Here is a 72,089-nt window from a genome sequence, read left to right on the forward strand (position 1 = left end):
TGTCTCTAACATGCATTAACACCAAAATTCTATTGCCCGACCTCGAATAGTTGTGACTTCTACATAAGTCCAATTACGATTGCTTAACATAGCGCTAAATTTGTGACACAAAAGGCATAGCGTTCTAGTTAGTGAGATTGTAAGTCTCCCCTCTTTCATGGTATTGTGTGGAAACTTGACCTTTTTTCCTTCCTTTGGAAGATGTCTTGGTTCAAGGATCCATGCTTGTGATAAGTGGGTTGAGTGTTCTCCAAAGAATGTCTTAAAAAGCAAAAGCAAACAATACTAACTTCTAACCCATTAACAACTAACTTTTAATTTCAAGCCATTTACTTTAATGTCATTTAATTCTTGCCTTTATTCATTTGCCATTGTTCATATCATTCTAATTGTTTATGTTAATGCAATTTTTACTTTGTCCACTTGGACCATATTGTGTGGCATTTCTTGTTTGTATATATTTTGCTTGTTTGTGTGGTCTTTGACCATGAATGTACATAATAACAACAAAAACCCTAAAAAACTTTTGTGTGGACTGTTGGCTTGATCTTGGACAAATGGCCTTAGAACTTATGCAACATTCCTATGCTAAAGGACTTGGCCAATGCCAACTTATTGAGAAACCAAGTGCTTGCAATTTGAGACTTCATCTGATACATCATTCAAGATCCCTCTGAATTCATCTGCAACATGATCCTTGTGTAACTGTTATTTTGAACCTGTGACTTGTGGAATTCATCTGCTACATGGGCCAATTTGAAGAAGATCATGGAATGGCTGAAGCTTGGATGTGGCTATATTTATTTGATATCTTTGCTCTTCAAGATAATATAATTGTGCATTTGTGTGTTGCTTGATTCTAAAAAGTCCAAGGGAATTCTGGGTTTTCTATTGACACTATTGTCTATTGGATTGCTACCCATTTGGTCAGATCTTTTCAACTCTTAACTTTTAAATTTTGTACATAAGATTAGTCTCTTCATCTTCTCCCCATTTCTTTAATTTCAAAATCTCTCCCTCCCTTTCCAAAATCTTCTTTGATTGAACTTATTTTATTCTAAACTTTGACCACTTTGCAAAAAGATAGAAACTTTGGCCTTATGCCATTGTATTTTCAAACTTCTTTTTTTAAAACAAACTTGTAAATAAAGTTAACTATACTTGACTTAAACTTTCAAAAAACCAAAAAGAACTAACTCATTCAAACCATTTTTAGGCCTTTGTGCCTTTCAAACTTAATTTTTGTTAAAAGCATTTTGAAATTTATATCACGAACTACGGGGTTTTGATTCCTCATTTTTATGTTGGTACGTAGGCACAAGACCGAAGGTCTTGCCAAACACAAAAATATAATTAATGAATTCTTTTATCATCCCCCCATTCTATTTGTTTATAAACATCATTTTGTACCAAATATATATGCACACAAAAAGGGCTCCCTAGGAGTACCTAGGATACTTTGGGTGCTAACACCTTCCCTCTGTGTAACCAACCCCCTTACCTGTAATCTCTGACATTTTATTAGTTTTGATTTGAAAACTTCTTACTTTTTGGGTTTTGTTCGTATTTTTTCCCTTTTCCCTTGGAAACAATAAGAGTGCGGTGGCGACTCTTGTTATTTGATCTCTAGCTTATGCATAGCTTGATGATCATGAATTTACCGCTACACTTCCCACTTGAGCGCTATTATTTTATTATTTAAATCATATTGCGACGTGATAAACACGTTGAATACCCATGTTTTGCCACATGTTTATCACGCCACAAATCATGTCCCTGGTGCATGTCTTCTTGTAGTGAATTTACACTTGAAGAAAAGTAGTTGGATCAAAAGAAAAGTAGTTGGATCAAACGTGAGTGGTTAGTTCCGCATCACTTATAAATAGATAAAATATTTAATAAAAAAAAATGAATTAAATATCTAATATGTTTTAAGGCTCTGTTTGGTAAGCCACATCTTCGAACTTATAGCTTATAGTTTATAAGCTCATATAATAATTTAGACCTTTTTGATAACAGTCTTTTCATTACGAGCTTATAGTTTATTTTACTAGCTTATAATTTATTTTTCAGACGCTATTTTGAATAGCGTTTTAGCTAATAGCTTATAGGTTATCGTCTTTTCTTCCATTTTTATCCGTATTATTTTAACAAAAGCCCTATTTTATCCTTTATATTTATTTTAATTTTAAATAAATTAAATATATATTAAATATCTTTTATGTCATTTTACATTTATAAGTTAATGAAACTGTTAATTTTACCAAACAATTTAATTAACTTATCAGCTACAATCAACAATCATTAGCTATAAACTATCTGTTATCAACCATTAGCCATCAATTATAAACTATAACCTAACTTATCAGTCAATCGTTATTTTAGAGGTGAGATAATATATGTAAATGTGATTTTGGAACATTCACCTATTCACCTATTATTGTTCTTATGAATTCTCCAACGAGTATTATATTAGTAACACAAGTTTCAAAAGTTTAATATTAACATGTATATTACAAACTTTATTAATGAATCAAATGTAAACATATATATTATAATATATTAAATATGAATAGTAAATAATTTTGTTGGTAATGTATTATCTTACTTGACACATTAATTTTTTCATGATGTTGAATTTCTATTTTACTTATAATATTTTATATGTTAATGTGATACTTTGTTTGATCACTTACTTAAAGGGTAAGGTATACTTGAGGGTGAAGTCCTAAAATTTAGTTTTTCTTCACAAAAAAGTGAAGGTAGAGCATTGCCACGTTTTAAGTTTACATATGAAAAAAAAAATATAAATATTCGTGTTCGTGTTCGTAAGTAAAAGAAATTGGATGAAACAAACACACTAGAAAATACAAACGAGTATAAATTTTTAACATATTCCATATTAAAATACAAACAAAGCTAATATGTTTAATGGACGGATCCACTTTGTCACTCCTACCAACTTAATCATTTTAATAATGTTCACACCGGTATTTATCAGTTTCAAATAAATGATTAAAGCCTAGGTTGGTACAACCACAAAGTATTCTCAAAATCCATAATTTTATTTTTCGCATACTAATAAGATAGTTATCATTATCCTAAAGATCAACTTCAAGTCTCTTCAAGTTCACACTTACACAACATATGTTACCTATAGTTTCATTTCATATCAACATCCTTACTCACTATCTCCTAAAACCACAAGGAGACTTCATCTATCAATGTTCTTACCCATTATCTCCCAAACAACAATGAGACTTCATTTATCTTCACTCACTCTTATATTCATCTTGAGATCTCCTTTAAAGGTCTACTAAGCTCTAAATCTAATATCTACAACAAAAGATATTGTTTGCGATAGTTAAACTGTCAATTTGCTTGGTTCACAAAATTAGCGGTAACTCTACTGTTTTAAATCACCCTTAATTTTTTAAAACGTTTTGTAACCGTAGTTAATATTACATTTTTTTTTAGGTTTTAAGGGGTTAATTTTGTGATGGTTCTTAACCGCTCCTATACGAGGACGGTTAAGACCGTTGTAAAAATACTTTTTTTTTTGTTTTAGTTTTAAGGGGTATAGGTATTATAACAAATTCACAACTGTAATATTTCAATATTTTTATATATAATATATTTATTCTTTTAATAAAATTTATTATTTATTCAATAATTTATCTTATGTATAAATAATATTTTAATTATTTATATATTATTTTATATTAACTATGTATTGTATAATTTTTTTTATAAATTAGTAATGTTGCAATTAATTTTGATTATTTATTTGTCATTACAAGAAAATGCTTGTTTAGTTAGAGGTTTTTGACGAATGAAAATTCTCTCACGAAATAAATATCTTACTTAGAATTTATTTTCTCCCAAAGCATAAGATAAAAACATAATTAATAAACACAATTATGTGGGGCAACCTCTTGCAATTGTTAACGAGGAAGTTTTTAAATTTTTAAATTGAGCATTTACGAGGGAATATCCATAATCAATATTTTCAATAGCTTTTGCACGAGACATCTCATGCACGTTTTGAGATTAGTGTGCCCCATGTCCCATCACCGCTAGCCATTGACGGAACTACTCACACTTTACTCACACTTAAGTGCGGGTTTATGCCCCACTTACTTTAAAATTATCTACCCATATATCATACTTCTTTTTACAAACATGTCAATTTTTTTAATAATGAAAATCTGTGCATAAATTGCTTCATTTATTACAAGTAAACACACATTAAATAAAAATATTTTGTAAGTTTCACTATAATCAAATAGCCTTCATTAATGTTGGAATATATGAATACATTGGCATATGAAAATAATGAAATTAGGATTGCAATAATGGATTTGGTTTCTATACAGTCTTAAAGAAATGGTAATTGGGTTAAAGATATACAATTATAATACTACTATTTGAAATAATTTTTATACAATCTATTTGATATGAAATTAGAATACTATTACTTCAAATAAATTTTATACAATACAGTCTATTTCAAACTATTTAAGTATATGAAATTTTTTATACAACAAATATATTTATATGTTCGCCCCCACTAATTAAAAGTTCTGACTCCAGTGATAGTAGTTTTAACAAAGACATTGATATTTGTGATAGACACCCCTAACCATTTATTAGCATTGTATTTAATAGGGATAACCTCTTAAAACTTTTGTGATTCTTTTGCACGTTATTCCATAAGGTGATTTTAAAAATATTTCATTTGTTTTCTTTTTGTTTTCTATTTCTCAATTAAAATGATATCTCTAATCTTAATTTGTTTTTGTTCATTTTCTATTTATTTTTATAAAAAATTAAAATTTTGCAAGGAGATTAAAATTAAAGATTTGTAATTATTTGATTTGTTCATTCAAGATACACTTTTCTTTTCAATTTTTTTATTTAAAATTGAATGTATTGAACTAATTGTTGATGTTGATGTGTTTTTGAGGAATTTTTTTTTCAAAATAACCAAAATTTTCAATTTTTTTTCTAAAATAACCAATTTTTCAAAAAATTAACCAAAATAAGCAAGTTTGGTAGAGGACGCGCCAGATGAATTGGTGCACCCCCATACCAATAAGAGGAGGTGCCAGTAGCATTGACGCACATGCATTGGGCCTCATGAGGAGACGCCAATGCTTGTGGCGCCTGCATTAACCCTCATGAGGAGACGCCAATGCCTCTGGCGCTTGAGTGAATTTTGCATGGTGGGTGTATGCGCCAATTCATCTGGCGCATACACCCCCTCATATTTTTTTTTATTTTATTTTTTTTAGTTATTTAATTTTTTTTATTTTTTTATTTTTAATATTTAATATTTATTATAAGAAATAATAATGAAAAAAAAAATTCATTAAATATGTAATAATTGGTTACATTGGACAGACAAAAAACTAATGACCCACCCGATTATAACGTCCCCCGGTTCCACATCACGGTGCGTTAAGTTGTCTCCGAGATCTCCCACGATTCTCTTGAGGTGTTTGTGATCTTTGGGTGCTGACCTGATCGAGCGATGGCTGGTTGGAAGGTCGGGTGGAAGTCCCGGCGGTATTTGACAGATGTATCATCATTTGCTCCCAATGTCCGGAGGGGCTATGACCAACGACGCTTCCATAATGGAGTTCGTTGTCCATGTCATCGTAGTTAGGGCATTGGGGTTGGGTGAATTGGGGACGGTATAGTTGCCCAAATTGGGACATTTAGTCGTTTTGAAAACGAAGCAATGGTTCCTGGGGCGTACTATAGTTAAACAGTGGTTGGGTATTCATTGGTGGGGGGCTACGATGAAGTGACTCATATGAATTATCTGGGCTGTAGACGATTGTGGATGCGGGGTTTGATTCTTGGTTTTGTGTTTGGGTGGGTGGTATGAACAGGGTACGACGTTGGATGGTTGGTTGTTGGGTGGTTGGCATGAACGGGTTGCGATGTTAGGTGTTTGGCTGTTGTGTGTATGTGGTCGGTTGATGTTGTGTGGTGGGTTGTTTGGTATGGGTGGGTTCACATTGGTGTTGGATGGTGAGTTGATGTGGGGCATACGATGACGAAGCAAGTTGGCGCGGATCCATCAAATACCGCGGCTCAGATACAAATTATTGAGTTGTTACAGACCTAAACCATCTCATATATTGTTGAGGGGGTCTTGCACCTTGGATGACCGGTTCGTTCAAGATGTGTTGTCGTTGATTCCTCCATTGACGACACATGTCTTTTGCAAAGTCTCTCCAGTCATAATAATCCCACTGTGCATCGGCCCTTTTTTGATGCCAATTCCCCAAACACGTGGGAGATTCTGGAATCTGTTGTAGCATTCCGAACTGCAGTTTGACCCGGTCACTTTGGTGCATTTCCACTGTAGTGAATCGGATAATCGGTGTCTTCGCTGTCCAAACTGCATCATCGTCATGGTTCACATCATGATTCAGACCCAGATATGGCCTCCAAACAAACTGTAAAACAATACCAAATGGCTAGATGGAAAATAATTTGAGAAGTATTTTTAAATTAAAATATAGTTTGGTAGGAGTATTACATCGTCATGTCCAATGTGCTCCAATAGATTTCGATAGACTACAATAGCGTGTTTCGGACACCTATTGTAGTTCATTCCCCTTACTGACCACCTAAGATAATAAAAAGAAGTGAAAAATATTATTTACTTTTAATTATAAGAACAAATATAATTAACTAAATGGTGAATGGTAAAGTGTTAGACTTACTTGGTTGCAAACGGGAACACGAATGAGCGCTCATTTATCGGGGTGAGCGACGACATTCTAGACCACCCCCAAGCTTGAAGCAAATAAGCACATGAAAAAAAAGTACAAGTATTCTTTTTTGCAGTTCTACACATTGCACTATATAGATGGGCCAACACAGCTGAACCCCAACTATAAGTGTTTACCTTATTAGTGTTGCGTAATAAAGGTAAATACATTATATTCACAGGATTACCTGTACTTTATGGAAACAAAAAGTTACCAAATAAAATCATAATGTAACACCGAGCTTTTATTATTTTCTCATACTCGGTTGAATCGTCGGACAATACTTTACTGGCATAATATTGTTTTAGGTATTTTAAATTTATACCTTGTCCCCTTGCTTGACCAGACATGTCTCCCTCAGTTTCGTCGTCTAACAAAGGGGCACCCAATAATTCATTGCATATATTGTTATCTTGGTTAACTCGCCCATTCACTGCCTTTCCGTCTATACGGAGACCCAACAACATGTACACGTCCTCAAGTGTGACGGTACACTCACCAATCGAAAGGTGAAATGTGTGGGTCTCGGGTCTCCACCTCTCCAACAAAGCCAGAATGAACTTGTAGTCCACCGAGTACGAAACAATGTTTAGTAGATTTCCAAATCCACATCCTCTAATATATGGTTCTATTAAAGGATCGTGGGGTACATATTCATGTACACGACATCTAAACCGCTTCGGATCCTAATAACAAAAAAGTAAGAAAATACAATTAGAAGAAGAAATACATACTCAACAAACACACATCTATAAGAAGTAATCCAAAAATAGAAACTAAAAAGAGAGAGATTACAAAGGTATAACACAAAGAAGATATCTCTTAGAAGTAATCCAAAAATAGAAACTAGAAAGAGAGAGATTACAAAGGTCACTATGCCAAACAAGACCTTAGACAACGCTTTTTTTGGCCTTAGACAGCGCTTTAAAGCGCTGTCTAAACCTCCGCTGCTAAAGGTTTAGACAGCGCTTTTTTAAATCTTAAAAGCGCTGTCTAAGCCCCCCCCTTAGACAGCGCTTTGGCCAAAAGCGCTTTCTAAGACCCTCCTATTTTAATTTTTTTAGGTATACTTTAGACAGCGCTTTTGGCCAAAGCGTTGTCTAAGGGGGGGGGGGGGGGGGGGGGGGGGGGGGGGCTTAGACAGCGCTTTTCAAAAAGCGCTGTCTAAGCCCCCCCATTTTAATTTTTTTAGGTATACCTTAGACAGCGCTTAAGGCAAAAGCGCTGTCTAAGGGGGGGGGCTTAGACAGCGCTTTTCAAAAAGCGCTGTCTAAGCCCCCCCCCCCCCCTTAGACAGCGCTTTTGCCTTAAGCGCTTTCTAACCCCCCCTTTAGACAGCGCTTTTTACAGAAGCGATGTCTAATGTATACGAAAATTTTTGTAGCTTTTGTTTTAAATCCCATTTTTTCCAGGTTTATAAACCAGAATTTCTACCTGTTTTCAACCAGATTTTGACAGACAGTTATCACATTTTATACATGCCATTTTGGCCTTTTTTCTACCAATTTTTGGCTAACAAATATATATATATACCAATTCAAACCAATTTTGTACACATTTACAAATATGACAATTAGTATCAAAATATATACAAATTTATGTACACATTTACAAGTCATTACATATACTACAAATGTACACATTAATTACACAAATTTATGAAAAAACTTTGAGCTCTATCATGAATTGACACCACTCCTCTTTGATTTCGTCCACTTGATCCTTTGTATAAAATGCACACTTGAATCCCTCAAAGTACTACATAATAATATAACATATTTTGAATTAATTCCAACTATTTAATTATATGAGATATGTGTAAATATAAAAATAATTCATAGGTTAGAAATACATACATCGGTGGGAATCACTAATCGGCCCAAAGCAAGAGTATCCCGCATAAACCTCAACACGAAATACCCGCAATCTATTTGATTACGTTGTTGAGGACACTACATGAAAAAAAAATATGGATTATAAATCCTAAGTTTTATCAAGTGTCATCACTAATATAATAAAAAATGTGGTAATTAAAAATATACCGCCACTTTAATCCATGTAATGCGGTTGGCGCTCCTCCTTGAGGTTTGGATATCTCGTTGGGCCCGAAAAGCTTGTAGGACGCTAATAAAATAAAAATGAAGCAATTAGAACAATTCACATAAACTAAGAAAAATTTTGAACATTCTCACTTACGTGTCAATTAGGTCCTTCATATCCGGGTATGTTGTCCAATCATTTCCTAACGAGTCAAGATAATACACAATTTCTCGGATAGGATTGATTGCGAGCAACAACCAATGTCCACTGTAATGATTAGGCAAATGTTAGATGGTAACTTGGAAAATAATTATAATAGATGAATTTAGAATGAAATGCTAACCCGGTATTAAACGGTATAAAAAACAACTTCTCCGCATCTTTATTCTCCATGAGGATCCGAAGAACATACTCCGTCACGGTATGCGGTCTACTTAAGATTAAACCTAAGTTGACGCTCGCGGGTGCTAAGAATCCGAATGACTCGTCCAAATCATTGGGGCGCATCAATTTGTCATACAAAAACCTAATATAAAAACATCATTAACACCTCTTTTGAAACATAAAGTAAACCGGATTAACATAAAGTAAACATCATTAACATAAGTTGTTTAATTAATAAAACAAAGTAGACCGGATTTACCTAATATATGTATTGACAATGTTGACGCCGATTTCTTCATGACCAAAAACTTGCATGAAGTCTTCATTACCAATCATTTGGTCGTAATCAAAGCCGAAAATCCCTTCCTCCATATGTATAGTCCGAACACCTCCGGTCGGTATATCGGTCATCTCTAGAAATGTCCTGAGGCACGACCTATACTTGGTGGTAGGTTTTTTCCTAGCTACGGTCTTCTTAGCACCAGAACTTTTTACCCGTGCGGAGGCGTTCCTAACCTCCTTTATTTGTTGTGCGGAGGCATTGCTAACCTCATTTTCTTGAACCTACATGTCATATAAATAGTTAGATCAAATTAAGAATGTAACAACTTCCATGAATATATGTCATATAATTGTATATTACCTCTTTTCTTGATTTGGATTTTGTGGGAGTCTATTTAACATAATCAAGGAAAATATGTAAGTAAAATTTTAAGCATAAATTTTAGACTTTGAATATACACATTAAAGTTAACATAAGTTTTAAGCATACCTCATATCCTACGCATATGAGGTTTGTCGGCCATGCAACAAACGAACCTACTGCTTCGTGCACCGTTGTTGCATCCGAATCATCGCTAGGATATGGTAATAATGCATTCGGGTCAACTGCAATATCAACTGATACCTTCAAACATCCAGCAGGGAGCTCTCTAGTGTGGAGTAATACTCCGCTAACGTTATGCACTTTTCCCTTGCCAACCATCCGATAGTGTGGTGACGACAAATACAGCTGACAATGGGAAATGCCCTAAAACCAATAATAACAAGAAATCGTTAATGTGTATATATGTCAAATACATAATTTAAGCAAATAGTTCAATTTAAGACAATTATATGTAATTACCTCTGGAATGTTCGGCTGAAAGGTACAGTTGATACTGTTTTTGTCCGAAGCATCTCTGTATACCGTTGAGGCGCTAGCCTCTCTTTCTCTCCTCAATGCATCAAGCTCAGCTTGCATGGCTTCCAATCTTGCATGAAGCTCCCGATTACTAGGAGCCTTTCCTTTTCTAACACTGAGGGAGGTCGGAGTGACTCCAAATCCCTTACCCCTCACCCGACCAGAATACTCAGGGACATCTAATGCCCGACTAAGTATGCTCTTAGTATCATCGGGAGATAGAGACTGAGATAGCTCCTCCTGAAAAATCAGATGAATACCGTATACTTGTCAAATATGTGTATAAAAATGTTATTCAATTAATGAAAAAATATTATACTTACACATTTCTGGTATACGTTTAAAACTTCTTCTTGTGGAACTCCAGATTTGCCCACACGGGCTTCCTTCCACAAAACATGTGCAGGAAGAGATGTTTCTGAACTTTCCTCCTTCTGCAGCTACACATTAAGTCATACAATTTGATCAGATAAAACTAATATATGATGAACAAATTTGTTTTCGCAATTTATAAATACTTACCATGGATTGTTCTAAGCGTCCATATCCGACACGTCCTTTTCGGTACGGATATGCGGGACTTGATGCTCTTTCCCGATTCGTAGCACTTATTCTTTGAAAAGTCGGGTCTTGTCTCTTGGATTTGAAAGCTTCCCATTCTTCAGCCGATATCAAACTTTCATATTTTCTAGGAAGCTCCGCATCCACAAGATTACCATCCGCATCCTTAAGGAACTTGGATGATAAAAATGTCCGAAACCCTCTAAGAAGCTTTCCGGCCAATTTCATGCAAAACCCTCTTCTTTCTTCTTCGATGTTAAAACATCGCTAAGAAAAACATACAGATTGATAGTTAGTATCGGTAATTGAAAAAAACATAATTGATACCGTATAATTAAGGGCCAAATGATTGTACCTTTATCTCACTCCAAATTTTTTCTTTGGACTCTTTCAACTCTTTATTTCTCCAATCATCACATGTAATGGGAATTTCATTCCTTACTAGTGCACCGATGAAACTAGTTAAGGTATGCCCATTAGGTTCTATAAGTTGTCCCTGGTTGTTCCAAGAGACATCTAGTATGATGCCTCGAGATCTTCCTTGGACCACCCTTCGCATTACTGTGATGCCTCTTCGGATTTCTTCTTCCGCGGATACTTTACTAACTTCCTCATGTTGGTCATCAGCCATGTCTAACCTGTAATAAACCAAGGAAACCATCAAATATCAAATATAACTTATAATCAAAACAATTGAAAACAAAAAAATAAAGAAATCATGCATTATCAGATATAACTTATAATCAAAGCAATTGAATACAAAAATATAATGAAATCATGCATTACCACATATAACTTATAATCAAAACAAATGAAAAAAAACATAAAGAAACCATGGATAATTTACCTAAGTCACTAACATCTCTTTCTTTTCTTTGTTGGAATATTAATCACTTGTTTCTTAGCAATGCGTACGGATGAATTGATCCAAATTCCCTCATTATGATCGTTTCTTATATATGACTCATCCGGTATAAGATCCTCAACTTCATCATTTCTATTCAACTCATTCCGTCTAATGCATGACTCATTCTCAACATCAATATCACATTGATCGACACCGCTATCATCAGTCACTTTGTTAGAGAAAAGCACTATAGACCATTTTGTACTCTTCGGGTCATTCACATAGAACACTTGTTTAGCTTGAGATGCTAGAATAAAAGGTTCATCTTTGTACCCCACCCTAGTAAAATCAACTTGCAAAAATCCAGACTTATCCATTCGTATGCCACTACTATTCACCCACTTGCAACCAAAGATGGGAATCTGAAACTTCTCGTAATCAAACACCCAAATATGCTCAATAACTCCAAAATATGACAAATTTGCATATTTGGGGTTTAAGTCCTTCATACTTGATATATGCATTGCTTCAGCTAGCACGGTGACACCACTATTTTGCATAGTACTCTTATCATCTTGTTCTTTGGTATAAAATGTGTATCCATTAATTGAATATGCGCTATGAGAAAACACATGCAAACTTGGACCATACGCCAAACATCTCAACCTTTCTGTTACCGAAGAAGGATCTGAAGAGCGCTTCAAATAAATATGATCCTTCAACCATTGTATGAAACTTTGATTGTGCTCTATAACTATCCAATTTTCATTTCTGTTCGGATTTAACCTTCGGAGTACATCCTTGTGCATTTCAACATATGGCTCAACCTCATTATTATTGTGCAGAACATACAAATGAACTTGATCCCGTTCATCCCTTGATATTGTCACAATTTTATTCCCAATTAATTTTTACCTTCCATTTTGTCGAAAATCTGAGCTCTGGGGAGTCCAATCGATTGAACGTTAGACAAATATTCAGTACAAAACTCAACAGCTTCTTCAACAATGTATCGTTCAACAATACAACCCTCTGGTCGACTTCGGGATTTCACGTACCCTTTTAATATTTTCATATACCGTTCAGCAGGGTACATCCATCTCATATAAGCTGGTCCACACAACTGTGTCTCTTTCACAAGATGAACAACTAAATGAACCATTATGTCAAAAAAAGACGGAGGAAAATACATTTCAAGCTCACACAAGGTAATTACAATCTCTTTTTGTAGTGTTGGTAAGATCTCGGGATCGATCACCTTACTACAAATTGACCTAAAGAAAAAACACAATTTAGTTATGGCACTTCTTACTTTTTCAGGCAAAATAGAACGTATACCTATCGGTAGAAAATGTTCCATTATAACATGGCAATCATGTGTCTTCAAATTCTTCAACTTGAGGTCTTTCATAGAAACAAGTCTTCTGATATCAGATGAGTATCCTTCTGGAACCTTAACTTCACTCAGAGACTTACACAAAATTTTTTTCTCCTTTCTAGATAAAGTAAAAGCAGCAGGTGGTAGATATGTTCGTCTTCCTTTCTTCACGGGTGCTAATTCAGTTCTCATTCCCATTTTTAACATGTCCTCCCTTGCTTTAAGGCCATCCTTAGACTTGCCTTTTATATTGAGTAATGTACCGATAACACTTTCAAATACGTTTTTTTCAATATGCATAACATCGAGAAAATGTCTCACGTACAAAGACTTCCAATATGGCAATTCAAAAAATATCGACCTTTTCTTCCACCCACCTTTCACAATCTTATGTGCAAAAGGCTTGCCAAACTCAGTACGCACATCTTTCACCTTTTCAAAAACTTGTTCACCTGACAATGCGGGTGGAGCTCTACGATGTTCGGTGTCTCCATTGAATGCTTTTCTCCACCCACGGTAGTGATGTTTAGAATGTAAGAATCTACGATGACCGAGAAACACATTCTTCTGGCAAAGTTCCAATCGAATCGTATCGGTTCCGTCTTCACAAACAGGACACGCACGTTGACCTTTAATGCTATACCCAGATAGATTCCCGTATGCTGGAAAATCATTAATTGTGCCAAACAACATCGCCCTCAAATTGAAACTTTCTTTCCTATATCCATCATAAACCTCCACACCGTTCTCCCACAAAATCTTTAAATCTTCGATCAGAGGTGTCAAGTATACGTCTATGTCATTCCCTGGTTGTTTAGGCCCAGAGATTAACATAGATAACATCATGTACTTACGCTTCATACATAGCGACGGAGGTAGGTTATAAATCATAAGAATCACAGGCCATGTGGTATGTGAGATACTTTGAAGACCATGTGGGTTCATTCCATCAGTAGATAATGCCAATCGAAGGTTTCTTGCTTCTGATCCAAACTCAGGATAATCATTATCAATCTTCGACCACTGTGGTGAATCAGCCGGATGCCGATACATTCCATCAATAATTCTTTCATCTGCATGCCAAGTAAGATGTCTTGCATCGGTTTCACTACGAAACATGCGCCTAAATCTCGGAATTATCGGAAAATACCATAAGACTTTTGCGGGAGATAATCTTTTCTTATATCGAGACAAACCGCATTTAGGGCACTCAGTTAACATTGCATATTCGTTACGAAACAAAATGCAATCGTTAGGACAAGCATGTATCTTATCATAGCTCATGCCAATAGAGCACAACATTTTTTTTGCCTCATAGGTTCGATTAGGAAGAACATTATCATCCGGTAGCATTTCTCTCATAAGGGCCAACAACTCTGTGAAACTTTTATCCGACCATCCATTACCCGCCTTTAAGTTGTACAACTTTAATACCGCAGAAAGTCTTGAGAATTTAGTGCAACCTTTGTACAACGGTTTCTCAGCATCGCTTACCATCCTCTCAAACATTTCAGGACAATCATGAAGATCTTCTTCTAGTGCTTCTACAATCTCTTCAACTCGATCACAATCGTATGTTTCCGTGTCTTTGTCGTATGAAGCATAGGTCGTACTACTTTTTCCACTCGATTCAACATTCTCGTTAATTTTCTCACCATGAAATATCCAACACTGATAACTTTGATCAATTCCATGCCTCAGCAAATGCGATTTCAATCCATGTGCGTCAACCTTACCAATATAACAACAACGCAAGCAAGGACAATGCATTCGTCTGGGGTTTTCAGCGTGTTGAACAGCATACTTAACGAATTCCAAAACCCCACTCTCGTACTCTTTGGTCATTCGATCGGCACAGATCCATGTTTTATCCATGGTTTTCCTACTTTAGAATGAAAGTGAGATGAACAACACTTTCACAGTTAAAAAAAAAAAAGTACCTATTCAAATGCAAGAAAACATCACCTCTTCAACAAAAAATCAAATTGGACATGGGGTTGCATATTCTTGCTTGGACATTGTTTATCATGGGCCGGTTGGATAGTTTTTCAGGTATAATTATCAATAATCATACACCGGGAAATACCTAAAGTTTAAACCCTAAACATTTTCAATTATCAATTTATAACAAGAATTGTAAATTTTTGTGCAGGATCCTGTTGTGAAAAAGTATCCAGCTAAACTCACAATGACTTCATTCACATGTTTCTTTGGATTGATCCAATTCTTGATCATAGCAGCCTTTACAGAAAATGATTTTGAAAAGTGGAAGATACAATCAATAGAAGAGCTTTCTACCATCCTATATGCTGTAATAATCCTCACTTTAATTCTCAAATATTTGATTTAGACTCTATATCCAATAAATAAGTACTTAAGGCATAAGCACTTATTATACTCTATGCAAATAAATAAGCTGAAAACAACTTATGGACATGTTATAACTTATAAGTTGTTTCCATAAGTTCTTTAAAAAGTCTCACAAGTGCGCATGCAAATAAATAAACTGCCTGCAAAAACTTTAAACCTAAGGAGGCTCCAAACAATTTAGAAATTGAACATGGTACTCATAGAATCACCCTAGCTCAGAAAAAACACACAAACACAAGAAAAACAATAAAAATGAAAAAGAAGTATCTTGAAACAGGGCAGCCATATGCTAACACCAACCCATACACATACGTTCAGCCATGGATCTAATTGCACACATACAAGGCTATAATAAACAACAACGGGTCCATTCAAGCAGAGCAATTAACATAGGCAAAACATACAACTGCAACAAGTATAAAAGAAAGAAACTATTGCAGTAACAAATCCAAGAACACTCCAACATTCTAACTTCATTCTATGACAGAAATCCCACTGAGTTCATTAATTTTTCTTATTGTAATTGACAATGGAAGAAGAGGAAGTGCATTAGAGCAGAACGTACCGTATTCAAGTGTCTCCTTGCGCTGCAACCTTTGATTGTTTGGGTGACGGCGGAGGTTCGGAGGTGAGAGGCGAGTGCGGCGGGTGACGGCGGAGGGACCCTTGAAGGCAGAAACTAGGGTTTTCGGAAGTTGAAGGAAAATAGGGTGATATGCGTGATGTCGTGTTTTGGAGAAGAAGGTTATGGCTGTTGGAGACTGAGGAGAAGAAGGTTACGACTGCGTGAGTGAAGAAGAGGGAAAACAAATGAACAGAAAACGAAAGCGCTAAGGTCTGAAATTTTATTTTTATTAGACCTTAGAAAGCGCTTTTGTGGAAAGCGCTTTCTAAGGTATGCCTTAGACAGCGCTTTCCAAAAGCGCTTTCTAAACCCCACCTTAGACAGCGCTTTTGTTTTTTAATTTTTTTTTAATTTAAAGACTTTAGACAGCGCTTTATCAAAAGCGCTGTCTAAGGTCTATATTAAAAAGCGCTTCCAAAAAGCGCTGTCTAAGGGGGGGTCTTAGACAGCGCTTTTAAAAAGCGCTGTCTAAGACCCCCCCTTAGACAGCGCTTTTAGTATTTTCTTGGAACATTTTCAGCGCTTTATTTTAATTTTAACTTTAGACAGCGCTTTCTGTTAAAAGCGCTGTCTAAGATGCGCTGTTAAAAGCGCTTTTTGGCGTAGTGGGTATAACACAAAGAAGATATGTATTAGAAGTAATCCAAAAATAGAAACTAAAAAGAGAGAGATTACAAAGGTATAACACAAAGAAGATATGTATTAGAATTAATCCAAAAATAGAAACTAAAAAGAGAGAGATTACAAAGGTATAATACAAAGAAGATATGTATTAGAAGTAATCCAAAAATAGAAACTAAAAAGAGAGAGAGATTACAAAGGTATAACACAAAGAAGATATCTATTATAAGTAATCCAAAAATAGAAACTAAAAAGAGAGAGATTACTAAGGTATAACACAAAGAAGATATCTATTATAAGTAATCCAAAAATAGAAACTAAAAGAGAGAAATAACATACAAATGTTGAGATATTCTCGATTGTGCCTCTGTGTTCATCGCCCATAGTCAACAAAGACATGATTTGAATTTGCAAAGCTTGAGTTTGGTAGATGAAAGAAGTGTGGTAGAAGAAAATACTTGAGTATTGATGAAGATGATTTAATATTGTTGATATGAGAGACTATTTATAGATGAATGAGTGAGTAGGTTTGGAACCTAAAAAGAGTGTGATTGGTTGCATGGAAAGGCAAGAGGAGACAAGAGAATGACAAAATTAAGAATGGAAGAGAAAGCTAGCATGTGAGGAATCTTCTTGGCGCATGTCAAGAAAGCACATGCAAGGGAAGATGAGCCCTTCCTCTTGGCGCCTACATATGATTTCTCACATGCAAGGAAGAGACGCCCTTCCTCTTGGCACCTTAGTGTAGGGAAATTAGAAGGGGCGCGCTTCCTAGTGGCGCCTGAGTGAAGAGGCGCCCAACCCTTTGGCGCCTTAGTTACTTTATGGCGCCTAGGGAATGGGTTGGAATCTTAGGGCACAGAGCTCAGAGATTCTTTGATTCCCTGGCGCTTGTGTATTCTTTTCAATCTTTTCTCTGCGTGTTGGATTCCTTCAACTGCATGCATGGTCAAGTCTGTACAGACGATTACCAAGTTATCAATGCAACAACCAACTTACCAATGACCAACCTATTTATGTTGTGCAGTTGAACAACTTAGCAATGCATTCAGTTTCAATTCCATTCAAACTATCTACATATTTAATATTTCAACACAATGTCTTCCACACAACATTACATGATCAGTGCACATGTCGAAGGTGAAATATTTGATCATCATTTGTTCGGGTTTTGTTTTCGAAACACAAAGGTGACTCGGTTTACAATAAATCGACGATCAAAATTTTCACATCTGAAACAAAGAATAGAAAAGAAATTGCAGTGCAATAATGTGGATCAGATCATCTATAAAAATCCGTTTTGGTTTGCAGAAAACCAGGTAAAATTTTATCATAAGAAGATTTGAGATGATGATGATGTTCAACATATGTTTGGCAGTCACGAACAATTCGGTTACAATGATATAGAGTTGTATATATTACCACATCAACAACAAGAGTCTCAATACATTGATCAGTCACAAGTGTTTTGTGAGACTGATGACAAACAAGCTGAGGTGAATGTTCTAGACGATGAAGAAGAGGAACCTGAGATCATGGTTGATTCATGGTGAACGTTGAAGAGGAAGAGGAGCCAATACCAGCAAGTCATGTATATTGCCCACCCCAACACATGACAAGGTTAAATTTGGGTTCAGATGAACCTTCGGCAGATGTATGGTACAATCCTTACGTGCAAATGAAAGGATCTCTGAAACAAGGAGACACATTTCGCACAAAAGAGGAATGTGTAAAAGCCATTAAGAAATTCCACATGCAACTATCAGCAAATTTCAGAGTTGACAGAACTGACGCATCGAGGTATAAAGTTTATTGTCCGAATGAGCACTGCCTTTTTAGGTTGCCAACTTCGTACCGAAAGAGGAGCGAGTCTCGGGAGATTGGATCAATGGGTCCAAATCACACATGCATGCTGATAAACCAAATGCAGGATCATCGTAAATTAAGCTCTCAGCTAATACGCGATGAAATATTGTTTGTCATTGGCGACAATCCGTCGTTAAAGGTGAGTACAATAATCTCGCATATTAGGGCAGAGTACGAGTACACTCCATCATATAGGAAGGCATGGGTAGCTAGAACAAAAGCTGTTGAAAAAGTATTTGGCAATTGGGAGGAGTCTTACAAACAACTTCCAAAATACCTGTTGGCTCTAAAACACTATGCTCCCGGGACAATTGTCAAGATGGAAACATTGCCCGCATATACACCAGATGGTACGTGTGCTGTTGGAAAGAGAATATTTCACTGTCTATTCTGGGCGTATCAACCGTGTATCATAGGTTTTTATTTTTGTAAACCAATTATACAAATTGATGGTACATGGTTGTATGGAAAATACAAAGGAAAGTTACCGATGGCAGTGACACAAGATGGGAACAACAATATTTTTCCAATCTCCTTTGCCCTAGTTGAAGGGGAGACTGCTGAGGGATGGAGTTTTTTCCTAAGAAATCTCCGATTGCACGTTGCACCTCAGCCTAACTTGTGTTTGATCTCTGATAGACACCCCTCAATCATCAGTGCATATAATAACATTGATAATGGCTGGCAAAATCCTCCTTTGACGCATGTGTTTTGTATTAGACATATTGCTCAGAATTTCATGCGAGAAATCAAAGATAAGATGTTGCGTAAGAATGCTATCAATGCAGGTTACGCATTATCAGAACCTTCTTTCAAACACTACCGTGAGGAAATAAGATTATCGAACGAAGATGCGGTTCGGTGGATCGATAGTATTCCGTTGGAGAAGTGGACTAGGGCATACGACAACGGTCAGCATTGGTGCCACATGACAACAAATCTTGTGGAATCAATGAACTCTGTCTTCAAAGGCATCCGTAACCTACCAATAACCGCTTTGGTGCAAGCTACGTATTTCAGGCTAGGGGCGTTGTTTGAAACCAGACGCTCAAAATGGAGTTCAATGTTGCAATTTGGACAGTTGTTCAGTGATGCTTCAATGAAATTCCTCAGACATGAAGTTGCCAAAGCAAACACACACGTGGTTACAGTATTTGGCCGAACTAAAGGTTGGTTTAGTGTTGCTGAGTCCATGGATCACAATGAGGGCATGCCAATGGGACAGTATAGAGTCGAACTAGATAGAGGTTGGTGCAACTGCGGAAGGTTCCAAGCCTTTCGTACCCCCTGCTCCCATGTCAGTGCGGCATGCTCAAAGGTTCGAAGGGATCCATCCTACTTGCTATCTGAAGTTTACAAAGTCATCAGCCTTTCAAATATGTATAAAATTAGTTTTTCGGTAGTGGCAAAAGAGGATTATTAGCCAGAATATCAAGGGGACATCGTTTGGCACAATGAAGTTATGCGAAGGAAGAAAAAGGGTCGCCCTAACAATACCCGGATTCAAATCGAAATGGATACGGCGAACAAAATGGTTAGACTATATAGTTCATACCGTCAACCAGGTCACAATCATAATAACTGTCCTAGTGTTGGAACGAGCACAACCAGATAAATTCAGATGTACCTCTGTTTCTATATATGGAAAACTAAATTTATTTCAAAGTACCTCTGTTGCAATATATGGAAAACTAAATTTACTTCATAGTAGACGTCTGTGACGAAAAGACAGTTGTTCATAAAAAATAACACAAACAATTAAAACAACTAGAATACAAAAACTATACGATTACAACCATCAAAACAATTTTGAACATGTAATGCATCATCCTACGAGCGTCTTGGTCGGTCTTAATATCCACCCATTCACGCACTTCTCCGTGTTGGTTGAACGTGGACACAAGCCATTGTATTCTTCTAATCCGTTCACCCTCTCCAAATTCTCCCTCTAACCAACTGTACAACGTCCGATTAAGACGTTCAAGCATATCTGTGTTCCAAAGTTGAACCTGTATCGGAGCCGCAACGGCAGAAAATATTACACCAGCATTTTGTTTCTGAATGTATGCAGACATTGTTGAAACAAAGAAAATTGAAATTGATGGTTGAACTAGACTAAGAGATGAATTTGAGTGAAAATAATTGTATGTAAGGCGTGGTATTTATAGAGACAGGACATCTATTGGACAAAACACATGGACGCCAGATGAATTGGCGCCCACATGACCATCATAAGCAGGCGCCACATGAATTGGCACCCACCATGCAAAATGCACTCAGGCGCCAGAGGCATTGGCGCCTCCTCATGAGGGCCAATGCAGACGCCACAAGCATTGGCGCCTCCTCATGAGGCCCAATGCATGTGCGTCAATGCTACTGGTGCTTCCTCTTATTGCTATGGGGGTGCGCCAATTCATCTGGTGCATCCTCATGAGGGCCAATGCAGGCGCCACAAGCATTGTTTTTATATTTTAGTAAACACAACACTTAAAAATTATTTTAGAAATATTAGGTATTATGTGATATATAATATTATAAGAAAATACTATTTTTTTAAGTATTATATATTGTTTTTATAAATTATTTTGGAAATATATTACTAAATAATATTTTGAAATAAAAAACAATATAAAAATAGTATACTTTGGTTATTATTTAGGAATATATTTTAGTATTTTTTTAGTAATATATTTCAGTTTAGTAATATATTTTAAGTGTATATTACTTAAAAATATTATTTAAGTGTATAATCAATAAATATTTGTAAGTTTATATTTATTTAAAATAAGTGAATAATATAATATATTTTTTTTTTCAGAAAAAATTACAAGGAGATAGATATAAGTTAGTTATCTTCCTTTAAAAAAATGCTAATTATATGATCTCGATACAAATTTAAGAATTTGTTGATAGATCAATCCTATATTATTTATTAAATTTTAATATGAACAATGTTGTACATGTAGAGTATTAATATTATCAATTCTATCGTACCTAGATGTATGATAAAATATTTACAGGAAGACGTGGGTTTGAACTATATTTTAAGGCGGAAGTTGTCAGATTTCAGACATATGCGTTTGTTCAAAAATGTTGTTGAATCGAAGGAGGGGTAATACGCTTGTGTTTAAAGTGTGGTTGCAGAAATATAACTAGTAACCCAAGCGAAGTGAAACATCAATTGAAAAGAGTGAGTTTTAGCTAAATTATTGAGTTTGGATATCTAATGGAGAAAAATTGCTAGAGATGAATTGAGAGGCTTCTAGTGGTCAAACACATATTGGATAAGAGATAAATAAAGATGCTTCAAGGAGTCAATCAAATATGCAATGCGAGGAATAATTTAATCTAATAGATGATATAGTCGGTGACGTATTTGGGGTGAATGTGGTTTATGATGAACCTCAAGACTTTGATGTAGAAAAGCTCCCGAATGAGAAAGTGCGAAAGTTTTATCAGTTGTTAAAAGAAATAAATATATCATTGTTTGAGGGTCTTCTAACTCTAGGCTATCAATATGCCTGAGGCCCTTGGCTGTGAAGTCAAATTGGAATGTTCCTGATCAATGTTTAGAATTCTTTGTAAAAATGATGTTGGACGTGACTTCTGTGAAAGAAAACATGCCTACAAGTTATTATGATGCAAATAAGATGGTGTCGAAGTTGAGACTAAAAGTAAAAAAGATTGATTGTTTTATCGAAAATTGTATGTTGTTTTATTACAATGAGTTTGGTACAAATGATGGGGCATTGAAGAAATATAAGTTTTGTAAAAGTCAAAGATATCTAGTTCATAGTAAAACCGTTGATCAAAGGCAAAAACAAGTTGCATTGAAGTTTATGTTCTATCGGTCAATAATATCTAAGTTACAAAAAATATTTGCATCAATGTATAATGCAACCCAAATAACATGTCATCGTACAAACACAATTACTTGCGACTTCCATACTAAAATGATTTCAACAATTTCTGTGTAGCACAAACCATCATAAACACCAGACACAATTGCATAAGCTATCTAAGGTATATCAGTCCCTACTATTCATTAGATATAAGGTAATATCAGTCCCTACTATTCATTAGATAGATATCAATTAATTTTCACTATTGAGTCAAATTATAAATAAGTTGTGTGAAATAGCATTATGATGTACTATAGAGTACTAAAGAATTGATGATGTAGCAAATAAAATTTGATAGATATTGTTGTTAAAAAAAACTACATTAAACAAAGTTGTTAATGGTATGCTTGAGAAAATTGAATTCATGTTCATTATTAGCTTCTCCTTCACTATGATGCACATCTTCAACTTCTTGGTCACCATCATGATCAACTTTTAGAATCAAGTTAGTTTCCATATCATGATCAGATAACTCATATTCATCTTGTTCCTCAAAGGTTGAAGATCTTGTTGAGTGACCAGTAGTTTTGAAACGATGAAGTGCTGGACTAGGGGATTGCAACGTTGATCCAATAGTGCTACCGTCCATGGTCACTATTTTAGACTTTCCTAACTTCACTACTCCATGCTTCTTTTTCACAGTCATGTGCCATTTCTTTAACGCTTTCGATGTTTGTTCATCAAATATTGATCTTTTCATCCTTGAACCCATCTACACGTATTTAACACGATTGTTGCGTGTTACACCAATTTCAATAATTAATATATATGATCTATATACTAGTCGGTATAAGTTGCCAGTACAAACATGCACCTACCTGAGTTACGAGAGCGTATAATGGAAGTGTAATGTAGCTGCAGAGGCATAACATCACAATTCCACAAACCACTTTCATAATGGTAAGCTTGTGATCCAAACACAAACAATTTTCCAGCCCAAAAGAATACTACAAATTATAAATAAATAATTATTTTATTAATTGATCAAAAGTATATAAAACAAAAATGAATTTAGTCAATATTTAGAATTAAGGTGTAATGAATTTACCCATGTCCACAAGATATATGTTATTTGAAATGAATTCTGCAAGTACAAGAGAATAAATTATATAAATTTAATAAAAAAAAATTAGATAATTGGCATTTTAAACAATTGAATAATACCTGGAACAAAGCAAAATGGATAAGATGAAGAAGAAACTGAGGTTGATTAAACCAAAAGTATCTGTCTGAACTTTGAACAAGAGGCATTCCTAGTACAACTACATGTCTGTCTGTGATTTCAAGAGCCATTCTTGCTAATATTACTTGAAGTTTTGTTCCAACAGCCAAAATTATCTGCAACAAATTAATTTAAATGTCTTAATATAGAATTGTTGATCTCAATCATGTTGGAAATTTTTATATAGAAAAATAGAATACTTACAATTATTGGAATTAAAAATGCCCATAGTGGAGTACGCCATCCTGAAAATTATATATAATTAATCAGCTATCATTTTTAATTATTTTCTTAAGTATGCTTTTATTAATTTTTATAAAAGAAAAAAGTGCTTTTGGTCCCTAGAACTCAATAGAAAGTATAGTTTCTCACCATCAATGTTTAGGAGCAGGAAAACTACAGCTGATGCCCAGAGGACAGGACTGTTAACAAGAAAAAGGTGGTTTAAAATAAGCACTTTTTTTCAAAGGAAAAACCATACATTATATTAATGATGCTTATTTGTAAATACATTATGACAAAATTTGGTTACCTTACTCCCACAACTACCTTGAAGTCATCTTCTAATGATCTTTTGATATATTTTTGGAAATTAAATTTACTTCCGGGAGCTAAGTGAACCTATACATAATAATATTAAGGATCACAATGGAACTCCGATTGTATATATTTAATTGAGATGTCGTTATTATAATTACTTACGTTAATAAATCCGTTGCGCAAAGTCCGATAATCAACCTTACGAACAGATCTATAAAATTGTCTAAAGAAGCATCCCTGAAATCAAATCTCATCCCTTAAATAAGTAAAAAAAAATTAAAGGAAAGAAAAGCCATTTTAGTATAAGATGAGTCCCACAATATAGAAGGAGATAGAAACCCTAGTCCAAAAGCTTGTATGAGCTCTCACAAATGATGTTTCATGAGTGAGTCTAAATCTTGTAGCATCTACACACATGAATAAATAGTAAATAACCAATATATGAGTTTTCATGCAAATATTTCAATTTAAAAGATAAAATTTATTAGTAAAAAATAGAGATAGTAATTTTTTATAATAGAAAATGATAATTATTCGAACTCATATATACCATTGGCGAACTCATATCCATTACTTGAAATCTCTTCCTCCCATGTCTTCCATCCTCGTATCTGTATAAACAAAAACTTGTAATCTAAATTTTTGTTTAGATTGATTTATTTGAACTTATTTTTGTGAAATCTACCTTTAGTCTTCCAAGAAGCATTGTGACAGCACTGTAAAGCACATGAAAGACTGCTAGGAAGAATATGAGAATGTGTAACTGGTGAAGTCCATTCACAGATAAAAGTGGTTCATGTCCCTATAATCAATGAACCATCAACATTTTGATGAGCAACAACTAGTATATTGATGTCAGATAAAAATGAGAAATTTTGTAAATTATACCTTGGTGCTGCATTTGTAGGAGGTAGTTTCAACAGATAAATATCTGTGTTTTCTGATATGTTTTTCTTTTATACTTGAAACTTTGTTATCACCTATATATTTATGTGGACATGGCAACATTTTGTTTGCAACTTGTTCAGAAATACATATTCTGACTATGTAACTTTGTCCAATTGTCAATAAAAGTGAAATGAATCCTAAAATCATTAACTCTGCAAAATAAATAAAAAAGAGAGAAAAAAAGTAAAGTTGTTTTGTATTTAGAAGTAATAATATTTTTGTAAAATACTTACCAGCCTTGACCTTCTCTAGAGCTTCAAGCAAAGCCTTCTTTTGTCTTTTTCCTAACCACTAATAGCAAATTCAACTTGTCAAGAGTATTTTTTAAGAAGATTTTTTTGAATTAGAAATTAATTAAAAGTTATATTAAAATTTAATAAAATAAATTTACACTTTCATCTAATGAACGACGTGCATTCCACCGCACCGCATGATACTGATGACTTAAAATAATTTGAATGATTTAGGATATTGGTGATTTCATATTATATGTAAAATTTCTTTACAATGATGGTGCATGTTCGTTAAACTCTATTTTTAAACAATTCACAAAAATTAAAAATTTAAATATTATTAAACTTTTTCTTTTAAAAATTATAATTTCTTTATTAAATACACAAATTTTATATACTCTATTTTGAAAGACTAAAATATCTTTATTGAATATCACTATTTTAATCTGTTGACGCTTTAGAAATATTTAAATATGCTTATAAAAAATAATACTTAACCTAACTCATAAAACAGAGCGATCTCAATTTTGTAGTCACAATTTATGCTCACAAATAGTTTTTTTTTAACTTAATATCATAAATATGCATTGAATTTTGAGTTTCAAAGACATCCAACATATATAAACTTTATATTGTTCTCCAATAAAATAAAGATAATTGGTCGTCAATCAATCAAATTATTTAAAAATATCTTTTCAATTTTAATACACTTCTTTTATTTTATTAGTGTAAAACTATTTTATATTAATTTTAAAGCATCTATAGTTTTGAATCAAAACTAAAATATTAAAAGCAACACTTGAGAAAAAAATTAAAAATGTTAATTTTGGATTTGTAAAAAATATTATAGTTTATAGAATTTGATGGTAGTGCAATGTAAAAAATTATTACATATACTTTCAATTAAAATACTTTAAAATATTAAATTATATAAATAATTTAAAATTTATAGACTGACTTTGAATTAAATTAATATATTACGTGATTGTGATTTACATCGTAAATCAATACACCATCATTTTTCCCAGTCCCTTTTCTCTAATTTATAATAAAGAGCCGATCAGTTTATTTTTTCATAATCAACCATATGTAAAAAAAAATTACAAATTGAAATTAAATGCTATGAAGTTAAAACTAACATGGAAGTTACCTTTAAGTTCATTAAGAAACTCATAAACATTGAATTACTAGTAATAAAACAAAATTTAATGTTTTGAAAATTGAAAATTAATTGCATACCGTTCCAAATTTATGAAGACTCTTCTCAAGAGCAATGGATATCAAGATGAAAACAGTGCAAACAGCAGCAACAACCCATGTTGGTGTCTCATCAAGTGTTCTTGAATCGTTGTTACTATCACTTCCACTTGCAGCCATAGAAAAACCTCCGTAGAACATCCACATACACGGAAACACCCTACATGGAATGAAAGAAAATATTTCTGTTTTCATTAATGGAAAAATTGAACCTCTAACTTTGTTTGTGGTCATTGTCATGGAAAAATAAAAGATGAGGTTTAAATAGGAATCATTAAACTAATTAATTTTGTTAACGAAACTTCATTTCACTATATAATAGTAACTGTCACCAATTTTTGCTTGAAGCTATCAGTTGAAAATCTACAACAACAAAAAAAAAAAAAAAAGTAAACTATAATTGATAACAAATAAACTATCAAATTAAATTTAAACAATTTAGTTAATATTTAAATTTATTTAATTACAATATAAACAAGAGAAATTTATGAAAATTTATATTTTACTAATATGTAAAAAACTAAATTTCCGGTACGACTATTTTCATATTTTATGAAAAATAAGTATTTTATTATCGGTTTTTTGGAAATTTTCAATGAAGAAATGTCGGCAATTTTTAAAATTCTGGTATTTATATGAAAAAAAACAAAAAACATACCGGTCATTTTCAAAAAATTTGATTAGCAACTAAACTTCCAAAATTTTCAAATTTCCAGGTATATCGAAAATTTTGCCTTTATTCATTATTTTTGATAATGCAAAATAATATTTTACTTGAGGTCCATAACCGGTAGAGTTTTCTACATATTCTTATACATATTTTACGCAGTTCTTCACCACTGATATTATACATTTTTTATGTAACAAGTTTAATTTAAAGGTTTTTCGTCTATATGATATTGATAGTTTACTCTTTATATGTTGTAAATGACGGATATTTCAGTCCCAATTTGAAGTATTATCGTGGAAATAGTATTGATAAATAACATGATATTATTGTTGTAATTGTTCGTTCTGATACTGCAAATGGGAAGCGAGGGAGGAAAGATAAATTGATTGTGGATTGTGAGATCAGAGGAAACTACAAAAGGAAGAATGCATCTGAAAGCAATAATTCATCATAATACATTTATAGTATGAAAGTTAAATTTCCTTTTAGGCTGAGATCTGTGTCAAGTGGTAGCGGTTGGAAGGTGATGGTTAGGTGTGGGTTACATAATCATAAACTATCTAAGGATTTAGATGACCATGACATATTGGGTAGTCTAAAAGATCATGAAAGCCATTTTATGAATGACATGACAAAGTACAATATGACTTCAAGGTACGTAGTTGCTGCTTTAAAAGACAAAGATCTAGAAAACCTCACCAGTGTTTCCCAGGTGTATAAAGCTAGAGTTACATACAATACGAGCAAGAGAGGTCCGCTGACGAAAATGACAAAATTATTGAGTCTTATTCATAGAGAGAAATACATGTGATGGACTACAAATAAGGACGACTCAAATGTTATTATAGTTGATATCTTTTAGGCACATGTTGATTCAGTGAAGTTGTTGAATATGTTTCATTTAGTGTTGATTTTTTATTTTACATACAAGACAAATAGCTAATGGCGTCTACTCATTAAAAAATCCAGATTTTGATTTAACATATTTTTGATTATGTGCATCGTGATCATACATGTATCGACTACCACTGCTTAAGATTGTTGGTATTACATTAACAAAATTGACGTTTTTGGTTGAATCTACCTATTCGGAACATGAAAGGGAGGAGAACTTCAAATGGGAATTGGAGAAACTCAAATAGTTGTTCTCTTCTAAGAATTTGCTACCGAAGATTGTGGTGACGAACCAGGAACTTGCGTTGATGAATGTCATGGAAGTTGTGTTCCTAAATTCAACTCATTTGTTGTGTTCATTCCATATTTCAAAAAAGCGTTAGTATGAAATGTAAAGAATATGTTAAATCAGAAAGCCAAGAACATGTCATGGATCTTTGAAACAACATCATTTATTCAAATAGAGAATTTGAGCTTGCCGAACACTTGAAGCACTTTGAGACTGTTTGTGCTGATATTTCTTTATTTGTTAAGTATGTGAGTGAAACATGATTGACACCATATAAAAGAAAGGTTTGTTGTTGATTGGACTAACATAGTCACTCATTTATGGAACACAATAACGAACAGGTACATAGACGTCATTTTAAAGTTATTACATTACTAAATATAATTTAACACATATTTCTATTTATGGTTTTTAGGGTGGAGTCTACTCATTGAAGACTAAAAAACATGTTAACTACAAGTCGGGGAGATTTATGCTGAAGTTGGGATACTGTGAACACCATATTGAAGTTGCAGCTAGGTTCAATCAGAGTCTCGTTCCAAAAAAATATTGTCAACATTGAGCATCGGTATAGCATTTCATTTTATGCCAACTTACAGAGTTTTATTTCAAGACAGTGTATACAACATATTAGAAAGGAACTAGAAAGGGTAAAAAAAATTGGTGCAAGCCAAGATGCATGTGGTTGTTTCATTAGAACAAGACAATGGTTATCATGTGCGTGTTAACTTGCTGGTTTCCAAGTACATGGCTATCTTGTTCCCTTAGAATCAATTCATGTATTTTGGCGGAAATTACATATTGAAGAGCATGAGGTCAGTCATGAAGAAACTGATACAAAATTGGATTTAGAAGCAAAGTGTAAAAAGTTGAGTACATATTTCAGTACTTTGGATATTGTAGGCTAGAGGGTGTTGAAGAAAAAGGTTAGGAAATTAACACATTCGTCCACAACTTCTATGTGTCTATCATCGGTGAAGTAAAAGCGAAATAGGAGAGTTAAAAAGAGAATAAAGTGTCAAGAGAGTGTGTTAAGGGCTCACAAGGGAGTCAAACTACAAAGAGATCATGCACAAAAGCAACTGGAAGTCAACCGTCAAGTATGTCGTGTAGAAGTCAACCGTCCACCGCATCTTCGGGAGATGTTTACTTGTCTCAGTTTCTTGATTTCTTACATTCATACATTGATGACATTGTTGATGTGTGTGATGGTGCAATTTTAGTTTTCAGACTATTGCAATTTTACTTGGATGAGGCAAAAAATCATGGTGTTTGATTCAGACGCAATTAGATACTCAAGTTCATCAACACCCTTAATTATTTTCCAATTTATTCTATGACACAATCTCTACAGTTAGAAATGTGTTACGAGTATAATACTTAGGTGTGTAGGATATTGATAAATAGATGACGATTCTTAATATGAGTTACCCCATTGCTTGTAGATACAATGTCTTATTTGTCTCCCTATCCAAGAGACTTAACAACACATTTTCCTTCTTGCTTTAGGTCCACCTATGTATACGAGCAGACATAAAATTATTGTTGTTGGTTTTGTCAACAACAATCATTGAGTTCAGGTAAAGTTGAAACCTGATTGTCCATTGCCTCCCGTCACTGACTTTTGGAGACAGAACTATACCGAAGATGCAAAAGTATGAGAATCAACATATGTTGGACGCATTAGGCACTAGAAAGACGAAGTTAGAAAGTCATCCTAATTTGTTTTGTATTCTTATATGTAACATAGTTTTTATTATATGTATATATTTTATCTGATAGTTTTTTTTATCGAGTTAGTTATTCGAGAAAAGTTAATGTAGGAAAAAAATAAAAAATTTACCTCACTATATATTGAAACTTCATATTTCCGGAATTTTGTGGTAAATACCAGAATTTTCACAATTTCCGGTAAGAGAGCACATGTCTGTATCTGAAATTTCAGAAGTTCCAATATATACATATTGGAAATTTCAAATTGTCAATACTTTTAGGGGTGTACATGAGATGGTTTGGGTTGAGTTTGGCCAAATCCAATATCCAATCCATATAGGACACTCCGGTTTGGATGAGGTAAAATAACCACCCAAAATACCAATGGATCGGTTTGGGCAAACTTATTAATTTTCGGGTTAGGTTGGGTTGGGCGGTGGGTTCCCCAAATAATTTTTTTATTTTATTAATATTAAATAACTAAATGATGAATCATTATATTTTTTCATAAAAATTATTCAATATTTTTTATCTTCCTATTTTTTAGTATCATAAAGTAATAATGATAAAATCAACTAATAAAAATTATCATAAAATACTAGTAAGAAATTAAAATTGCATGACATAAAGTTATATTAGCATCAAGATAATAAGTGAGAAATGTATCAATGATGGTGCATGTTCGTTAAACTCTATTTTTAAATAATTCACAAAAATTAAAAAATTTAAATATCATTAAACTTTTTCTTTTAAAAATTATAATTTCTTTATTAAATACACAAAATTTATATACTCAATTTTGAAAGACTAAAATATCTTTATTGAATATCACTATTTTAAGCGGTTGACGCTTTAGAAATACTTAAATATGCTTATAAAAAATAATACTTAACATAACTCATAAAATAGAGTGGTCTCAATTTTGAAAGTTCCAGATAGATTAGTCACAATTTATGCTCATAAATAGTTTTTTTAAACTTAATCTCATAAATATGCATTGAATTTTGAGTTTAAAAGACATCCAACATAGTATAAACTTTATAATGTAAAACTATTTTATATTAATTTTAAAGCATCTATAGTTTTGAATCAAAACTAAAATATTAAAAGCAACACTTGAAAAAAAATGTTAATTTTGGATTTGTAAAAGATATTATAGTTTATAGAATTTGATGCTAGTGCAATGTAAAAAATTATTATATATACCTTCAATTAAAATACTTTAAAATATTAAATTATATAAATAATTTAAAATTTATAGACCGACTTTGAATTAATATATACCTGATTGTGATTGACATTGTAAATTACAAATTGAAATTAAATGCTATGAAGTTAAAACTAACATGGAAGTTACCTTTAACTTCATTAAGAAACTCATAAACATTGAATTACTAGTAATAAAACAAAGTTTAATGTTTTGAAAATTGAAAATTAATTGCATACCGTTCCAAATTTATGAAGACTCTTCTCAAGAGCAATGGATATCAAGATGAAAACAGTGCAAACAGCAGCAACAACCCATGTTGGTGTCTCATCAAGTGTTCTTGAATCGTTGTTACTATCACTTCCACTTGCAGCCATAGAAAAACCTCCGTAGAACAGCCACATACAAGGAAACACCCTACATGGAATGAAAGAAAATATTACTGTTTTCATTAATGGAAAAATTGAACCTCTAACTTTGTTTGTGGTCATTGTCATGGAAAAATAAAAGATGAGATTTAAATAGGAATCGTTAAAATAATTAATTTTGTTAACAAAACTTCATTTCATTATAGAATAGTAACTGTCACCAATTTTTGCTTGAAGCTATCAGTTGAACTTATACAAGAAAAGAAAAAGTAAACTATAATTGATAACAAATAAACTATCAAATTGAATTTAAACAATATTTTTAATTAATATTTAAATTTATTTAATTAAAATATAAACAAGAGAAAAAAATGATATAGGTTACAAACTAATTGGTACCAAATAATTCAATTAAAGGGATGTATGCTACCCTCTTTTCTATTTAACATCTCCTATATTTTATATCGATGAAAGTGTCTATGCTATTATTTATCAATCAAAATTTATATATTTTTAAGAATTTTAACTTTTACTAATATGTAAAAAGCTAAATTTCCATTACGACTATTTTCGCATTTTATGAAAAACAAACATTTTTATCGGGTTTTTTTTGAAAATTTCCAATGAAGAAATACTGACAATTTTTAAATTTTTGGTATTTATATGAAAAAACTAAAAAACATACCAGCAATTTTCAAAATTTCCGGTTAGCAACTAAACTTCCAAAAAAATTTTTTTTTTCAGGTATATCAATTTTTTTACCTCTATTCATAATTTTTGGTAGTGCAAAATAATATTTTACTTGAGGGTCCAAAACCGACAAGGTCTTCTACAGATTCTTGTGCATATTTTACACAGTTCTTCACCACTGACATTATACGTTTTCTATGTAACAAGTTTAATTTAAAGGTTTTCCTTCTATATGATATTGATAGTTTACTCTTTATATATTGTAAATAACACACTACGCCAAAAACTGGAATAGACAGCGCCCCTTAGAGGGCGCTTTATTACAAAAGCGCACTCTAAAGTGAAGAGAAAAAATAAGGAGCATACTATTGGAATAGACAGCGCACTTTAGAGGGCGCTTTTGTAACAAAGCGCACTCTAAAGTGAAGCGAAAAAATAATGAGGAAATGGAGGGACACCAATAGAGGACACTTTATTGAAAGCGCCCTCTAAGGGTAACCTTAGAGGGCGCTTTTAAAAAAGCGCTCTCTATGTCCATGTACATTTCCAGTTTATAAGGCGCTTTTGGAAAGCCTTAGAGAGCGCTTTTAGAAGCGCCCTCTTAGGCCCCCTTTAGAGGGCGCTTTTGTAACAAAGCGCCCTCTAAAGTGAAGCCAAAAAAAAATAATGAGGAAATGGAGGGACAACAATAGAGGGCGCTTTAGTGAAAGCGCCCTCTAAGGTTACCCTTAGAGGGCGCTTTTAAAAAAGCGCTCTCTAAGTCCATGTACATTTCCAGTTTAGAAGGCGCTTTTGGAAAGCCTTAGAGAGCGCTTTCAGAAGCGCCCTCTTAGGCCCCCTTTAGAGGGCGCTTTTTTTACAAAAGCGCCCTCTAAGGTCCCCTTTAGTAAACATTAAAATTATAACATATACTGCATGTCTCTTTATTTTCCCTCTCTATAAGCTATTTCGTTTACATAACTGGGTTTTCTCTCTAATGCGATTACTCTCTACTGCGATTACTCTCGTCCTCCGTTCGTTCTCCCTCCCTCACCGTCATCGTCGTCGTCGCCTTTTTCTGCTGCTGCGTTCACGTTCACGTCCACCGTCACTGTTCACTTTCTTCTCCATCGTTACCGTCACCTTGAAGGTATTTCTCTTCTCCATCGTTACCGTTCACTTTCTTCATGTGTTTGATTAGGGCATTTTCTAAACTTAATTTTACATTTTGTGCATTATGTTGATTAATGTTGTTTAGGGCAAACTGAGTTTTTTATTTCTGATTGAAAACTGATATCATTTGAAGTGTGTTTGAGCTTGTGCTTGGAAGTTTGATGATTATGGATGCAAGTTTGTTCATGTTCCAAACACCATAAGTTTGCATTGGTCTTTTGCATGCAGTAGGTGTGTGTGAGTTTGTATTCAATAATGATAAAAAAAAAGAGTTTAGATTGTTGTAACATGAGAGAAATGGAAGGTATATGAATGTGTTCACGTATTGAATCATTGTCTTACTTGGGTCTTATTGAATCATTTCTATATTACAGATAAAATGGCTAACCAAGACGATACCCATGACGCGAATGGATCACGTAACAATGTTGAAAAAGAAATCAAACGAGGATTGACTGTTATGAAGTCAATCATTCGTGCAAGAGACAAGGGTGTAAAATTTGAAGTACATTGGAGTGCTGAAGACCAACTAATTGAGCCTAACGGTTCAATGTTGGCAAGTTACATTGGTTTCCTTGTTCGACAACATATTCCGATTACATGTGATAATTGGAGAAGTCCGGACTTGAAGGTTGGCAAAGAAAAAATATGGTCGGAGATACAGGTACTTACCATATATTGTTATATGTTTTTTTTGTTGACTATTTGTTGACCATATATTGTTATAATATTACTTTATAATAACACACTCCATGTGTATGTTTTTTAGAGATCCTTTCACATCGATGAAAGCCGGCAAAAATATTGTATTCAATTGGCCGGAAAAAGACTCCGAGGATTTCGATCCTTTTTGTCCAACAAATTTCTCAAGGATGAGGAAGGAAAATTTGTTGAAGCAGAACGGCCAATGAAGTATGCCGAGATTATTTCAGCCGATGAATGGAATAACTTTGTCGCCAAACGAAGAAACGAAAAATTCCATGTAATGTCTATTAATTATGGTATTATACAATTGTTAAGTTACTTGGTTCTAATATGCCTTAAACTTTTTTATCCAGGAAGTAAGCGACATAAATCGGAAAAGGGCATCAAAACCCGCGTATCCGTACAAAAAAGGGCGTACGGGATATGCACGGTTACAACAAAGAATTGTGAGTATATTCAAATGCTATGAGCTTATACATTGTCACAATATGTTATAATTGATGATCTTATAATCTAATTCAATGTGTAGCTAGCCGAGGAGAAAAGTGACGCAACATCTCTTCCGGAGCACGTATTATGGAAGGCTGCTCGGGTTGGGAAGGATGGGGCTGTCGTTGAAGCGGTCCAAACTGTTTATGACGAATGTGTAAGTATATGTAACATTATTTCTTTAATTATATCGAAAATTTTGTTAGACATATAATTCATTTTTAATCTCCTCTAATAATATTTCAGGAGACTTTATCCCAAACCTTACCTTCAACCGAGGTCCGGGATTGCAGGAGCGTACTTAGTCGAGTACTAAATGTTCCTGAGTATTCCGGTCGTGTGAGGGGTAAGGGTTTTGGTGTGACTCCGTCGTCATTTTATAAAAAACCAAAAACAAAAAATCCTACCAACAAAGAGGTGATGGAGACCTTGGCGGAGTTAAGGGCACAAGTACTCCAACTGCAAAACGAGAATGCAAGGTATAGAGAGGAAAGGTGCGCCTCCGAGGCAAAAGATACTAGTGACCGAGCTAGTATCAATTGTCAACCGAAATTTCCCGAGGTAATTATATATGTTATTATGAAATTAAAATAGCACTTTTTTACTTGACACATATACACGTTAACAATAACATTTATTATTGGTTTAGGGCATTTCACCTTGTCAGCTGTATCTATCGTCACCAACTTATCGCATGGTTGGCAAGGGAAAAGTGCACAACACTTCGGGTGAATTACTTCACCATAATCCCCTCCTGGGATATATGAAAGTTTCGGTTGACCTTGTATTAGATACCGACGCGCTTCTACCATTACCTGACGTTGTTTCAGAGACAACGTTGATGCGAGAAGCAGTCGGATCCTTTGTTGGATGGCCGTCAGATCTAATTTTCCCAGATGCCGAGGTATATATGTTCTAAATGATTATGAATCTTTAGTATTCACATTTCAATTCAGCTACAATTATGATATTTAATCAATCCTTATTACATGGTAATGTTAGACTCGTACAAGACCCACGCATAAAGCTGGTAAAGGGATTTCAAGACGCATCGAGTCGGTTGCATCTCTAAAAGAGGTACAAATATATATACCTATTGAATTATATACGCAACGATTCTGTTTCATCACAAAAAGTCATGATTTAATTTATATGAATTTTTAGGTTCCCGGTCGAAAGTTGAAAAAAGCTGGTAACGATATTCCTCCAACGACGTCCGGGACAAAATCTCAAATTATGATGCGTCTTGAGAAAATGGTGAATGAGTCCGATATTATGCACGGGGCCATTCGTAGTATAGATTTTGATGAAGGTGTTTTCGGAGCTGCTCATTTCGAAATAATTGCAAAAGAGGACATGCAACAACTTTTTGAACACGACGAATTGGGCATCGCTGTCATTCATACATACATATGGTACTCCGATCAATCTATAATTTACTTAGTTGAACAATTTATTTACACATTTCAATGAGTAGTCTAATGTTTATTATGTTTCTATTTAAGGTATATGTATGTAACATTGCTGCGGGGAACTGAATTGTGTAACCGTTTCAATTTTATTGCTGCTTCCCGTATCAACGCAACGTTAATAACGAAAAATCCAACATCCGTAAAGAATGATCTAGTCGATAGATTCATGGCGGTCGGCGATAATACTACACCCAGTTTGTATTTTTTACCGTTTAATTCTGGCAACGGGTTAGATTTTCTTTCTAATAATTTCATTCTAATCTATGTATATCTTTTACGTAGAAAATTTTCATTCATCTAAATTTTGTTTTATTTTACAGTGGTCACTGGGTGTTGGTTGCTATGGATCTTTCGAGACTAATAGTGTATTATCTCGATTCGTTATCGGGTGATTGGAGTAAATATCCGAGTATGAAGAAGACGGTTGACGCGTAAGTGAAATTCCCCTAAATATTCGTGTGTATTTGTATATTTAATTATGTCTGTCAGATTGATCTCAATATACGTTTTTATTTTGTTAGGGCAATAATAAAATTTAGATCGAAAAAGAATTATCGCAATAGGAAGGACATTACCTAGATCAGAGTTCAGGTATATATTAAGTATCTTATTTTTGCTTATAATAGTGTTTGTTTTTTTGCTTATAATAGTGTTTGTAAGAAATTAACTATATATATATTGTTTGTTTTTCTGTGTAGTGTCCTCAGCAAAATAATTCGGTCGATTGCGGATTTTTTGTATTGAAATTTATGAGAGATATCATTGCGTTGAATCGTATAGACATCCCAAAAATGGTATGGAATAATAACTTAGGATTTATTTTAATATTATCGGATATTTCATCCAATTTGTTACTAAATCATGAATATGTTTTATTCTCTTAATTGTAGTACTTTGAGGAATACAAATCTTACTCAAGAGCTCATTTGGATGAAATGAAGGATGAATTGTGTCAATTCATTGTTGATCAAAGAATCATATAGCTAGGTTGTATATTGTTGTACATATATGTATGGAATGTTGTTGTTGTATGTTGTTGTTGTATATATGTTGTATATTGTTGTTGTACTTTTACTAAATCATGAATATGTTGTTGTATATTGTTGATCAAAGAATCATATATTATGTTGTATATATGGAGGATTAATGTTGTATATAAATGGATTCATGTTGTATATATCAATGGATTAATGGTGTATAACATTGGATTAAAGGATGAAATCAATATGAATTTTACACTTTTGCAGCATGCGAACAGGTTACCAATTAAATATCCACTGTTTTTCAAACAATTTTTTTAAAATAACTAACACTTTAGAGGGCGCTTTCTGTAGGAAGCGCCCTCTAAACATTTTACATTGACAACTTTAGAGGGCGCTTTGTCCAGAAAGCGCCCTCTAAACACTTTACATTGACAACTTTAGAGGGCGCTTAACACTTTAGAGGGCGCTTTCTGTAGGAAGCGCCCTCTAAACATTTTACATTGACAACTTTAGAGGGCGCTTTGTCCAGAAAGCGCCCTCTAAACACTTTACATTGACAACTTTAGAGGGCGCTTTTTCCAGAAAGCGCCCTCTAAACACTTTACATTGACAACTTTAGAGGGCGCTTTTTCCAGAAAGCGCCCTCTAAGGTGTCCCTTTATGGACCACTCCAGAGGGCGCTTTTTTCTGAAAGCGCACTATAATGTGGCCCTTAAAGGGCCACTTTAGACAACGCTTTCTCCAGGAAAACAAAGCGCTGTCTTTACCTATGCCAGCGCCACTTTAGAGGGCGCTTAAAAGCGCTGTTATAGGCCAAAATAAGCGCCCTCTTTTCCCTTATTTGGCGTAGTGACATATGTTCCAGTCTCGATCTGAAGTATTAGCATGAAAATAGACTATTGGTAAATAACATGGTATTATTGTTGTGTCACTGTTCATTCTGATACTGCAAATGGGAAGCGATGGAGGAAAGATAAATTGATTATGGATTGTGAGATAGGAAGAAACTATAAAAGGAAGAATGCATCTGAAAGCAATAATTCCTCATAAGGCATTTATAGTATGAAAGTTAAATTTCTTTTTAGACTGAGATTTGTGCCAAGTGGTAGCGGTTGGAAGGTGATGGTTAGGTACAGGTTGCACAATCATAAAATATCTAAGGATTTAGATGACCATGATATATTGGATCGTCTAAAAGATCATGAAAGACAATTTGTGAATGACATGACAAAATACAATATGGCTCCAAGGTACATAGTTGTTGCTTTGAAAGACAAAGATCCAGAAAACCTCACAAGTGTTACGTAAGTGTATAAAGCTAGAGCTACGTATAATACGAGTAAGAGAGGTCCATAGGTAGAAATGCAAATATTGTTGAGTCTTATTCATATCAAGAAATACATGCGATGAACTACAAATAAGGACGACTCAAATGTTGTTGTTGATATCTTTTAAATACAAGACAAATAGCTACTGGCCTCCACTCATTAAAAAATGCAGATTTTGATTTAGCAAATTTTTGACTATGTGCATCGTGATCATACAGGTACCAACTACCATTGTTTGAGATTGTTGGTGTTATGTTAACAAAACTGACGTTTTTGGTTGAATTTGCCTATTTGAAACATGAAAGGGAGAAGAAATTTAAATGGGAATTGGAGAAGCTCAAAGAGTTGTTCTCTTCTGAGAATTTGCTACTGAAGGTTGTGGTGACGGACCAGGACCTTGCGTTAATAAATGCCATGGAAGTTGTGTTCCCAAATTCAACTCATTTGTTTTGTTCGTTCCATATTTCAAAAAAGCGTTAGTATGAAATGTAAAGAGTATGTTAAATTAGAAAGACAAGAACATGCCAATGATCTTTGGAACAATATCATGTATTCAAATAGAAAAATTTAGTTTGTAGAATACTTGAAGCACTTTTAGACTGTTTGTGTTGATATTCCTTTATTTGTTAAGTATGCGAGTGAAACATGGTTGACACCTTATAAAGAAAGGTTTCTTGCTGATTGGACTAACATATCCAGTCATTTATGGAACACAACAATGAACAGGTACACATATGTCATTTTGAAGTTATTACATTACTAAATATAATTTAACATATATGTCTATTTATGGTTTACAGGATGGAGTCTGCTCATTGAAGACGAAAAAACATGTTGCCTACAAGTCGAGCAGATTTACGTCGAAGTTGGGATGTTGTGAACACCATGTTGAAGTTACAGCTAGGTTCAATCAGAGTCTCGTTTCAAAAAAATATTGTCAATATTGAGCATCGGTATAACACTTCATTTTATGCAAACTTGCACGATTTTGTTTCAAGATAGTGTATGCATCATATTAGAAAGGAACTAGAAAGGGTAAAAAAAATTGGTGCAAGTCAAGATGCACGTGGTTGCTTCATTAGAACAAGACAATGATTACCGTATGTGTGTCAACTTGTCGGTTTCCAAATACAAGGTAATCATGTTTCCTTAGAATCAATTCATGTATTTTACAGAAATTACATATTAAGGAGCATATGGTCAGTCATGAAGAAACTGGTACACAGTTGGATTTAGAAGCAGAATGTGAAGAGTTGAATACATATTTCATTATTTTAGATATTGTAAGTCAAAGGGTGTTGAAGAAAAAGGTTCAGGAATTAACACATTTATCAACAACTTCTATGTGTCTATCATCGGTGAAGTACAAGCGAAAGAGGACAGTTAAGAAGAGTAGAAAGTGTCAAGAGAGTGTGTTGAGAGCTCGCAAGGGAATCAAATTACAAAGAGATCGTGCACAAAACCAACTAGAAGTCAACCATCAAGTATGTCGGTACTGGGAAGACGAAGTTAGGAAGTCATCATAGTTTTTTTTTTGTATTCTTATATGTAACACATTTTTTATTATATGTATGTGGGTAGTTTTTTATCGAGTTAGTTATTCGAGAATATTTAATATAGGAAAAAATGAAAAATTTACCTCACTGTATACCGAAAATTTTATATTTTCGAAATTTTGTGGTAAATACCGGAAGTTTCACAATTTTTCGGTAAGAGAGCACATGTCTTTATCGAAAATTTCAAAAGTTTCAATATGTATATATTGGAAATTCCAAATTGCCGATACTTTTAGGGGTGTACATGGGCCGATTTGGATTGGGTTTGACCAAATCCAATATTCAATCCATATAGGACACTCCGATTCTGGTGAAGTAAAATAACCACCCGAAATACCAATGAGTCGGTTTGGAAAAACCCATTAATTTTCGAGTTAGGTTAGGTTGGGCGGTTGATTGTCCAAACAATTTTTTTATTTTATTAATATTAAATGACTAAATGATGAATCATCATATTTTTTTATAAAAATTATTCAACATTTTTTATCTTAAAAAAATTAGATAACATATTTTTACTATTTTTTTGAATCATAAAATAATAAATGATAAAATCAACTAATAAAATTTATCATAAAATAGTAATAACAAACTAAAATTACATGACATAGAATTTGTGTTAGTATCAAGATAACCAATGAGAAATGTATCAAAAATTAGTTGAAGTCATACTTCACTAAAATAGTAAATGTTTATTAAAATTGCAACAACTAAATTAATATTCATCAAATTCATTAAAATTGTAATAATAAGGGTCTCTTTGAAACACTTTTCAATTTTAGTTCTTAAAATCTGTTTTTCAAATCTATTTTAAAAAACTAGTTTTAAAAAGAAAATTAATTAAAAAATTGTTTGATAAACTAGTTTTTAGAAACTATTTTTAAAAAATGAAAATAAAAAAACTTGTTTGATAGTCTAGTTTTTTAATAGTATTTTAAGAAGAGAATAAAAATATATATTTTATCATCTACTTTTAAAATCTATTTTTTTAATAAAATATTACAAACTTAAGAAAATTAGTTGATATTTATTCGAATACAAATAATTGGGTAAAAGCAATTTTTTAATTTTACAAATCACATAAACATTTGATGAATATTTTTCTTTATTTTTTATTACTATTTTTAACAACGTTTCTCTTAAACAAAATAGGAATTAATTATTTCCAATAACTTTGATAATTTTTAATAGTTTAAAATTTTTAAAAATATATAAAGTTGTAATGACTATGAAGAATGTGATATAAAGTATGAAGGAGAAACCATTGTGTTAAAAAAATAATAAAACCAAAATAAAATAAAATTAGAAGAACATTAAAAAAAGAAAAAAAATAGTATTAATAAGAAATCGCATTGGACCTGTCGATTAAACCGGTCGAATAAAAAATCAAAGGGGTCATTGGTATGGTTCGATTGGTGGATCAGATAACCTATTAATCAATGAGAATTGGCCAAACCAATCAAATCGGTAAAAGTTGAAGAACCAACGATTTTTATAAATCGATGGATTAACTACTTGCTCTTTTTTCACAAAACACGACGCCGTTTTGATAAAAAAAAAATTAAAATATAAAAAGATTTTGCTTAAAACTTAATTGGAATATCTTTCACCCCTTAAATCTAATTTGTCTAGACAATGCATTATATTGTTATTCGAGTTTATTTTATTTATATTTGTATTATGTACTATTTTGTTGTGTGTGATGATTATGTTTAGAATTTGAGTTTAAAGAATGAATTTGTTAAATTATGATATTTTAAAATCTTGAAAATTTATAGGTGTCATGATTTTTTTAGAGACTGGATCATTTGGTTCGACCAATTTAATAATTATACATTTTCTTCATGGAGACTAGTTTACGAATAAACCTAGATTAATCTGGTTTAATAATTCGGTTCGACCAATGACATAGTGGTTCGACCAATAAATCACTAATTCGGTACTCTTATTGATTTGATGACCAATCTAATTTTCAAAATAGTGAATAAATTTATTTAAAAGTGAATTTTTATTATTTTAAAATTTTAAAATAAAATTAAGAAATATAATAATAATAATAATAATAATAATAATAATAATAATAATAATAATAATAATAATAATAATAAAGTAAAAAATGGGGTTGCACGTTTAATAGAAAAAAATGTTATATAGTGAAAATAATTAAGAAACACAAAAGAAAATTAACTAAAATAAATAAATATATTTGAAAATATTACTTATGCATAAAAAAAACATACTTAAATAAAAAAAATATCATATTCTTTCAAATATGTTTTTCTATCTTATTTTTAAAATACTAAAAACTGAGAAGTAAAAAGCAAAATACAACTAAGGTGTTTTACTTTTTTGCTTTTAAAAACTAAAAAATAGAAAAGAGTTTTTAAAAACACTTTTACAAAATATTATATTCAAACAAGTTTTTAAGTTTTAAATTTTTAAAAACTAAAAAAGAGTTTGATTAGTGGGTCTGTGGGTTTTTTTAGATTGGATCAGGTTTTACTCGAAATCCGATTTTTTCAATGAGTTTTTTAGTTTTTAAACTCATATTCACCCAATTAATCGATCCAACCGACTTTTTTTGGATTTGTTTGAATGAGTTTGATCGGATTTTGTGGGTTGACCCAACCCATGTACACCCCTAGATAGTTTAACCTTTGTTTTTGTGGGTTGACTCAACCCGTGTCCTCCAAATTTCTGATATAAGCATACATATTTTAAAAATATGGATATTTAATGAAGGGTTCCAAGTATTACTGGGGTGGTAGGTTTTAAAAATAGGTGATGTAATCTAAAGCCGAAAAGAAATATACTAGGCCCAAGTAATGAGCCCAAGTTAAACTAGATTCACGTTAACGGTCGTTATCGTTAATAATGAATCAATGGTGAATTTAAAACAGAAAACACCCGTTTTTTGGTCTTGTTCTTCTTCCTTGTTTTCTCCGATGTAACCAAAATCTACGCAGTTTTGGTCTGAAAAAATGGCAGCTTTATCAAGTTCCATTGCCATGCCGATGAATCAACAGACCCATTTTATGTCAGGTGTTGAAAACCTCTTCCTTTCTGTTATTTCTTCTCTCATTGGTACTCCGTTTTGTTGTTTATTTTACTTTGACTTCATTTTTTATCATCAAATTGTGATTTGATTAGTTGTATTTGTTAGAAACTGTGCTTATGTATGTAAGAATTCTTGTGTTGATTTACATGTGATGCCCTCTATTTCTTTGTGTGTCTGTGTGTACGTGGATCTATATTATAGTGTGAGTGACATTTGTGTGGTGAACAATTGTGATATAGAGAAGGTGAAAAACAACTTAGGAATAATTCACTTTTAGAAACAATGATTGTTTTAAAAAATTTGGGTAGTTTAATGGAAATGATACATTTAGATTGATTTTTGTTACTGCAATTAGAGGGGTCAAAAAAGCCCTAAATGATAAAGTCCTAACAATTAGGCCCCTATTTGGTCTCATTTTTGTAGGCCCCCTACTAAATCAATAACTCTTTGGCCCCTTATTTTTAAGCCCCTCATATTTTTGTTTTTTAAAGGGCTGAGGGGCTCAAAATATAATTTATTTGAAACAACATATTTTATTTTTTTAAATAAATATTTTGGAAAACTATTTTTTTTCCGAAAAAAACCTTATTTTAAAAAAAAAAATCATTTTTTTAAATAAAAAAAAATCATTTTTTTTTAAAAATAAACATAATCGATTTTTTTTAAAGTATTAAATTTTTTAGTTTTTTTTTAAAAAAATGATATTTTTGAAAAAAAAATAAATAGATTTTTTTCGTAAAAAAACTGATTAATTTTTTAAAATGAGAAAGGCGGTTTTTCTTTAAAAATAAAAAATCAATTTTTTTCGAAAAAAAGTCAATTCTTTTTTAAAAGAAAAATTATTTTTTTCGAAAAAGAATATCAATTTTATTTTGAAAATAAACAATCGATTTTTTCGAGAAAAAAGTCGATTTTTCTTGAAAATAAAAATTTTGATTTTTTTTGAAAAAAAATTTCAATTTTTTTTGAAAAAAAAATTTAATTTTTTTAATATATAAAAGAAGTCGATTTTTTTTGAAAAAAAAAAGCTGATTTGTTTTTCAAAAAAAACCCGAATTTTTTCGAAAATAAAAAAAAACTGACTTTTTTCGGAAATAGAAAAAAAAGTCAAAGTTTTTTCTAAAATAAAAAAAAGCCGATTTTTTCCAAAAAATTAAATAAAAAAGTTGATATTTTTTGAAAAAAATGATTTTTATGAAAATAAAATAATAAAATAATTTTTTCTTCAAAAAAAATGCAACTTTAAAAAATGATGGGGCTTTAAGACTTTACTTAAATTTTATGGCATTTAGTTTAGGGGGCCCTATATATTTTGGGGCTCATTTATTTTTAGAATTTTGGGTCCCCTATATTTTGGGGCCTTAAAAGTTAGGCCCCGGCCTCCTAAATTGACGGCTCTAACTGCAATGGTGAATGTTAGTTTATTGGAGTTTAACATATTCATTGCCCCGGTTTCTGTTGATTTTCCAGGAAATCTGATATTCAAGTTATTTAATGTCAGGTTCCATGTAGAAGCCAGGTGATACATGCTTCTTGAAAATGACCTCCACTAAACCTTTTCCAGGTTTCTCCATAAGAGCTAAAGCGTCACGTAGGTCGTCGCTAATAGCTCGAGCAAGGTAGAAAATAACACATATCTTTCTGATGTATTTACATTAGAAAGCATAAAAATGGTGAGGTAATAACAGAATAATCCACAAATGTTCTTTTTATTTTTAGTTCCATTATTTTCTTGTTCAGTTATATCTTATGTCTGTGTCATTTGCTTGATTAAAATCTTGGTGCAAAGAAGCATAATATCATGTTAACTTTGTAGTGTTTTTTGAATCTCTATGGCTAGTATAGTGGCGATGATGGAAGACCGAGTAGTGGAAGTATTTTTGTTGGTGGATTTGTATTAGGGAGCCTAATTGTTGGAGCATTGGGTTGTGTTTATGCACCTAAGGCATGTTTGCACAACCAAAATTATGCATTTTTAACCCTTTTCCTTTTTTTCTAGTTAAGGAACCACAAGATTTTGTAGTTGAAGACACTTTTTTATATGTTGCTCTAACTTCATAATATGTTTAACGAGTTCATAGAGTATTAGAAAAGGTATTGTCTTTGACTTTCATGTTATGAACTCTGTAGATAAGCGAGACACTAGCTGGAGCAGACACTAAAAAATTAATGAGGAAACTTCCAAAGTTTATATATGATGAACAAAAAGCTCTCGAGGTCAGAAATTATACATGGCGCGACGTTACCTTTTATTTAAATAAATGCATGCTGGTTGAGTGTGTCTGATTGTGTGTGATGGAGGAACAATTTCAGTCTATATTTAGTACTACAGAAAATTCAATTTAACCTCATCGCCACATAGTTATAGCATGTGTTTGGGATAGCTTTGCGTTGAGCAAAATCGCAGCAGAAAACTATGTCACAGTGGAAGCTTAGCTTATACGCTATAGTATTTTCATGTAAACTGCACTTATATCTCTCATTTGTATATTATACCAACCTGAAACCTCTTGATGCAACCTTCTCTCCCTCAAGGTTTCAAGTTTTGGTTTGTCTTCCCTGATTCCTAACACTGAGGACAATACTTCCACCTCTGTAATCAATAGTGTTATAGCAACCCCTAGGTGCTAAGTGAAACCCTGCTGCTAAAATGAAGCTCATGAGAAAACCCGAATATACCTTGATCTTGTAGCCTTTTCCTTTGGTTTATTAACTTGCAGCCTCCTTTGGTTTTTTAACTTGTATGTGTTTCCTTTAATAATAGAAAAGATGGCGAAAAATAAATTTAAGTCTTTATGTTTCTAAAGAGAAGATCTCTGTTGGTAAGGAGTAGTGGCAGAGCTAGAACATTTTACATTTTTATTGAGGGGGCCATAATGTACAATTGAATTAGATTATGAAAATTTCGTAACAAAATAATAATTTGTTTGATAGCATAGTAGAGAGTGCAGGAGTTAATTTGTTTATGGACATAGGTTCAATTTCCTTTAGTGTAATTTTTTGAAATAAAATGATAAAATTACTAATCTTTTAGTGGTAAGGATCAAGCTTGAGACCATTGACTGGAAAAAATTACTCTGTAACTGCTGCACTTTAAACACATAGTTTATTATAACTTGTACATTACCCCCTTATAATGTAAAAAGTTTTGGGGTTAACCATGGCCGCCCCATGTTCTAGCTCTGTCCCTGATAAGAAAAGTAGATCAGATGGAGAGTAGTTAAACAATTAAAAGTAAAGAAAAATTTAGAAATTTATAAGAGAAATCGTTAAAAAAAGATTTTGAGATTGACGAAAAGGATAGAAACATGTTCTTTGTTAGAACATTATGGTGTAATTCGATCCATGTAGTCAACTGCATTTAGTGAGATAAAACTTGATTGTTACATGCAGATCCATCTATCAACTAGCTATCCACATGATAGTTTTAGGAGCTACGTGCCCAACGTGGGTCTGAGTTGTTCCTCATCTGATCAATCATGGCATGCTGAAATAATGACATGGCCAAAGCAGGAAACCACATACCCCACTAGCAATAGCACTTGTGGTAGGATCCTGAATCATGACAAGGTATCGCAATCAGATTAGGGCTATGGGGACAATCAATGCGTCCTCCCACTTATAGGATCGTGAATCTAAAGTGACTTATAATTTGAAACTGAAGTTGCATTTAACAGCAGATAACTATATTTAACATGTAGTTGGGAAAAAGAAAATCTTTATTAATTATCTAATATATTAGGATATAAATTGAACTAATAAATATTTTGATTTTTGTGTTTTGATCATTATTTTTATTTAAGTGTGTTTTTCAGTTTATATAAATCTGTCATGTTATTTTGTCATGTAAACTACTGTAGTGTAATTCATTTGATTTTTCTGCTATGAATAAAACAGAAGACTCGGCAGATGCTAAGTGAGAAAATAGCACAACTGAATTCCACCATAGATGTTGTTTCTGCACAGCTGCGACCAGATCAAGTCCAACATGAATCTGCCAAAGTCTCAGAGGAAATTGGAGTTTTTCCACATAATAAATTTTAACTTTTATTTTCCTTTCTTTCTTGTTGGTCATGAAATGTGATTTAAGTTTTACAAGTGAAATTTTGTGATCACAATTAACTATTTGTTTTTATAATGGTTACAGACGTTAGTCCTAACTTATTATAGAATTATTTGGTTTTGATTTTTAGAAAATGACAGCATCAATAATGCATGGGTTTAGATTGCATTAAAGAAATTAAAAATGTAGTGTTCCAATTTGAGGTTGATGTCTACAAATTGGTTTTTGGAACATTGAATCTATTGTATTCATTCACTATATGTAATTATCACAACTTCAAACTCATTCGGAAGTCAGTTTGGTTGGCTGAGTCCAAGTTGAGAGGGTACTAACTCTGAGGTCTACGGTTTAAATCCTAAAACAGAAAATATTAGAATTGGAATTTTAATTAAAGTATATATATATATATATATATATATATATATATATGTTTTGTTAGTAAGAAAAGAGATGAGAAGATAAGAAAAAGAAAGAAAGGAGGAAAAAGGAAAAGAGGAAAAAGTTTGGAAGTGGAAATCAAGGTTTGGATCATCAAGAGGTGTGTTCTAAGTAGATTTGATTTTGGGGGGAAGATTATCATGAAATGGGATTAGGGTTTTGTGTGGTTTGCTTTGATCATAAAAGTTGGTGTTAATACATGATGTTGTTGTTGCTTTACATACTTGCTTGTGCTAACCCATGATATTTCGTGTTATTTGGGTGTAATTTGATGATATGTGATGATTATGTGGCTAAACTTTCCTTCATGTTCCGTTTTCCTACTATATGGTTTATGTCATTCTCGCTAGGGAGCGTATCAGTTCACAGAACATAACTGTTTTGCTAAGTTCGCTATGCGAGGATAGGTCTCGCTAGGCGAGGAGATGTCTCGCTAAGCAAGTCAGTGGAAATTGAGAAAATGTCATTTTGTTTTCTCTCGCGTGAGCTCGCTAAGCGAGGAAGAGGAAATCTCCAGCTTCGAGCTTTCTGCCTCGTCTCACTTGGAGCCCTTTAAGCGAGGGTTATGATGTTTTGAAAAAAATCATTATTTTCCTTGTTTCTATCCTAAAACGATAATCTTAGTTCTGATTGATATGAGATCGGATACGTTGGAATAACGTTAATTTCATGTTATGAAATGTTTGAATATGTTATAACATGATGGGGTATGGTTGGAAGGGTTAGAAGTTAAAGAAGAGGCTTTTAAAAGTGAGATTTTGGGGATTTTTGTCATGTCATTTTTGCTCAGTGACTGCATTTCTCGCCCAACGAAATCTGCAAATATGAAGAATTCTAATAGCATTGGAAATAGCTGGCGAAAATTACCAACAATTAAATAAAATACTCTAATTATAAGTTTGAGTGTTATAACTCTCCTCCATTTAAAAGGATTTTCGCCCTCGAAAATTATCAAGACAAAGAAGCTCATCATCAATGTTGTCAATCATTTGGCTATTTCTAGCATTCCATTTGTATTTTCTTTGCATCCTGAACACTTATTTGTTTTTAAGCATTGTTGTTTTCTTTTAATGGTAATATTAATGAAGTGATCATGCACTTTCTGAATCAATCATGTCATATTCACTCATTTTTCATTTATATCAAAAACAAAAAAATATTTCTCATATTCATTTTCTTTATCATATTTTTGTTTAGCAAAGATTTGAGAGAGGATGATGAAAACAAATTACCCATAATTGTTGTGGTGTGCTTTCAAAGAGAACCTTGACGATAATGTAAGACATTGTTTCAAATCCCCAAAGACCGAAGAGATAAGGAGTTAATCCCCAGTCAACCACTTTGAGTCTAGAAGTTGGTGTTTCTTTCAGATTTAAAAATCCCGAGTCTTAACCAGGGGCATGGTAGTTGTGTTCAGATAGTTTGATTGTGCATTCGATCTTCAAGAGAATCCATCAATCTTTACACATCCTTTAAAGAGGTTCAACCACATGTTACTCTTTGCACACATCTTAAAGTGTCGAAGAAGCTGAGAAAAGCTAAAATTTATAGTGGTTGTTCCTCAATAACCAATAACATGGCAGTCACAATCTTTATAAAAAAAAGAAAGAAAGAAAAAGCTCGCTAAGTCGAATACCACAAAGGAAGACTTAAGCAAAAAAAAAAACCAGGGTATCCCAGGGGACTAAAAGCTTCAAAGAAGGTGGTCTAGGCAAAATTAGGGATAAATTATAGAGAGGTTATCAAACCCTCAACAATGAAAAGAAAATTAAGGTGACTGTCATTTCAAGAAAAACTCATCTTGAATCTTCATCTTCACCCTTATACCTTTGAACCATCTTAGAAGTTGAATACGTGTGTCAATTTATTTGAACGTAGGAGTGGAGATCGTCAAGAAAAAGGGGTGGCTTAAAATTAATTTTTTAGCCTCATATCTGTAACACCTCAAAATTTACCCTCCTTTCTTAGGACTAGCTTAGCATATTGCATTTCATTTTTAGGACATTAGTCATTGCATCTTTGCATATCATGTGAACAATAAGCAAGTCATCCTCCTAAGTCTTGCTCAGAAGATAAAGAGGTTAATAGATTCAAGCTTGAGGGTCTCATGAATTGATCACTAGCCATCTGAAGGTTTGTGCTTCAATTAGGGTTTCTTGGTTCCTCAAGGAGATTGATCTTTATCTTGGTTGAAATGGTACATCACCATCATCATGGTCTTATCATCACCAAGAAGTTCATTGTGCCTGATCATGTGCCTTGGGATTAGGGTTTTGACCTCTAGTCAACCCTAATTAGTTGTATTGTGCCAATCAGGGTTTCTTCAAGGAGATGAGGTTTTTATGAGATGGGGATCATCATATGGTTTTAATGAGCTTGTGAAAGCTAGGGTTTCATTTTGGAGCCATTTCATCAGGAGATTGAGGCTCAAATTCATCTGTGCATGACCAAGTCATCTATCAATTGAAAAAGTCAACTGAAAGTCAACTGTTGGATTTGGAGGTGGGAAGTGATTAGAAATACTTCATTCATGTTGAAACAAGTCTCATTTGACATTTCAAACATCAACATTGAAGAAAATAAAGTCAGGACAAAACTTTCCAAAAATAGAAAGTGACTTATAATTTGAAATTGCCAAAAATGGAAAGGTTTTCTCCTCAAGATTACATCATCTTGAGATTTGGAGGTGGGAAGTGATTAGAAATACTTCATTCATGTTCAAACAAGTCTCATTTGACATTTCAAACATCAACATTGAAGAAAATAAAGTCAGGACAAAACTTTCCAAAAATAGAAAGTGACTTATAATTTGAAATTGCCAAAAATGGAAAGGTTTTCTCCTCAAGATTACATCATCAAAAATGCTTCAAATGAAATTTTGTTGAATATGAAAGTTGTAGATCTTGTTCTCCCATTTCCAAAAAGTCCAAGATCATGAATTTCTCATGTGTGGTTGAAGAGATATGGGTCAATCTTGGTCAAGTGAACATTGAACTTCAAAGGAGCATAACTTTCAAACCATAAGTCCAAATCATGTGGCTCTTTTTGCAACATTCTTGTTTTAACTTCTAGTTTCCAAAATTGGCATTACATGGCATGCATTCCATTCACATAAATATTTGAAAATTCAATGCATTTTTGAAGGGAAAATTAAAATTTAAAAATAAGGCATTGTTTACACATTCTATCAATTCCATTGGCCTTAAAATAATATTTTGAGAGAAAATGAATGCAAATTCGTGCACTATTCACATGCCATGCCATGCATAAGGTGAAAAAATAATTTTTGCAAAACACCTCCAAATTAACCATTTTTCATTAGCATTTGATTAGGACTTAATTAATCATGATTAGTGAAGCATATATAACACAAATCATAACAGAATTTTCACAATTCCCAAGTTTGGATCTAAAATTCTCAAAGTCTCTCAAAATTCTCTCTCATTTTTTCTTCACAATTCTTCAATCCAATTGCATTTTCCTTGCCAAATTCATCATCTAGCATCATCATAGAGCAAGATGCAAGCAAGAATCACATGAATTCGTGGAGTTTAGAAGCATACATGAAGCTTGTGCATCAATGGTGAATTTCAAATTCTGTTGAATCAAGGCTAATTGGACCTCAAGACTTCATCCATACACTTATACAAGCTTGCTAGAACACATTGGAAGCATTGCAAGGCGTTGAAACCACACGAATCGAAAGCTGCTCATCAAGAGGTCAAAAATTCGAGTCTCTCTTTTCTTGAAATTTTTGTGCTAGACTTGTAGATCTTGTTTATGTGAGCATGCTGAGCTTTGAACCACTGAAAACCGTGCATTATTGAGTGAGTTTCGAATGTTTGAAGTTTGAGGCATGAACTTTAATTTACTCGATTTGATCATGTTTTGGTGTTATATGCTTAGTTGTTAGTGGATTTAGAATGTATGTTGAAAGATCTACCAATTCATATGATCAATTTTGGAAACTGGAAAAAATGTTCATCAATGTTGTTAGGGTTTTACTGTTCATCGCGTATGTGTATTCTGGAGAAGATGAAGTTATACTTTAGGCAACGGTTTTTGGTGGTTCTAAAGCGTGGCCTTAGGCACGCGCTGAAGCTGGACTTTTGGCAACGGTTTCGTGTGCTTCTAAAACGTGGCCTTAGGTTGGCGCTAATGCTGCGCTCCTATTGGCTGCATGGAAATCCCATGCAGCGCGCCTAATTCTCCTTTTGAAAAGGGACCGTGTTCGAGTCCTGCCAGGCCATGTGTTCATGTTTCATTTTCATATTTTCTCCATGCTATCTCCACATGCTCTTCATGCTTTTTTTTAATTTTTCTTTAACTTTCAAAAATCACAACAAATGGAAAATTGATCCAAAAAATATGGTTGTTTTTGCATTGTGTCACATTTTTTGTCTAGAATTTTATGAATATTATTTTGCAAATTGTGCATGGCTGTATAATTTTTTGTGCTAGGGAATGTTAACATGTGTGCATTTTGGACATTGCTTTGCTATATCATTTGTGAAATGCTCAATTCTTATCCAATGCTCATGAACTTTTACATGCTTAAACTAGACATCTTGATGGACATTTTGGTGTTGAGTTTGCATTTTTATCAATTGCCATTGATGAGTTATGATTTTTCTAAGTTAGGTGTGACAATTTGTGTCACACCTTGTGATGTTCATCTTGTGCTATGTGTTTACCCTATCAAATGAATTCCAATTGCCATGATTTTTTGTATGATGTTTGATATGAATGTTGTGAATGATCATGAATTTTTCTGAAATTTTTGGATTCATTTCTGATTTGGTTGCGATTTTTCTTGCTGGATTGTCATTGGTGAGCTTTTGAATAGTCATGATTTTCAATGATTTGTGAAATGCTTGTGCTTTATCATATGGATGTGAAATTTTGCACATTGATTCTAGACATATTGAAGCTTATTTTGGCTTTGGTTTGAAGTTTTTGTCATGTTTCATTTCTGTTTTAGGCTTGTGCTAAGTTGATGTACCAAATTGTGCCTATTTGTGCTTGATTTTGCTTACCTTGACTTGATGAATTTGATTACCCTGCTTAATCATGTCCAAATGCTCTAATTTTTTGTGTGATGATCATGTTGTGTGTTCTGTTTACCCATGATTTTTGCCAAAAATAATTGAATCATTTTTTATTTATTGTGCATTTGTTCATTCTGTTGTCTCAATGTGCTTTCAATGTGCTTTCAATGTGCATACCTTGCCATATTTTGTTCATGAAATGAAATTGGTAATTGATATTGATGTGGGATTTTTTGGATGATGTTCTTGATGAATTGAAGTTGATCCATGTCAATTTTCATGTTCTATTTTGAATTTTTTCTCCCTCTTTGACCCTAGGCCTTGACCTAGTGGTTTGTCTCATCTTTGAGCTTTGATTTCAGGTTGAACATCCAGGTTATATGGTTCATGATGCAATCTCACTTGAGCATTTGATGCTTGCTTTTGACTACTAACATTGTGTGTTTTGTAGGGTTGCTAACTCATTTGAGTTTGAGTTGTGGCTTATGCCTTTGCTTATTGGGTTTGACTGTTGATATTCATGTTGTCTGTTTGTCTGTATAGTTGAACTGATTTGTGTGATGTTTCAACAGGTACATAAGTTGCTTAAGTTCAATTTGAACTTGTTTTTGCTTGGTTGCTTAACCAATGAGGTATAATATCTCTGACTTCATGTAGTCTGGAAGACCTGTCCTGTTACTTGGGCATGCACCTGTCTGAAGCCCTCCTTAAGAGGCAATGCTTGTGAATGTTTATCTTTGTGCCAAGCAGGAAAAGTCCTTTGATAAGGCAATTGGCAGATAAAAGAGATGTGTAATCCATCTCCTGCTATTCTATGTGTCATCCACTTTGTTCACACGCCTTGTGTTGATGCATTATGGATATTAACCCAAGATCTTTGTTGAGTCAGTCACATGTGGAGAAGAGTTCCAACTTTCTGAACTCCCACTTTCATTTGTCTGAAGCTCTCCCAGGCCAGGGATAAGAGTTGTGAGGTCTTACCCTCACTTCCCATTTCATCTGCTTCACCCTAACTCTCAATGTTAGGGTTAAGAGCTAACTACACCCGATTCCAGTTGGCTTGTGTTTCACAGCCTAACCTTGTGTGAGCCCACTTTGTTTGTATATAGTGTGTGCTAATTGTGTGTATGTTTGCTTTGCCTGTTTAGGATAGCTTGCTGCCTGTGCAAGTTAGATAGAAACCTCAACCTAGGACCATGATGGATTACATGATAACTATTAGGCTCGAGTCAGTCTCCCTTCTAGTTTGTCATTTCCCAGTCTCTGGTTAGGAGAAAGTTTCTCCCCTGTTAAGGGGAACTACGTTGCCCTGATCCTCATACCAGATGAGGTACGTAGGCAGGAGGTTGTACGAGACCTCTCTGGGCACCCTTTTTCTTTTTGTGTGTGTTTGCTTGACAGTTATTAAGCTCGAGTTCCAGACTCCCTATTAACTTGTTTGTTGGTTTTCCTTCTTGTGTGTTAGGAGATGGATGTAAGACCAGCAATTGGCGGTCCGTATCCTATTGGTGTTTGTTGTGTGGATTCCGATGTAAGTCCAGCAATTGGCAGTTGGTTTCCTGTGTGTGTTTGTTGGTTCGGAGTCTGATGTAAGTCCAGCGATTGGCATTCGGTTTCCATGTTTTCCTGTTTGTGTGTGTTTTGTTTCGGCGTGCGTAAGCCGAACTACGGTAGCTCTGATTCTCATTCCAGATGAGATACGTAGGCATATGATGCGATATCCTAGCGAGCCCTTTCCCCTCTTATCCCACATGTGTTGTTTCCGGTGTGTGTGTGCATTCTTTTAAGCAGTGTTTAGCAACCTTTCTTCTATCCTTTTGAGCGTGGATCCCGTCGAGTACGACGGATGCGTAGGGGTGCTAATACCTTCCCTTCGCATAACCGACTCCCGATCCCATCTCTCTTTGGTCGCGAGACCATGTCTTTTCCAGGTTTACTTCGAGCGTTTCCTTTCCCTCTTTGGGATAAATAACGCACGGTGGCGGCTCTGTTTGTTTTGTTTTAGCCCGCCGGTTGTTTTTCGCGGATGCGACAGTTGGCGACTCTGCTGGGGAAATAGAGAAGTTGACCTCTTGCTGGTCCATCTTCCCTAAGCGAGTCTCTCCTAGCGCTCTCTAGGATAGTTTAGGTTGCTTGTGTTTCTCTATTTATTGCTTTTGTGATTATTATGTTGTGTATATATTTGCATAAATGTTTGCATGCATCATACTATCATTGTGTTGTCTTCTGTACAGGTGGTTTCTCTGATTTGGGGTGGGTGTTCTGAGTGGGGCTAAAACCCAGGCCCGAGTATACACCTAGGATTAGCGTGGTCTCATGTTGCCTCTCATGTTAGGTCAACATGTTTTGGGCGACGTGACATACCACAAGCCGGACGAGGTTCTTTGAGGGAGCTCTTCCTTTGTGGAGTATCCACTTTGGTTGAGTAACTTCATCTGAACTATTGACTTCGGTGACCGATCTTTCCCGGATCTTTGGTTTAGACGATCTTAAGAGAGCTGCAACGGCACACCCGAAAGGGCAAACCCGTTGAGTATCTTTGCCCGATTGTCAAGACCATTATCCGCCTTAGGATGACCTGATTAGAATTTACCTGTGAGGGGAGGGTTGATTCTTACAGATGCATGTTCTGATGGTGACTTTGATGGTGACTATTGGTTCAGCCGTTGATCAGAGTCTTATTTATAAGTCGGATTTATGGATTTATTTCCAAGACGCCGGAGTTCTGTCCACGGTATTTATCAGTGGGGATCCGTTTATTTCAGGATTCCCCGGGCTGGTTCAGAGGGTCTTATGGTTATCTGTTCAGAGAACTTTCTGGTGATGATGGTGATGTATCTTCCGTTCCGTTTATTTCGGAACTCTAAGCCGGATTTGTGGTTACATATTCCCTTAGATGGTCGTGATCAGTTCAGAGGCCGTAACTCAGTGCAGTAAATGTTCAGATGACTTGGAGGATGGCACAGTGCATTGCATTCACGCATCAGCATCATCCAGATTTTGCATTCATCGGCATCTAACTCATGTCTATCCATACTCAGGGTACATTCTCGATTGAGATTCTGGTTGAGAGACATCCTGATGTCAGAATGTTATTGTCGAATTTTTTATCCGTCTCGATGAAGCCAGAATCGAAGGAAAGAGTGATCCTCATATGGATAGACATTGCATTCATGCGTGAGTCATAATAACCTGTCTTCTGTTTTGCAGGTGTCAGTTTCTAACATGTTTGGGTTTACTCAGGAATCATTGCTCGCGCACGCCGACTCATTCCCTTGCACACAACTCGTCCGCACAGATACTTTACCAGACGCAACACACCCAAATTGATGGATACTTCCAACACAGACATTCTCGAGCTGAAAGAAAAGATGGGAGAGCTGATCAATATTATGCAAGGGTTCGCCTTGGGGCAGAAGGCGTTGGTTGAGAAAGTGGAAAAGCTCGAGCGGGCTTCGGCTGCCAACAGTGGTAACAACCTTGAGGGGGTCTCCAACAGTGGCCTTGGTGGTTCTAGGGATGGTGGTGATCCCAGGAGGAAGGCTGCTGATGATGTGGTAATCAATAATGCTGGAGGCTTTGGTTTCGCTGCAGGTGGTGGACCCGGTAATATGGGCAATAATGTGAAGGTTAATCAGTTCCCTCCTGTCATACGGTGAACTGACTTTTTGTGTTTTGCTTTTAATCGCAATGTCGCGGATAGCAAGAGTCGCCATCGACTTTTCTTTTATCCAATAAGGAAAGGTGGAAAAGAACAGGAAAGACCTTAGTTAGATTTTGGGTTCGGGAGGTACATTATACAAAGGGAAGGTGTTAGCACCCTTTGTATCCATGGTTATCCATGGGCTCTTAACTGCTTGATCACTTATGTTTGTCTGGAAAAAGTGGTGGTGAATTGTTTAGAAGATGTTTTGAAAAGAGAATTTAACTTTGTAATGATTCTTGTATGAATGTATACAAAGTGGTTATCTCGTTTAGTTTTGAAAGCTGTTTAGAAAAATATAACTCGGTAATGATTCTAGCATGAATGTATACCAAGTGGTGATTTTCTAAAAGATGTTTTGAAAAGGTGTGAGGTGTGAAAAGTAGTTTTAGTTGTGAGTAAGCAATTAAGAGTTATACCTACCCAAGGTCTTTATGGGCATTTCCTATCCTTATGAGGGTAAAACTGTCTTTACTATTGAGAAGTAAGTAGTTTTATCCTTTGGATGTAAAAGGGTCATCGTAGGGTCATCGTTTGGTCGTTGAAGGCAACATTTGTAAGGATACCTTAGCATTCGAAGGGACGATCATCATTTAACCGTAGGCTACATCGAAGGGTCATCGAGGGACAAAGGCAACATTCGAGGGACTATGATGATTTAACCGAAGGGTCTTTGCTAAGTGCATCCCCATATTCGCGGGACATGACCATAATACCGTAATCGTGGGGTAACAAAGAGAGGTCCAAGATCACTTATTTAAAGGCAAAGTTTTACAAGTAATTATATAGTCGTAATCGATTAGGTAATTAGGTCCACATTAAAATTGATGAAATCAATACATTAAAATCAACTAGAGAATTTAGGATGAATCTCCACATTAAAATTAATTGAGTAATTCAGGGCGAATCTCCATAAGGGTCTCCCACAAATAAAGTGGAATACTTAGCCGGCCGTTTCTTCGGGAATGTGTAAGCCTTTACACATTTCAGCACACGGGTTAGAACATCGAGATAAAGTGCAATTGAAAATTGCACCACAAAATAAACACAACAGTCATAAGGTCAGGCCAAATAATGCAAAATTACAATAGATCTCGATTAGATAAACATAAGGCAGAACAGAAAAGAAACAAAACAGCCACTGTCTCGTTCGCTCCTGCTTCGCCTGGCGAAGGCTTAGCGAGTGCTCTCTACAAGCTCGCTTAGCGATGTGCTAGCGAGCGGCTGCTGGTTTTGAATTTGATAGCAGCATGATCTCCGGAACCCTGAACTTTGTGGCATTGAATTACAGGAATAGCATGGATAAACATTCAGGATGTTCAAGCATATTTAAATTCGCATGTGAAACCAAATTACATATCCGGAAATTTAATCATGATGCCTTATGTATGTAGAGATTATCGATTAAAAAGCATAAAACATTAGAGATACGCAAACCTGTTTGCAACCGAGCTGCGATGTTGAAGGGACTGACCACTCTTGGTATCGGATGGAATTGGGCGGCGGTAGCTTCGGAGCGGATGAGCAGCCTTTAGGGTTTCTTTACTCGGAATTCCTTAAGCTGGTCTCCAGGGTTTCTGTGCCAGGGTTTCCGTCCGTCTTCGTCTGTCGTTCCCCCCTTTTTCTGACTGAAGCTTGGCTATTTATAATGCTCTTGTTGTGACCTAATGGGCTCAGAATGAAGCCCGAAAATTCTGATATATCGCAAGCTTCGCTAGGCGAGCGTTGTAGCGAAGGATTCGCTAGGCGAAGGATTTGCTCGCCTAGCGAGCAGGCCATCTGTGACCTAATGGGCTCAGAATGAAGCCCAAAAATTCTGGTATTCGCAAGCTTCGCTAGGCGAAGGAGTTGCTCGCCTAGCGAGCAAGCTAGTTTGGGCCTTTTTTTGGATTGGGCCTGTCGTGAGCTAGGCTTTTGTTCTTTTAAGGTCAATGCCTTGAAAAATAAGTTGGAGTGCCTCGAGAAATGTTTTGCAAGATTAATGGGCAAATTTTGGGGTATGACAGCTGCCCCTGTTCAATATTCTTGAACCGAGAGAGTTAGGATGGCAAGTATGCCATTCGTGGTCTGGAGGTGGAAGATTATTGAACACTAGAATGCCCCAAAAATTTGCACTTGTCAATTAGTCTTGATGGAGATGGGCTTAAAGATGCCATCCAGGAAGTTTGATGATGAGAGCTTCAGAGTGCGTCGTACATTAGGCGATATCTGAAGGCATGGGTGTCATACTGGGTCATACGCTAGACCGTATAGTGAATCCTCCATTATGCTATCGACTTCGCTGGGGAGTCAGAGTGCGTTATACGCTGCTGGGGATAAAGGATCAGAATGGACCATTGTTGATTCCTTAGGATTGGCAGTAATTTTAGAAAACAAATAATGTAATCATCTCTGTTGTTTTAATATGTTGGGTTGAAGAAAGTCAACATCTGGACCAACATGTCATGTACGATGTCACGACATCAGGTCTGTGACATCGCACATGTGTAGGAAACTGAATTAATTAATTCAGTATATGTCATGGGATCAGCAAGGATATCTGGTGAATATCCTAACTCCCATGTGGAGGTCTTGAAGACTAAATCAGAATATATATAGGCTCTAAACATGGAGATATATATGGAGAGAGTTTAGGAACTTGAAGACCTTGTTTGTAGCAGAATTTTTCTGCTGAAGTTGCAACAGCAAAGAACAAGTCTGCTGCAACTTTCTGAAGGCCCAAATCCAGTTGGGTGATTAGGTTATAAATAGCTGATTGTAATCTAGTTTTTGTAAGCCTCTTAGAATGAATTTTTAGGGGTGTGTGTAAGGTAAACCTCCCAATCTGTGGGAAGGTTACCATGTGTTTCTCAGTGGTAAACCTGAGAGTGTTTGTCACTCAAAGCCTGTAGGCAAGAGTGATTATGTTCTTGAATGAAGCTGTGAAGCAAGTTCAAGGTGTTTGCACATTACATTGTATTTGTAGTGATAGGAATGGAAACTGGAGGTTTCTATCTAGGAGTTCCTAGGTATAGATTGTATTGGGTAGGGATTAAGTGATGAGTTGTAAACGGGGGAGTTTAACTCTGAATTGATACTACTAATAGTGGATCTTCTTCCTGGCTTGGTAGCCCCCAGATGTAGGTCATGTTGGACTGAACTGGGTTAACAATTTCCTGTGTTTGTTTTCCTTCTGTATGATATAATCATGTCTGCCATAACTAAGCATGTATTCCAGTCTGTTCATCAAGATAATAGCAGACCTGATACATAGCCTTCTGTTGGAATGTCAATCAGAATGTTTTGACATTCATCAACAACAGCACATACTGTTTAATAAGCTGATGAATTCAGTTCAGTATGTAGTGAAGTCTGGAGTTCAAGAGCACAACAGACCTGGCCAAAAGATCATTGTGAAACTGTCAAACTGGATGTCTTGACAGTTCTTCCAGTAAGCTGATACTGAAGTAGAGACTGGTTGGTCTTTTACAGTACAGCAAATTTAGCACAGTCTGTTTTCAGGAACCAAACAGACTTAGCATAGGGTTCTGGACTTGGATGTCAAACGGAATGTTGTGACATTCACTCACGACTGCATATGCTAAATTGTTGGATGGTTAGTTTTCTGTTTCAGGATTTTTCTCAGGCTATTCTTCAGGAATCCACCAGTTGATCTAAAATCTAGGAAACTAACAACTAAGCTACAATTAATGAACCTAACAAATAATCTATTTGTTAGCTCCTTAATAAGTGGAGATTAGTTTAACTTGTTACAACCTTTAATCTAGGAAATACAAGTACATGACCAACAAACTGGAACAATGTAACAGATGATGTCCAAAACAGGATTTAGACATCGTGCTGATAACTGTGTAGGAAAACAACAGTAGTGAATGTTATGGTGCACATAACTAAGTGTTCCTCCATTCTAGGATGACATAGAAGGAGAGGATGTGACACTGTGAAAGGGTGCACATTAGTACAGAGTGTAATAACTGTCTTGCTGTATTAGGTACAATGTTAGATCAGATGTCATGACTTGAAGTAGAACATCTGAATACTGACTACACCAGAATTTCAATTGGTATCAGAGCAGGCATCCTGTTCTGTCTCTGGATGAGATCCATGGGTGATACTTTCTGGTATCTTGCAAGGAGTTATGTTAGTACTGATGCTGGAACCTGTGTAAGGTTCTGTAATTCCCTGAATGGTCCCTTGAAGTAGGTGGATGGACTGTTCATGACAGGAATGGTGTGTACCTGTCTCTGGAGGTTGGCAATTGGCCTGTGTGTGGGACAGCTGTGCCAGTACTAAATCACATTCAAACCTGGTATGGTCTTGGAGGCCAATTTGGTGAAGTGTGTGTTCATAGGTTGAGTTGTATTATGATTTCCGCTGCATAATACATGGCAAAACTCAAACTCTGATGTAGTTTCCCCTCATGTGGATGAAAGGCTGCTGTGTTCAAGATCTCATCATAATCTACTGAAGATGTCAAAGATACTTGAGTCTCCTCGAGTCCACTCATCATGACGTTCTCACTTCGGGATGGTAAGAGTCACTTAATCACTGATTCTCTTACTCTCTTGAGTAGTGTATATGAAGACCTTGAAGACCTTCAAGGAAGGTGTGTTCCAAGGAGGTGGAACCAATGTTCTATGTGATGTTAGAACATGTTGTTCAACAAGTATGCAGCTACTGGTTGAAGAGCAGATGTTTTTAGGGTTCAAACAATGGGATAATACTGTTTGGAACCTACTCCTGACCTGGAAGAGGAGACATCTGTGTGTGCTAAGTTGACAACTGGGTCAACTGGGTGTGTGCTCAAGAAGGTCATCCCTAGAAGTTGAGCTGGTTGAGATGTGACTTTGTGCAATCTTCTGCTGTTAGGCATCTTCCTGCAGTTTGATCAGGATTGGATAGTTGTTCCCTGAAGTACTATGGTGTGTTGGAAGACAAGTCTCCTGGATGTTAGCAGTCAATAATGGGGTAACCTGATTGTGATATCATTTAAGGGGGTTGGAACCATGAATCTTGTTATTCAAACACCACGTTCAGAAGTGGCAGTTCTTACTAGGAGTGAGAATATGAAGATTCAAAGGTTGGTTGAGGTAATATGCTCTGGCAATGCATATCTACTATCGACTGGTGTTGTGTGTCTCACTAGTACTTATGGTCAGCTGAAGTCTGATTGGTGTGATTGGAGGAGTTAGTTGCCACTGGTAAGGGATAGTGTATGTCATGTTGAGACATATGTGTACAATGCATGGATATTGGTGTGGAGTATCCATGATTGTTAAGTTGAGGGGGAGTCTTGGTTAACCTCCTCAAGTCTGGTCAGCCTAGGGTCTGGTTGGCTGTTGACCTGTGTCACATGGGTTCTGATTGTTGTGTGACACATTTGCAAGGAAGGATTCATCTCTCTCATTCCTAAGGGTGAATCTAATATGGAAAGAGTCTCAAGACTATTAAGGTGCTTGCAAGCAGAAGATGTTGACACTAGAAGAGTATCCTCAAAGCACTCTTATGGTGGAAGTATCTGAAAGGATAATTGGGAAAGGATTTAAGATCAATGTCTACTTGTGTCAAGTACAAGTATTTAATTGATTATCCTTGGAGCTCAAGATAACTGATGTTCTTAAAGATGTTGGAACATCTCTTCTTCAAGACCCTGTGCAGAATCACAGGAAGGATAGTACATTGGGGTATGATCTATCTCTTTGGTGGCAGCAAAAGCATATGATCTCTGAAAAGGTTTCCTGGCAAGAAACATGTTCAGCCTTGGTATGTACAAGAAGAAGAAGACATCATAGTCTTGATGGTGGTTACTTGGATCAGTTTATTTCTGATCTAGGTTAGGAAGTGCATTAGCTTATGCACACTGTGAAGTCAAGAACAAGTGGCAGCAGTCTTGACATCATGGAAACAGCCTTGCCTTAGGATGTGGAATCCTTGGTAAAGCTGAAGGGTTAGTGTCTAACTGGTCCTTCTGAAGACTCATACATCAGAGTGTCTGATGTCTTTGGAGAAGAAGCAGGAATTCATTAAGGTGTGAGCTTGAATGACTTAACTGCAAACATGCAGGATGGAGGTTGTTTACTCAAACTTGGTTCCACAATCAAGTCTATGGGAACATTGAACTCTAGTTCTGTGAAGGGAGGAAGCTCGTTCAAGTGGCAGAAGAAGGAGCTGAATTCAACAGCTAGATGTCAAAACACAATTTTGTGACATTTGGCTCAACATCAGACTCTTAGTTGGTGAAGTGGCACATCAACTTGAGATAAAAGGGTCTACAGGGTTGTAGATTGGATACTTCAAAAAGGCCGTCCTCGTTGCAGTACTTTGGAGTGGCTGGATGGTACATGTTCATGTCTTAGAAAAACTAAGTTGGTTCAACATGTAGCTTGGAGTTCAAGTCTCACTTGGAAGGTCAAAATATCTTTGGTAGAAGTCTGATAAACTTGGGGAGGTCAAAAAGCAGCATTTGATCTTTTCATATGAGAATTCATGAAGGAGGTAATCAACCAGTGGCAGTTGGTCTATCTCAGAAGTGAGTTCGAAGAATCAAGATAATCAACATAAGACAGCTGGTTATTCTTGAGGAAAGTCTGAGACAAATTACTTTTGAGCAGAAAAGTATTAAGTTGAAGACAAAAGGAGGTGTTCTCTATTCATCTCTTGGAGCTTGTGGTAGAAGTTCTGAGCTATCTATGGAAGAATGTCTCTAGTAGTGGGATGAGAGTGTATATCCCAATGTATGTATGGGTTCCTCTGGCCCAAGCTGGGGACTCAGTAATATCTGAAGTCTATCAGATAGTGCTCCTTGTGATGCTGTGAAGGATGTCCCAGCTGATGTTAAAACATCTGGTGAAGTGATCTTCTGTTCTGGTTAGAAGAGAGAGTGACATAGAGTGTGGATGTGTTCAGCCAAGAGGTTTGACAGAGGGTGCGCTCTTGAAGACATGAAGATGCGTCTTATGTTTTCCTTTCATCAAGTGGTCTGGAATCTCTTTGAATCAGGAAGTATGTGAAGGTCCAACCTTGGGATGTTGGATATGATCATGTGTGACCTCCAAGAGAGTAGGTTGTCCATGACAGGGGGAGTTGTGCCTTTGTGCTGCAAGCAATCACCAAGCTTGTGGTCTATGTGCTCTCAGATGACTAGGTAGTTATCAGGATGCTGTGATGTATGTCAAGGCTGAGTGAGCAGAAGAATGTCTGACCGGATGTCATGACATTGCCCTGGACATTGCTGTTAATTCCTTCTGAAATTTCAAGTCATTAGGAATTATGAGGGTGATGTGGCTAAGACTAATGGCTACAGCTGTGTGGTACAGGGGGAGTAACCATCAACTGAAGTGTGAAAAGTTGGCTGTAGCAGTGCTAGGTGTCAAGCCTCTACTGGAGGAATGACAGAGGTCTTGGAAATGTTGAAGACTGGCTGAATGCAGGAATGTTAAGACATCGAGTGCAACGTGTCTGACTGCATATATGGAATGGTCTCCATGCACTGGAACGGCTGTTTTGAAAAAGAAACAGTCAAGAGCTATAAAAGGCATTCAAAGATAGTCTGAGATTTTGTTGGTGATTCTCTGACTGTTTCTCAGCAAAAATAAATGCATCTTGACCAAGCATTTATTTCCACCGGATATTCCTAAGCACAGGCTGGACTATTTAAAGGATGCAAGAGACCCCCCCCTTCTCCCCACAACAGATACCCTCCAATCCCAGAATCATGGGGTATGTTAAGGTCTGGGCAAGCTGCGCCTGGATCTGGTTTTGTGAAGGGTGCCTTTACAAATGTTTAGCTAAAAAGGGGGAGAGAAAGAAACGTCAGAAACGTCCTGGGGTCGAGAAGCAAACAGATCACTGTGGTAACAAACAGAATGTTGGGGTTGGGGTTAGACACAAAATTCACCAACTGAAATACCACTTGTGTCTTGTGATCTGAGTTAAGAGAACAGTTGTGCCCTGTGATCTGAGTTACATTGTCTATGTACTCAGCATTACATACTCTTCAGGAAGCTCTCCTGTTGAAGGGAAGGGTTCTGGAACAACTGAGCCTTGTTTCTCTTCTTCCTCATGTACACCAACATTGGTGCTCATGGTGGGGGAGATGATAACAGAGGATTATTTGTTTTAGCTAAAATTTGCCAAAGGGGGAGATTGTTGATTCCTTAGGATTGGCAGTAATTTTAGAAAACAAATAATGTAATCATCTCTGTTGTTTTAATATGTTGGGTTGAAGAAAGTCAACATCTGGACCAACATGTCATGTACGATGTCACGACATCAGGTCTGTGACATCGCACATGTGTAGGAAACTGAATTAATTAATTCAGTATATGTCATGGGATCAGCAAGGATATCTGGTGAATATCCTAACTCCCATGTGGAGGTCTTGAAGACTAAATCAGAATATATATAGGCTCTAAACATGGAGATATATATGGAGAGAGTTTAGGAACTTGAAGACCTTGTTTGTAGCAGAATTTTTCTGCTGAAGTTGCAACAGCAAAGAACAAGTCTGCTGCAACTTTCTGAAGGCCCAAATCCAGTTGGGTGATTAGGTTATAAATAGCTGATTGTAATCTAGTTTTTGTAAGCCTCTTAGAATGAATTTTTAGGGGTGTGTGTAAGGTAAACCTCCCAATCTGTGGGAAGGTTACCATGTGTTTCTCAGTGGTAAACCTGAGAGTGTTTGTCACTCAAAGCCTGTAGGCAAGAGTGATTATGTTCTTGAATGAAGCTGTGAAGCAAGTTCAAGGTGTTTGCACATTACATTGTATTTGTAGTGATAGGAATGGAAACTGGAGGTTTCTATCTAGGAGTTCCTAGGTATAGATTGCATTGGGTAGGGATTAAGTGATGAGTTGTAAACGGGGGAGTTTAACTCTGAATTGATACTACTAATAGTGGATCTTCTTCCTGGCTTGGTAGCCCCCAGATGTAGGTCATGTTGGACTGAACTGGGTTAACAATTTCCTGTGTTTGTTTTCCTTCTGTATGATATAATCATGTCTGCCATAACTAAGCATGTATTCCAGTCTGTTCATCAAGATAATAGCAGACCTGATACATAGCCTTCTGTTGGAATGTCAATCAGAATGTTTTGACATTCATCAACAACAGCACATACTGTTTAATAAGCTGATGAATTCAGTTCAGTATGTAGTGAAGTCTGGAGTTCAAGAGCACAACAGACCTGGCCAAAAGATCATTGTGAAACTGTCAAACTGGATGTCTTGACAGTTCTTCCAGTAAGCTGATACTGAAGTAGAGACTGGTTGGTCTTTTACAGTACAGCAAATTTAGCACAGTCTGTTTTCAGGAACCAAACAGACTTAGCATAGGGTTCTGGACTTGGATGTCAAACGGAATGTTGTGACATTCACTCACGACTGCATATGCTAAATTGTTGGATGGTTAGTTTTCTGTTTCAGGATTTTTCTCAGGCTATTCTTCAGGAATCCACCAGCTGATCTAAAATCTAGGAAACTAACAACTAAGCTACAATTAATGAACCTAACAAATAATCTATTTGTTAGCTCCTTAATAAGTGGAGATTAGTTTAACTTGTTACAACCTTTAATCTAGGAAATACAAGTACATGACCAACAAACTGGAACAATGTAACAGATGATGTCCAAAACAGGATTTAGACATCGTGCTGATAACTGTGTAGGAAAACAACAGTAGTGAATGTTATGGTGCACATAACTAAGTGTTCCTCCATTCTAGGATGACATAGAAGGAGAGGATGTGACACTGTGAAAGGGTGCACATTAGTACAGAGTGTAATAACTGTCTTGCTGTATTAGGTACAATGTTAGATCAGATGTCATGACTTGAAGTAGAACATCTGAATACTGACTACACCAGAATTTCAACCATACACTAGATCGCATCTGAATAGCAGAATGAGTTATCCATTAAGCGGGTGACTTCACTGGGGATGGGAGATTAGACCGGATCGTATGCTAGATCGTGTCTGAGTAGCAGAAGGGTCGTCCGTTAGGCTGAATCTGATGATGAAAGGGGTAGTCGTATGCTAGACTACACTTCAGAAATGTACCGTACACTAGGTAGCATCTGAGGACTTGAAGGTCTAACTGGGTCGTACACTAGACCGTCCCTGAGCAGAACGAGCCGTCCGTTAGGCTGGATCTGATGATGAAAGGGGTAGTCGTACGCTAGACTACGCTTCAGAAATGTACCGTACGCTAGGTAGCATCTGAGGAGATGAAGGTCTAACTGGGCCGTACATTAGACCGTATTGGAGTTGTTGAAGGTCAGAATGGACCATACGTTAAATCGCATCTGAGTTGAAGGAGTCATATGTTGAGCTGAATCAGAATGAACCGTACGCTAGGCTATATCTGATAGTATTTGTATATGTTGTATTTGCAATAAATGTCTGGGATGGGCTTATAGATGCCATCGTTAGGAGAATGTCAGAATGAATGTTGACATGGAGCATATTTTAGACCGCATCTGAGTTGAAGGAGTCACATGTTGAGCTGAATCAGAATGAACCGTACGTTAGGCTGTATCCGATAATATTTGTTGTGTTTGCAGCAAATGTCTTGAATGTAATCAATAGGAGTATCTGTTTGACTAGATCTTTACTTTGACTGTATCAGGAGGATGATTAACCTGTTAAATAAAGTTAGCTTCATGCCATGTCATGATGCATGAGATGTTTTATGCTTCTGAAAATAAATGCGAACAAAGTATGCATGCGTATGTTGTGAAATGATGTAATGAATGAATTATGCGTCTGAAAAGTTCTTCCCGAGGCCTCTATTGGGGAAATAAATCTCCGTCTTCTGGTCGGAGATATTTGTATTGATGATCCTTTCTTAGCTGGGGGATACTTGATTTCTGTCTGACGATGGAAACACTCAACAGAGCCTGGCTGGGGGATAGAAGAGATGACCAGTCTGTCTGGTGATGCCGACCTCTTCTGGAAATAGCCAGTTTTTTTGTTGGGGAACAGGATTTGTAACCGGACTTGTTGGAAAGCATGGTTAGACCTTATCTCCGACCCTAAAGTCTTTCAGTAACTGTTATTGCTATTTCATGCATGTTTTTTCGGTAAACATCAATCATATTCAAATGCATATATCAATTCAAATTAAATCAATGGACGTTTATGCAAACAAAACAGAAAAAGTAAAAACAAAAGCATCTTTTTGGAAATAAAATTATATTGATTTGAAAGAGGGCCTATAAACAGGTAATCTGTGTACAAAGAGACATAAATCCTAGTAAGAGGAAATTGTCAAGAAAATAAAGAGAAACCTATGCAGAAAAAGTCCCATCGATTTTAATTCCACTACTGTCATTATGTCTTCAAGCCTCTCATCTCCTGCTGTCGGATAAAAGCGATTGGCTTGTTCAATCCCTTTGATTTGGGTGAAGCTGACCGAGAACGGGACATAGTCATACGCTTTAATCCCTAATTTTTGCCTGGACCGCCTTTTCAGGTTTTCAGTCCACCAGGATACCCCTTTTTGCCCAAGCCGCCTTTTCAGGTTTTCGACTTGCCGGGTGTACATGCGTAGTATTTTTTTAACTATGTCCGTGTTCACGGGATGCGGGGATTCTTCGTCATCTATTGTAGCAAGCATCATGGCTCCACCAGAGAATACCTTCTTAACTACAAATGACCCTTCGTATGTGGGAGTCCATTTGCCCCTAGAATCACCTTGTGGTAGAATGATACGCTTTATTACCAAGCCGCCACTTCGGAATTATGGTGTTTTATTTTGAACTGCGTGCAGACTTCAGTAATCATCTTGTTGTTCAGATTAGCACCATTGTCAGTGATAGCTCTTTCAGGAGACAACAGGTTTCTCAAATGTATATTTGATAAGATCCATCTTAGAAATCAATAAAGTGGTATGATTCAACATATACTGTCTTAGTCGGCGAGCAGCCCAGGCCAAAGCACAACAAGCTTTCTCGAGCTGTGAGTATCTTGTTTCACAGTCGGTACCTTTTTGCTAAGGTGGTATATTGCATGCTCTTTTCGACCAGACTCGTCATGTTGCCCCAACACACCCTATTGAATTTTCTAACACGGTCAAGTACATGATTAGAGGTCCTCCTTCAACTGGTGGCATCAGAATTGGATGTTCTTGGAGATACTTCTTGATTTTGCCTCAGTGATTTGGAGATGGATTTGCAAGTAGCGGTCAAATGGGAGCTAAATTGGGCGACGTGGTCCAGATTCACAATTTCGATCGATGCCTCATGCGGCTGAATAGTCCTTTCTTCTTGCAGTAGTCTGGCAAGTTCTCAGGTACTTCACAATCTTCCTCACTTCCATCCTCGGCTTGGTAGATCGGATTTTCAAAGTCATAATGAACAGTAGCAGAGTTATTACCAACAGGATCCAGAGTGGATATGGATCGGCAAATTGTTACGTGAGTGTGTGCAAGAAAACATAGCTTTGTTTAAAAGATGACAGGAAAGATAAAGAGCGCAATATTTGAATGCAAAAAATCCATTGATTCATTGAATGTGAATATGCTTATGAAAATGACAAAACCCTTGAAAAATTAGCTATTGTGCCCCGGGCATAGACACAATGCCTTAAAATGCTAAAACAGCAATAACAATTACTCCTGACTAAAGGAAATCGGGATAGTGTCTTCAGCCTTCCAATTATTGAGTCCGTCACCAATCGTTGGGAAAATCCAGCTATCCAAGTCATAATCGCTATCAGCATCTTCTATAGCATTAACAGTCTTGTCATGATTTGGCAGAGGAGCAATGATGACATTAGGAGTCTCCGGAGGATCAGAGGTAGCCGCCTGTATCTTTCCACTTCGAATGCCGCTTTCAACATGTTCACCTGTTAATATAAGTTCAGTGAAACCCAATGAGGAACTCCTCAATAGATGGCTGTAGAATGGGCCAGTCAGTGTGCTCATGAACATGTCTACTAATTCTCGATCAGTCATAGGGGGTTTGACTCTGCCAGCCAAATCTCTCCATTTCTGAGCATATTCTTTGAAACTTTCTTTAGATCCCATAGTCATATTCTGCAACTGTAGCCGAGTAGGTGCCAATTCAGAATTATACTGGTAGTGCTTGTAGAAAGTTGTCGCTAAATCAGTCCATGTGTGGATGTTAGAGCTCTCGAGCTGATAGTACGATTCCAACTGTGTGCCAGACAGACTCTCTTGGAAGAAATGGATCCATAGTTTCCTATCAGTGGTATACGACTGAATCTTTCTCACATAAGCTCTCAGATGCATCTGAGGACAAGATGCCCCATCATACTTAGTGAAAGCGGGGACCTTGAATTTGCGGGGAACGACCACACCAGAGACCAGACTCAAGCTTTCGAAGTCCAGACCGGGCGCCTTCTGACCTTCTATAGCTAGCATACGTTCTTCCAGCAACTTGTACTTGTCATCTCTTGGAGAGTACTGTTCATTCTCATAATCTTCATCGTCGTCCTCAGGGTTGAAGAGATCAACATTCTCATCTTCTGAATCTGTCTCTGTTTCCTCTTCTTGATCCTTCGGAATTCTAATCTCGACTCCTGCGGCCTGTCGTTTGAGCCTTCTTCCCGGATTGATGTAACTCACAGGTTTCTGGTCTTCCTTTTCTCGAGCAAGAGAGCCTTCAGTTCCTCCTGCCCCCTGGATAAATTCAAGATCATCTCTTGGAGTCGAGCATTTTGAGCCTGGAGATCCTTGACAGTTTGTTCGAGGTCCATTTTTCTGTTTGGAGGAAAACCGTGAGAACACTGATCCCTTAGAATACCTGTTATGCAATGTTATGTCATGCTATGCAATGTATGAAATGTTTTTAATGTTTAAAGTTCTTGAAATGGTTAGTACAATGCCACGATGTCATGATGTTAGGATGTTATGATGTTATGATGTTATGATGTTATGTAAATAACAAGCACAAGCGAGTCACACAACCATCATTCCTAAGTTTAAGGCTTGCATGAGTTCCATAGGTAAGTACCCTCCCCACTGAAGTTTGGTTGGTTCAACCTGTCCTAGAATAGTAACCGGGTTCTAAAAGGATCTCAAATCATTGACCTTTCCTTAAGTCCACTTCAGTGCAACACCAAGTGGTTGACCGAAGCTTCCCTAAAGTCCAATCTCAAAGAGTGTAGTATCGAGTCTCAACCAACCTCAGTCGGAACCGAAGCCAGTTATCTCACTACTTTCTAATGGCTAGGATGAGTCGATTAGGGTTCTAAAGGTCTGGTTAATGCTTTGATGACACCACGCGGAAGCTGATAACATGAAATTATATCACATTTGAAGACTTAATTCAATTAGATTATATTATCATTTACTTTAATTTATCCCATTTTATCAGATATTATGCAGTATTTCTTTTCTATTTACATCAGGTACCCATTTTGAAACAAAAGTGAAAAAGGGAAGAAAAGGAGGTGTAGAAAGGAGTAAAAAGGAAACAAATATCAAAGACCAAGCCCAGCCCAAAAGAAAGCGCACGTTGTGCCTGTGACGGGCGTCACAAGGGTTGTGACGAGCGTCACACTAGAAGCATCCTTGTGACGAGCGTCACACATGGTGTGACGAGCGTCACACCATTCCACTAGCTTTTTGGCGCAAGTCACGCTCTCAGAAGAATTGAAGAAGAACGTTGAGAGAGTTCGTGTCCTATGCCCACGCCGTGTATTTAGCCATGCTGAAGACTCGTGGGAAACGGAAGGCAGTTACCAAGGCTATTATAAATAGCCATCTCACAAACCTAAAAAAGTCTCAGTTTTTGCACGCTCAGTTTGCCGAAGCTCTGCCAAATTTTCTTTTCACGCCTTTGCTTATTTTTCTTCTTTTCCAGCAACTTAGCATTGTTTATTTTATTTATTTCTTTTGCAAGATTTACATTCTTTTTCCCTTGCAAATTTACCTTTCCAGTTTTAGCTTTTAGATATTTTTCGCATAATAGTTTCTACACCGGAAACTATTGTGCAACTTTATACCGGATTTAACCTTACGTTATATTCCAGTTTTATTTCCTTGATTTAATTTACTGTCTAATTGAAGAATCCAAGAACAAATCCTACCGGCTTGTGGTGGAGTGTTCAAGACCATTGTATTACGCATTCAGGTTTTTTTAATTGTTATTTAATTTTTAATGTTTTATTCTATTGCTTATTCATATTGCCTGCCTGGAATGAGTTTGTTTATGCATGATATAAATTCTTATTTATTTAGCATGTCTGGCTAATTTGCCTAGGTATCGGTATGTAAAGTAAGCAGAATAAGGGATCAAGACTGAGTCGGTCTATTTAAACTTAAAATCAAAATCAATCTTTTTACGGTTTCAACTTACAGGTTTAATAACAAGATTTTTTTACAAAAGTAAAAGACATAAAGAAGTTAAAATCAATAGAGCGAGAGTTTGAGATTTTAACTGGACAGTGTAAGTTAGGCATTAATTCTAGATCAGGGCGAGAGCAAGTTTTAGAGTTAATTAAATTCTGACCTTTTCCAAAAAGTATTTTTAAAGATTGGA

The 72,089-nt window shown here is 35.3% G+C and overlaps 2 protein-coding genes across 5 annotated transcripts; one reads left to right on the plus strand and one right to left on the minus strand.

Moving 5' to 3' along the window:
- Window positions 1-22,887: 22,887 nt before the first annotated feature.
- On the minus strand, window positions 22,888-26,999 carry LOC127123554 (MLO-like protein 10). The gene is made up of 14 exons (XM_051053764.1): window positions 26,748-26,999; window positions 25,509-25,566; window positions 25,216-25,427; window positions 25,013-25,129; window positions 24,878-24,938; window positions 24,646-24,734; window positions 24,490-24,564; window positions 24,320-24,408; window positions 24,160-24,209; window positions 23,992-24,032; window positions 23,730-23,903; window positions 23,614-23,649; window positions 23,384-23,512; window positions 22,888-23,277 (listed from the first exon to the last, which is right to left on the minus strand). Exons 1-14 carry the CDS (start codon window positions 26,997-26,999, stop codon window positions 22,888-22,890), a joined length of 1,773 nt encoding a protein of 590 aa, XP_050909721.1.
- Window positions 27,000-43,085: 16,086 nt separating this feature from the next.
- LOC127119965 (uncharacterized) lies at window positions 43,086-47,497 on the plus strand. 4 transcript variants are annotated; one of them, XM_051050346.1, is made up of 6 exons: window positions 43,086-43,320; window positions 44,807-45,014; window positions 45,182-45,281; window positions 45,467-45,553; window positions 46,730-46,906; window positions 47,234-47,497. In XM_051050346.1, the coding sequence occupies exons 2-6, from the start codon at window positions 45,007-45,009 to the stop codon at window positions 47,378-47,380; spliced, it is 519 nt and encodes a 172-aa protein (XP_050906303.1). In that variant the 5' UTR covers window positions 43,086-43,320; window positions 44,807-45,006; the 3' UTR covers window positions 47,381-47,497. The 4 variants fall into 4 exon arrangements, 2 of the variants coding, with proteins under 2 accessions (XP_050906303.1, XP_050906302.1); XM_051050345.1 differs by having other exon boundaries at window positions 44,838-45,014; XR_007802939.1 differs by having other exon boundaries at window positions 44,838-45,014; window positions 45,177-45,553; window positions 47,234-47,335.
- The last annotated feature ends 24,592 nt before the right edge of the window (window positions 47,498-72,089 follow it).

The sequence above is a fragment of the Lathyrus oleraceus genome, chromosome 2, assembly GCF_024323335.1.
Source record: "Lathyrus oleraceus cultivar Zhongwan6 chromosome 2, CAAS_Psat_ZW6_1.0, whole genome shotgun sequence".
Classification (NCBI taxonomy): domain Eukaryota; kingdom Viridiplantae; phylum Streptophyta; class Magnoliopsida; order Fabales; family Fabaceae; genus Lathyrus; species Lathyrus oleraceus.

Coding starts and splice junctions, on each gene's coding strand:
- LOC127123554 (XM_051053764.1), bottom strand. CDS start 26,999: ATGACCACAAACAAAGTTAGAGGTTCAATTTTTCCATTAATGAAAACA. Junction 24,565..24,645: donor TTTCTATCTCCTTCTATATT/GTGGGACTCATC, acceptor ATTTGATTTCAG/GGATGCTTCTTTAGACAATT. Junction 23,904..23,991: donor CATTTTTAATTCCAATAATT/GTAAGTATTCTA, acceptor AATTTGTTGCAG/ATAATTTTGGCTGTTGGAAC.
- LOC127119965 (XM_051050346.1), top strand. Junction 45,554..46,729: donor ATGAACAAAAAGCTCTCGAG/GTCAGAAATTAT, acceptor TGTTACATGCAG/ATCCATCTATCAACTAGCTA. Junction 46,907..47,233: donor GGATCCTGAATCATGACAAG/GTATCGCAATCA, acceptor TGAATAAAACAG/AAGACTCGGCAGATGCTAAG.